General features: G+C 37.3%; 1 pseudogene; it reads right to left on the bottom strand.

Moving 5' to 3' along the window:
* Positions 1-45006: 45006 nt before the first annotated feature.
* On the bottom strand, positions 45007-45678 carry LOC103661481 (annotated as a pseudogene).
* Between the last annotated feature and the right edge of the window lie 26411 nt (positions 45679-72089).

Genomic DNA, 72089 nt, shown 5'->3' with positions numbered 1-72089 from the left:
TGAGGAAACAGTGGAGGACCTCAGTGAGACCCTCAATAAAGACATAGAAAACATAAAAAAGAAACAATCAGAGATGAAGAACTCAATAACAGGATTAAAAATATGCAAAAAATAGAAGGAATGACTAGATTAGAGGAAGCAGAAGAACAGATCAGTGATCTGGAGAACAGAGAAATGGAAAGCAATCAAGCTGAACAGGAGAGAGAAAAAAACTAATAAAAAATGAGAATAGGTTATGGGAACTCTGCAGTCCCATCAAGCATAATAATATTTGCATTATAGGGATCCCAAAAGGAGAAGAGAGTGAAAAGTGGGCAAAAATTTATTTGAAGAAATAATAGCTAAGAACTTCCCAAATCTGGGGAAGGAAACAGAAATCCACACCCAGGAGGCACAAAGAGCCCCCAACAAAAATTAACCTAAGGAGGTCCACACCAAGACAAATAGTAATTAAAATGGCAAAAAGTAGTATAAAGAGAGAATTTTTAAAGTACCAAGAAAAAGAAAATAATTACATAATTACACAATAATTACATAATTACATAAAATAATTACATGGAAACCCCATAAGGCTAACAGCTGATTTTTCAACAGAACTTTGCAGCCGGAAGAGAATGGCTTAATATTTTCAAAGTGCTAAAAGAAAGAAACCTGCAATCAAGAATACTCTATCCAGCAAGGCTATCATTCAGAATAGAAGGAGAGATAAAGAGTTTCTGAAACAGACAAAAGTTAAAGGAATTCATCACCACCAAACCAGCCTTGGAAGATACCTTAAAAGGGACTCTTTGAGTGGAAAGTAAAGACAACAAGGAGTAAAAACAAAACAAAACAAAACAACTAGGAAGCACCAAAGTAGTAAAATTGAGTATATCTATAAAAATCAGGCAAGGGATTTACAAAAGAAAAGGATGTGAGGTATGACACCATATACCTAAAACATGGAGTGGGGAGAAAGAGTAAAAATGTAGTGTTTTTTTAATGGGTTCAAACTTAAGTGACAATCAACTTAATATAGATTGCTACATGCATAATATGTTATATATAAACCTAATGGTAACCACAAATCAAAACTGGTAACAGATAAGTAAACAATAAAGAGAAGGAATCCAAGTCTATCACTAAAGAAAGGCCCGCAAACCATGAGAGAAGACAGCAAGAGAACTACAAAAACAACCATAAAACAAGTAACGAAACAGCAATAAGTACATACCTATCAATAATTACTTTGATGTAAATGGACTAAATGCTCTAATTAAAAGATATGTGGTGGTGGAATGGATAAAAAAGCAAGACACATCTATATGCTGCCTACAAGAGAACCATTTCAGACTGAAAGATACATGCACACTGAAAGTGAAAGGATGGAAAGCATTTAATGGAAATGAAAATAAAGTTGGAGTAGCAATACTTATATCAAACAAAATAGACTTTAAATCAAAGACTGTAAAAAGAGTCAAAGAAGGACACTACCTAATCATAAAGGAATCAAACAAAAAGGTATAACTATTGTAAATATTTATGCACCCAACATGGGAGCACCCAAATACATAAATCAGCTAATAATAAACATACAAAAAGTAATAGATAGTAATACAATAATAGTAGACTTTAACACCCCACCAATGGATAGATCATCTCCCAAACAGAAAATCAACAAGGAAACAATGGCTTTGAATGACACATTGGACTAGATGGATCTAACAGATTTATTCAGAACATTCCATCCTAAAACTGCAGAACACATTCTTTTCAAGAGCAAGTAGAACATCCTCCAGAATAAAATCACGTTAGGCCACAAAACAAATCTCAACAAATGAAAAGGATCAAGGTGACACCATGCATGTTTTCCAACCACAGTGCTATGAAACTAGAAATAAACCACAGGAAACATGTGGAAAGAACACAAACACATGGAAATTAAATAACACACTACTGAACAATGAAATATTCAATGACAAATTAAAAGAGGAAATGAAAAAATACATGGAGACAAATGAAAATAAAAACAAAATGGTCCAAAATCTTTGGGATGCAGCAGAAGTTGTTCTAAAAGGGAAGTTTATAGCACTACAGGCCTACCTCAAGAAATAAAAATCTCAATCTAACCTTACCCCTGATGATGCTAGAAAAAGAACAAAACACAAAACCAGTAAAAGGAAGGAAATATTAAAGATCAGAACAGAAGTAAATGAAATAAGAACTAAAAATATCAATAGAACAGATCAATGAAACCAAGAGCCACTTCTTTGAAAAGATCAACAAAATTGATAAACCTTTAGTTAGATTCATCCAGAGAGGGAGGAAGAGAGAGAACTCAAACAAAACCAAAAATGAAAGAGGAGAAATAACAACTGATGCCACAGAAATACAAAGGATTATAAGAGAATATCATGAAACATCATGTGTCAACAAATTGGACAGCCTAGAAAAAAATGGATAAATTCCTAGAAACATGTAACTGCCCAAATCTGTATCAGGAAGAAATATAACACTTGAACAGAAAAATTACCAGCAATGAATTGAATCAGCAATTGAAAAACAAAAAACAAAACAAAACAAAACAAAACAAAACAAAACAAAACAAAAACACCTCCCAACAAAGACCAGGACCACATGGCTTCACAGTTGAATTATAACAAACATTTAAAGAGTTAATACGTATTCTTCTCAAACTATTCCAAAAAAAATAGAAGAGGAAGGAGAGCTTCCAAATTCAATCTATGAGGCCAGCATTACCCTGATACCAAAAACAGATAAAGACACCACAAAAAAAGAGAACTACAAGCCAATATCTCTGATAAACATAGATGCAAAAATCCTCAACAAAGTATTGGCAAACTGAATCCAACAATACATTTAAAAAGTCATTTACCAGGGGGTGGGGGAATGGGATAGGCTGGTGATGGGTAGTAAGGAGGGCACGTATTGCATGGTGCACTGGGTGTTATACACAACTAATGAATCATCGAGCCTTACATCGGAAACCGGGGATGTACTGTATGGTGACTAACATAATATAATAAAAAATCATTAAAAAAATAATAAAAAATAAAAAATAAAAAAAAAAGTCATTTACCGTGATCAAGGGGATTTATTCTTGTGATGCAAGGCTGGTTCAATATTAGCAAATCAATCAAAATTGTACATCACATCAGTAAGAGAAAGAGAACCATATGATCACTTCAATAGATGCAGAAAAAGCATCCGACAAAATACAACATCTATTCATGATAAAAATCCTCAACAAAGTAGGTTTAGAAGAAACATACATCAACATAATAAAGGCCTTATATAAAAAATCCACAGGTAACATCATACCCAATTGTGAAAAACTGAGACCTTTTCTCTTAAGGTCAGGAAAAGACAAGGATGCCCACTCTCATCACTTTCATTCAACATGATACTGGAAGCCCTACCCACAGCAATCAGATAAGAAAAAGAAATAATAGTCATCCAAATTGGTAAGGAAGGAAGAAGTAAAACTTTCACTATTTGCAGATGACATGATACTATATATAGAAAACCCTAAAGACTCCACCAAAAAATGACTAGAACTGACAAATGAATTCCGTAAGGTCACAAGATACAAAATCAATAAACAGAAATCCATTGCATTTCTATATGCTAATAATGAAGTAGCAAAAAGAGAAATTAACAGTACAATCTCATTTACAATTGCACCAAAAATAAAAAAATACCTAGGAACAGACTTAACTAAGGAGGTAAAAGACCTGTACTCTGAAAACTATAAAACAATGATGAAAGAAATTGAAGATGATGCAAATACACGGAAAGATATTCCATGTTCATGGACTGTGAGAACAGATATTGTTAAAATGCCCATACTACTCAAAGCAATCTATAGATTTAACCCAACCCCTACCAAAATATCAACGGCATTTTTCACAGAACCAGAACAAATAATTCTAAAATTTGTATGGAACACAAAAGACTCCAAAAGCCAAAACAATCTTGAAAAAGAAGAACAAAACTGGAGACAGCACAATCCCCGATTTTAAGATATACTACAAAACTATATAATCAAAACAGTATGGTAATGGCACAAAAATAGATACATAGGTCAATGAAACTGAATAGAGAGCCCAGAAATAAACCCATGATTATATGGCCAATTAATCTTTGGCAGAGGAGGAAAGAATATGCAATGGGAAAAAGATAGTCTCTCCAACAAATGGTGCTGGGAAAACTGGAAAGCTACATGCAAAAGAATGAATCTAGACCACTTTCTCACCACATACACAAAAATAAACTCAAAATGGAATAAGGACCTAAATGTGAGTCCTGAAACCATAAAAATCCTAGAAGAGACCATAGGCAGTAATTTCTTTGACAGCAGCCATAGCAACATTTTTATAGATATGTCTCCTGCGGCGTGGGAAAGAAAAACAAACATAAATGATTGGGACTACATCAAAATAAAAAGCTTCTGCACAGCAAAGGAAACAATCAACAAAAATAAAAGACAACCTACTGAATGGGAGGATATATTTGCAAATGATATATCTAATAAGGGGTTAGTAACCAAAATAAATAAAGAACTTATACAACTCCTCACCAAAAAACCCCACAAATAATCCGATTTAAAAATGGGCAGAAGACATGAACAGACATTTCTTCAAAGATAACATACAGATGGCCAACAGACACATGAAAAGATGCTCAACATCATTCATCATCAGGGAAATGCAAATCAAAACCATAATGAGATATCACTTCACACCTATCACAATGGCTACAATCAAAAGCACAAGAAAAAACAAGTGCTGGCAAACAGAAAAAAATGGAAACCTTGTACACTATTGGTGAGGATGCAAACTGGGGCAGCCAATGTGGAAAACACTATGGAGGTTCCACAAAAAAATTAAAAATAGATTTACCATATGATCCACTATTTCCACCACTGAGTTTTATGCAAAGAATAGGAAAACACTAATTCAAAAAGATATATGCAGCCCTATATTTATTTCAGCATTATTTATTCTTTTTCAGTAGACTAATTTATTCATTCATTGCTATCATGTTCACAATATTTGTACATACCTTCATATTCCACAGTGAAAACTTGCCAGGGTTCTATTTTCTGATCTGAAAATTACACTTTCTGCTTCTTCTCACATTTTTTTCACTTGTTAATCTTTAGTGCTGGCCCAGCACGCAGCATTATTTACAATAGCCAAATTATGGAAACAACCTAAGCACTCATTGACAGATGAATGGATAAAGAAAATGTGGTATATATATATACAAGGAATACTATTCATCCATAAAAAAGAAAGAAATCTTGCCATTTGAAACAACACGGACAAATCTAGAGGGCATAATGCTAAGTGAAATAAGAGAAAGAAATACTATATGATTTCACTCAAATGTGGAATTTAAGAAAGAAAACAAAGAAACAGAGACAAAAATACAGATTCTTAAATATAGAGAACTGGTGGTTGCCCCAGGGGAGGTGGATGGGAGAATGGGTGAAACAGGTAAAGGGGATTAAGAGTACAGCTATCACAATGAGCACTGAGTAATGTACAGAATTGTTTTATCACTACATTGTATACCTGAAACAAATATAACACTGTGTGCTAATTCTACTGGAATTAAAATTTTAAAAATAATAAAATAAATGGTATGTTGCTGTACACATAAGCACATAGGACTCCAAAACTGTAGGCTTAACCTTTGAGTTGCTGAACATTAAGTTTCTCATAGCACACATAGTGTTAATCGTGTGGTGTTATTTCATTGCACTTAAGCTAGCTGGGACTTTTTGGCAAAACAGAACATTCTCTTAGTTCAGGTTCAAGTAACAAAGGTTACACAAATGCAGATTACATAATTTCACAGCTACATAATGTCAAAAATTTTTTAAAGGCATGAAACGGTGCTGAGGAGATGTCCATTGATAAACGGCAAGCAGCAGGGTTTTCAAAGATTTTCCTTTGAATCTGTATCTCATTAATTAGTTTGGCAGTAGGGATTTGTCATAATCAATGTGGATTACAAATATTTCAAGATCATCAGCCTTTCAATGGGTCACAAATATCACTGAAGGAGCCCCAGTTCTGCTCAAAAGTTGCGCCTGCTCCTGTAAGTCTACTGGTAGACTCTAAAAATAGACATTTGCCTGCTAGAACTTCAGTCCAGAGTTTTATATACAACTCAGGGATAAAAAGTAGTGATATCTGCATAATCTTTCTTTACAAAATCTGGAAGAATCAAAGATCACATTACCTATTCTAGCAAGAGAATACGAAAATATTTCTTCAACACCACTGAAAATATTGCATCTAATTAACATTGTTTATTTCGTACTCTTTTCAGTTCAGCTGAGTTTTCTTTTGGAATAAATTTTGCCCCTTGATTCTAAGGGCCATTCATGAATCCACCTGTCAGGGAGTCTTCAGCATTCTTTTGTGGGCTGAGACAACTTATCATCCACTGCCCCTTCTGCCTGCTCCTTCTGATGGCTCCAGTTCTGCCATCTCTCTTCTGTCCTACACTCTTTATGTGGTAGCCGATGTCTGGAAACCTGTATCCAAATGTTATTTTATTATTTTTAAAGATTTTATTTATTTATTTATTTATTTATTTATTTATTTATTTATTTATTTGAGGTGGGGGAGCAGAGGGAGAAGGACAAGCAGACTTCACACTGAGCCTGACGCAGGGCTGGATCACGACCCTGAGATCATGACCTGAGCTGAAATCAAGAGTCGGATGCTTAACCAACTGAGCTGCCTAGGCGTCCCTGTGTCCAAAATTTTAAAATGAATAAATAAAAGGGAAATTTCTGCCATATGAAAATATTTGATATCTTGGTTTGAGCGATAGAAGAGTGTATAGAACTTTCAAAACTCATTGAAATAAACAATATCTATGCTTTCTTTGTATGTACATTATTCCTTTAAGTAAGCAAACAGCCTCTATACCCATTAAAAAATTCTCTTTGGCAGGCATGATTTTATTTTCTTCAATGGAACACCCATCTCCCAGGGCAAAGCTGAAAGAAGCACAGACCCCATTTTCAGGGTGGGCTTTGTAAATATGTATTGGTGATGAAGGTTCCTGAAGAGAAATCTTATGACTCAGATAGGACCCAAGTCCAGAGATGACACACCTGAGATGAAAATGTCTCATGTAAAGGTTTGTCATGCCTTCCCTCCAAAATACCTCATATTAACATACAAAATGTTATGATGCCTTAAACATGGTAGAAGAAGTAACTTCTGCTGAAAACCCAGTCTTCTAACACTCAAGAGGGTCTTGTGAGGAGAAGGTATAAGTAAGGATCTAACTCTAACAATGCTACCATTCAAGGACCTACTTTCAAGTAACGGCAAGCATTTATTGAGCACTTTTTATGTGTTAGATGTAGTTCTAAATACTTGACTTGTATTAACTTAATCTTCACATATTTATTTGTTACAGAGAAGAGCAAAAGGGCAGAAGGTAGTTGGAGTGATTGCCGTATCTACCATGACAACTTGATCTTCTTTCTCCTTTCCCACCATTTCCTCATGGAAGTCAAAGAAATGAGGATAAGCATGATCTCTGAAAGGCAAGACAAAAGCAGCCAGGCACACAGGTCACTTCCATAGTTAAAATTAGAAGGAAACCCAGAGGTGGCATGTGAAGGGCAGAAAAGTGAGCATACTCTACCTTGTAGTAGAGAATTTTCTGTAGAGAATTTGAAAACAACAATAAAACTGACTAAACAGTTTATCTGCCTTTTATTATCACCATGTGCTGACAATTCTAAACAATGTCAGTGAGAAGCTACTGTTTCACAAAAAAATCACTACTTGGTCTAAGTTCTAAACAATATTATAGTTTCTGATGAGTTTTGACATTAATATTAAAGCCTCAAATGAGTAATTTTTATTAATTACTCTTTAATACATATTGTACTATTCATGAAAGCTAACTCAGAAAACTCCTAGGTATAGTCAGCCCTCAACAGACATAGACTCAGATACACACATTTGTTTTGAGAGTAAGTTGGTAACAGTTCAGTATCTTTTTCTTTTTTTTTTTTAAGATTTTATTTATTTATTTGACAGAGAAAGACACAGCCAGTGAGAGAGGGAACACAAGCAGGGGGAGTGGGAGAAGGAGAAGCAGGCTCCTAGCGGAGGAGCCCGAGGCGGGGCTCAATCCCAGGACCCTGGGATCACGCCCAGGGCCGAAGGCAAACACTTAATGACTGAGCCACCCAGGTGCCCCAATAGTTTAGTATCTTTCAAGCTCACTTTGGTCACAACTCAACTCTCCAATCCCATGGTATTAAATATTCTTGTATTTGGGGCACCTGGGTGGCACAGCGGTTAAGCGTCTGCCTTCGGCTCAGGGCGTGATCCCGTGGTTACGGGATCGAGCCCATCAGGCTCCTCTGCTATGAGCCTGCTTCTTCCTCTCCCACTCCCCCTGCTTGTGTTCCCTCTCTCGCTGGCTGTCTCTATCTCTGTCGAATAAATAAATAAAATCTTTAAAAATAAATAAATAAATATTCTTGTATATATGTAGTAGATTCAAAACAAACAATGATAGCAAGGTAATTGTAAAGGCAAAGAAATAGAATTTGAAATACTTTAATTCGGCACTCTGTGTAAGCACTTGAAGTTTTTTCTTTTTTGGAACTTTTGGAAAAAACAATTCATTCACTCCAGTACCACCTTCCTGTTGGAAAATGCCAGAACATAGGTATAACAATGAAAAGGCTTTCCTAGAGAAGTTGAAGCTATGCCCACAGTAAAGACACAAAAGAAAATATGGCACAAGAGGATCAGCTCCAAGTTTATTCTCTCTTCCATGAATTTTTTTCTTTTCTGTTATCTTTTTCCCTGGTGTAAAGCTTTAGATGAAATTAGCCAGAAACAAAACTATTTGCAAACTACCAGAATCAGCCTTGAACCATACTGAAATATCCAGCTTTATAACTGATTCTTTTAGATCAGCTTACACATACAAGGCCATTAAAGATGCGAAAATAAAAGTATAAGGAAATGGATATTTTCTAGAAAAAAGAATCAAATTTTGAAGAACACCAAGAGAAACTACAAAGGATGGTGGTCTTACATTGCCAAAAGGAATTAAACAGTAATATCTGAATCCCTCAATCATTTTCACCAGAACTGGACATTATTCTCAAACCATGGTTCAAAAAAAGTCAATGTCCTCTGTCCTTCAGCCATTTTAAAATAATTTTTGCAGAAAAATCAAAACTTTGTAAGTTCATACCAGAAATAATAGAAATTTCTGGTAAAATTTCTAGTTTAAATATTTTAGTGGAAATGTTTCTACTGAGAAATGTATGAAAACCACTAGAAATGTGCCTGAAGAAAAAATAGACATGAACAGCACTGCCTTTTCTGAATTATTGTGACTGGGATTTTTATGAATTTCCAGAGAACACAGCCTTATCTGTGAGACTTTTCCTAGCTATTTGCATATCTGTTGAATCACATTAAAAAAAATTAAGGCCAGTGATGGGTATTAAGGAGGGCACGTACTGCATGGAGCACTGGGTGTTATACGCAAACAATGAATCATGGAACACCATCAAAAACTACTGTATGGTGACTAACATAACATAATAAAAAAATTTTTTAAAATTAAGTGTAATAAAAAGTGTTTTTCCATCAATTATGAGTGAAGATAAGTTGACAAATGTGACTAAACTGTCTATTGATCATGAATATGCAAAAAAGATAAATTCGTCATTGACAAATTTGTAGAAGTTAAGGCTGAAAAATAGAAACTAATATTATTCATTACAGTTTCAGAACAATGTAAGTATAAGGATTTTTTCTTTCACCACGAAAATAGATTAGTATATTTAAAGTTTTGGGGTGCCTGGTGGCTCAGTCAGTTAAGTGTTAGACTCTTGGTTTCAGCTCAGGTCATGATCTCAGGGTCATGAGATCAAGCCCCGCTTTGGTCTCCACACTCAGTGGGGAGTCTGTTCGGGATTCTCTCTCTCCCTCTCCTCCTCCCTCCACCCTGTGCTCTCTCTCTCTCTCTCTCTCAAATAAATAAATAAATCTTTTAAAAAGTAATTAAAAGTATTAATCTATTACTTTTTCCTTTTTGGTACAATATTTGGTTTATTTACTTATTTATTTAATTTGCTAGCATGATTATATACACATACATCAAGAAATAAAATTTTTACTGTATCTCTTTTCTGGCTATTATTATTATTCAGCTGAATAATTAGTTCAGCATAGAGAAGAGAGAGATTTAAAAAAAAATGATCTCCTATAGGAGATACATTGTCACTGGAGCCAGATATAAAAAGGAAGTTGAAGAACGTGGAAGGGAACTGTGGATAGCCTTGTGGTCTGATCCAGGTCATCACCCCAACACTCGTGGTCAAAGTCAGTGGTGGCTTCAAAATTTCTATACGGAAGGCACTTTCTTAGAAGTGGCCATCTGTTTGGACAGGAAGTCAGAAGCCTTGTCTAAGGCTGAATTTTCTTAGCAAGATCAGTGGTTTTACTTGCATGTTTATCTGGAGGAACTGGAGGTATGGGGGAACAGGTGGAGAACAGGAGTCAAAGCCAGCCCTTCCTGATTACCACTGAGTGACAGCATGAAGGTGTACTAACCACGCAGGACTGGAGATTGGGGAACCCATGCAAAATCCAGTTATGTAAGCTAGTCACGGGATCCTAGACAAGTTTTCACTCTCAGTCTCCTCATCTGAAAAATGAGGGGGTGGGCCTAGATGGTCTCTAAAGCCCCTGCCAACCATAACATTCAATGGTTATGACTCATTTGCCATAGTAGTTTTAAACTATGGATGGCCCTAAATTTGTGCCAAATTTACAATGCATCAAAGTGAAGAGACAAACAGCCACCGAGCCAGAGACTATGAGTTAATGGCCAAGTCACATTTGGATAACTGAGAAAGTATCAGGTTCCTGTTTAAGAGACCAGGTGTTTTACATAGTGTGTGTTGTTCTTCCATAAACGCTGGCTTCTTAGATCATGTCTACATTCACAAGGCCTTCTGTAAACTGTGTCACTATCAACTGCAACAAACACTGAAGTTTTCTCTTTCTGTGTCACCTGGACTCCTTTAATCCCAATGGACAAAACTGGGTAAAAGTAACTTTTAAAATTAATGCATATCAATCTAGTTTACACAACAAATATTTCCATATGGGCGGGAGCCAGTTTTCTGGTATTTGGAGGACAGGCCAAATCTCAGAGTGGTCTTTTAAATCAAAAACCAAATGTGGGGTGAGCTCATTCACTGGAACTTCGTTAAGGAGAATTCATTTCACTTCCTTGGCATAAATTAAGCTGCAGTGAGCTAGTGAAAGATTCCACCACCTTTCACTGAGATGGTAAATTGAGCTCTGCAATGGAGGTCAGAGAAAGACCTAGGTCCTCTGGAGAATGTGAAGGAAGCAGGACCCAGTGGGGTGTGTTGGTTTCCTGGCTGGCAGCCAGGAGAATCACAGTGGCCACAGTGAGACTGCAGGCTTACATTCTTCAGTGGGAGAAGAACTGGTGAGAATCTCTGGATCTTACCCAGGCTGCAGTGGAGGAAAGAGGAGAAGTAAGAGAACTGTCTGCAGAAGGAGGAGACATGATTACCATTACAGCCCTCTTCTCAAACTGGAGACACCCCCAATCAAGGGCAGGAAACAGCCTGCTGAGGGCAACTTTGTCCCTGGTGAGTGCAGGCTGGATTCTGGGGCCTAAAGGTAAGAAAGTCTCTATTATCAGCTCCTTCTCTCAGTGAACCCTTTGAACATGGCCATACCATGGGGTTCCTTCTCAGAACTTTGTGCCCCTCAGAGTCCCCATAACCTCACAGCAGTTCCCTCGCTCCCATGTCTGTAGTCAGACACCATCTGTGTATTGCCAAATCTTGGTAGCCCTCCGCAGCCACACCATTCTCCTGCGGGCTAGACTCCAACACCAAAGAGCTTACTGCATTTCTCCTATTGAACATTCCTTAGACATCCCCAAATCCTATCTGAACACAAACTACATGCCTCTACTCTCACGCATGCCCTGTTGTCCTCTCAGAAAATGCCACCCAAACACTCCCACTCGCCTGCTTCAAAAACCTGAAAGTCAACCTCACTTGCCCTTACAACCCCATCCAATTAGTCCCAGCATCATTCAGGGTTCATTTCCTCATGGTCTCAAATCTGTTTTTGCCTTTCCTTTCCCGCTGTTAAATTCAGTTCCTCACATTTGCCTACAAACTCCCAATAGGTGCCCTGCTGCCTAATCTTGTTCCTTCCAATTAGCCCTCCATGACCTCAGAAAATGAGCTTCCAAAAACGTAAATACGATCTGGTTACTACCCTGCTTAAAACCCTTCAATGATGCCAAAACAAAGTCAAAAGGCAAATGACAAATAGGGAGGAAATATATACAACACATGTGGTAAAGGGTTAAAATCCCTCACATACTTGGAGTGCCCATACATTGTTGAGAAGAAACAATGCAACAGAAGGATGGGCAGAGACTATAAGCAGGCCTTCCATCCATTAGGAAATGATCAATAAACTTCTGAAAAGTTTCATGAGCTCCAGTTGTCAAATAAACATAAATCAAAAGAATGAGATTCTATTTTTTCACCTATTTTTTCACTGACTCAGAGGGCATGTCGACTTAGGGACTTGTATATATTGCCACAACCTTTATGAAGAAAAGTCTGACAGTATACAAATTAAAAAAGGAATAGAACTTTGGGACAGCTATCCCATCTAGGTCTCTTTCCAAAAAAAGAAAAGCACCAATATATAAGCACCAATATATAGATAAAAACAAATAAAAAATCAAACAAAAACAAAACGAAACAAAAAACAGACTCCTAAATACAGAGAAATGGTGGTTGCTGGAGGGGAAGGGATGGGGAATGTGGGACATAGGTGAAGAGGCTTAAGAAGTATAAACTCCCAGTCATAAAATAAATGAGTCACAGGGATGAAAAGCATAGCATAGGGAATATTGTCAATAATATTGCAATAACTTTGTATGGTGATAGATGCTAACTATACTTAACCGTGGTGAACATTTGTAATGTACGTAATTGTCAAATCATTATGTTGTATACTTGAAATTAATATTGGATGCCAACTATATTTCAATTAAAATTAAAACATTTTTAAATGTTTATTACAGTACTATTTGTAATAGCAGAAAAACTAGAAACAACCTGAATGACCATCAATAGAAGAGCCAAAGGACATTTTTATTATGGAACAATATTAGCACCAATTTAAAAGAATGAATCAGATCTAAATGTATTATTGTGAAAGGTATCCGTAATGTATTCTTAAAAAGAAAAACAGGTTACAAAGTAATATGTGTAGCATTATTCTATATTTATAAAAACTAGGCAGTCATATATTTGCATACATTTGTTTTAGAAGAAAGACATTAAAAAATAGGCACTATGGGGTAAATGGAAGTGAGGCTTAGAGGAAGAGATTTTCTTTCTTTATACACCTCAGATTACTCATTTCTCCTTATCCCAGGATGCTCTTTATTTTCTTCATGGCATGCCATCATCACAGTCCATAATTAATTTCTTATGTTTATTTCTAGCAAGGGTTTTGTCTATCTCTTTCCAACAGAGTATAAATTTCCTGGAGGCCCAGACCCAAAACCACCTTGGGACCACTATGTCCTCAGCACCACACAGGACCTGGAACTTTAGAATACTTATTAAATTGGTTTATTAACCATTCAGAGACTTCTGTAATTTAAAAATAAATTAAAACGTCAAACTCTATATTGGCTATTCACAGTTTCTGGAATAAAAGCTCAGAACACATTCATCATCGGGTTCCTGGCTTCCCCTGCAGCCTCATCTCCCAGCTCCCACACAGCACCCCTCCCCCCCCCAACGCATTCTTCCCCAGGAGTTCCTCTTTTCAAAGCTAAGATTCCTTGAGGGCAGGGACCATGTCTTACTGGATTCTGGATCCTCATCCTCATGCCTTATACAGTGACCAATATGTTGTTGTTCCTCAGGGAATGTTTGCTAAATGACTGCAACAAACGCAGATGGGGGAAAGAGGACACATAACGCAGCTTAGATGGGAAGTAGGGGATCCCCTTTTGAGGGTGGCAGCAGTGAGAGCTGTGCTGCCAATTACAGGCTCTGGGACCTTGGGAAAATCACTTGTAAAATGAATATAATCTCCTTAATCCCTTTATAGTTATTAGGACACAATGAGATAGCAGGTATGTATACCGTAAACTTTTAAGAACCGTACAGATACTGTCAGTTTTATTAACAGATAGACTTGATGTCACATTTATTTCTCGAAATCAAATGTAATCTGTACCAGATGCCACTAAATGGCAAGAAATTCAATTTCTGTTATTACTGGTGCTCCCTTCCATTGCTCCTAGGATCTTTTAGAGCTGCCAAGGGACTTTCCCAGGTCCTCACATTTGGAGACAGCCCTCTCATCTTTGGTCCATACCACTCTCTACAAATATGCTTAAGGGCCAAGCTTCATAAAGACAGGTGGCTCTGCACTTCCGGGCCAAGCTGGGACCTGTGGTTTTGCCCCAGCTAGGAGCTCTGGCATCTGGAGGCAGAGCTGCCCAGGTAAACCATGAAGCCTTCCCTGTTGGGGTCCTGGCAGCACTGTGAGGAGCCAGAATGCTGTTCATGGCTCAACAGCCCACAGGCTGGCACTCATTCCCAGGTTTGGCAACAGTTTTCCCTTTCCCAAGTTGCCCACCATCTCTACCCTGCCAGCATGCTTTCCTTTCTCTCTGAACAAACGTAGAATAATCCCTTCACAGAGGAGTCTTCAAGCAACTTCTAAGGCCCCTGAGATAAGAGAACACAAAGGGCTAGCTACTTTCTTCAACCAAGATAAAGACAAAGCACAAATAGTCCTTGAAATTAGTCTGCCACTATACTGTTACTAAAACAATAATCAACACAGAGGAATAATAGCGATCTACTACCATGTAGTTGACTATACAGTTCCTATAAAAGCTTTCTGTTAAATGACTCCCAAAACTGTAGCTTAAAAATTTGAAAAGGACTCTTGAGAGGGCTCACCCAATCCAGAGCATAAAGTAACTCCTTCCAATATTTTTAATACAATTATTATGGTAGAAAGAAAACCCTACATGTAAGTCTGACTAGATGGTTCTGTTCTTAAAGTTGAAATTCACTGAAGAAATCTGTTGTCTTGTTCACTCTATTTTCCAAGGGAGGAACTTCTGCTTTAGAAGTTTCCAGAAGACTTTAGCCCTCCCTTATTCTTAAGCTTGTTGTACCAGCTGTTCTCTAGGAGATTCTGTGATAGGTCCCTGCTCTGAGAGTTGTGCTAACTTGTCAGCACTCCAAGAATTCTCAGTTAAGGTGCTGGTATTTTCAGTAGAAGAGTCCCCTGATTAATGAATGAGCTATCCAGTGGCTCACCTACCTTGGGATCTCATGCAAGGCCTTGTTACCTACTGTTTCGCACACTGTTCTTCTTTCCATGACATTTCACTACTGTTCTGACAGCCAAGGTTATTACTGTTTCCCTTCATGTTCAAGGTTCTTTCTTTCATGTTGCATCTCCCACAGATTCAGGTAGGAAGTTGTGACATACAAGTGAGTCTAGATATCCTAGAATCAGAGCCTAACCGATGCAGAGTAAAATCTGGAAGCAGCTCCCTTGCCCACTGCCCAATGTGTATGCTGCTGCTGCAACGTACCAGCCATGTGATGTTGGCCCAGACACAAACTGGCCAAATTTCAGATACCTTGTCTTCAAAACAGGAGAGTAACTCTACATCTTAAAGCAAGGCAGCTTGACCAAAAGACTACATGATATTACATATGATAATGTTTCCACAGATAGAATCTCATGAGATTCCTTCCAGCTCTAAAATCTAATATCCTATTTGGGGGGTTTATTTTGTTTGGGTCTTAGTTTGCTCTTGACCAAAACAAAAATAATAATCCCTGCTTGAGCCACGAAATTATTGTAAGAAGGATCAAATAAAATAAACCATGCAAACATATTTTGAAAACCAGTTTTGACCAAATGCAAGACATTGTTTTTTTAATGACTAGAGGCCCTCTCTTTAAGGACTGATAAACAAATAAAAATAAAACTAGCCATAGTTATTTTCATATAACTGAACTTTAGTCTGTTTACCTTACAAAATTATTTCTTAGTCAAAGACTGTTATTCTGAATTCTCAAATAAAATAGTTATGTAACTTTAGACAACTCCATTACCCCCATACAATTTTAGTCAAAGCTAGAGAGGGAAGAAATCTGTTTAATTATTCCATTCTTTTCCTGGATTATAGGATGGTCTAACTCTAAGATTTTCATCTATGGTAAGGAAATACTTATAATCTATATCTTCTTACATCAACATATACACTTTATCATCATTACTTCCTCTAGTCTGAAATTTGGGTGCAAAATCAGGTGTCATTCAGATCTGGACTATATTAAATACCTTTGGGTTTGACTGAGTTGGATTTGTAAACAAATGACTTTCCTAAAAACATGAAGTCATATAAAATCTTTTACTATTAATGCCTTGTTCTCTTCTGACACCATAAATAAACCTCATTTCCCCTGAAGGATTAGTGAGAAAAGCACATTTTGAAAAATCTCTCTTGCTGCAAAGATATTAGGTAATTGCCATCCACTGCCTTGCACTTGTTTCTCTTTAGCTCCTAATGAAGAAAGTAAACAATGTTTCAAGTCAAGCATGTCTTGGAGCTCAGTGTTTTAAGCAGACTTCTACTATCTTGGCATTTCTACAAGGTCTGTTATATGATTTACAATGAAACTGGCTGTGGTGAGGAGCTTAATCTCTACCAATGCCAGGTAAAATCAGCCTTGCAACATTTTAACATTGTCTGCTATTACTTCTGACCCACTCTCCTTTCTAGCTTCCTATCATTTTTATTTGGCTTCCATAAGAGCCTCCATTACGCTAGACTGGGCATTCTTTCTTTTCTCTTTCTTTTCAATTTCTTTCTTTTCTCTTTCAAAACACATTTATGGTGTCTGCTGTGGGCAGCACACTGAGCCCATTTCTGTACAATCTAGAAGGATCAGGAAAGATCAGTCCCCAGGTAGCACAGGGCAAATCTAATGCTCCTACAAGGTTAAAACTGATGATAGATACATACTGTGAAATGGTATTTGCAACATGGAAGACTTCTTGGAAGAGGTGTCTTTTAGACTGAAGAGCGAAAGATCAATAGAATTCAGACATGTAGAGACGGAGGAGGGAACACCGGACAAAGGGAACAGGTGTGGGCAAAGGCAAGGAGTTGAGAAAATTCCCTAACATGTGTGCAGACTGGAGCAATTTAGGTTGGCTAAATCATTAGGCACCAGGAAGGAAGTCATGCAAATTATGGTTAGAAAGGTAGTTACTAGGTCATGAGTACTTGTTGTTAGTATTATGACCATGCTATGTTACTAAACAACTTAGAAATCTCTTCTCTCCCCTATTAACTGCTAGATTAAGCCTCTATGCTAGGTGGAAGAAAGAAGGTAGATGGAAAAGAAAGAACAAACAAGTCATGGCCCTAGCCCTCAAGAAATTTAATGAAGGGGAGATACATGCAGAGATCCTTAAAGAATAACGTGTTACAACAGATATGGCCCCATTCTCCAGTATGGATCTCTGAACTAATATGAAAATACAATGTTTCCAAATGTTAAAACCCACCCAATTTTCTAAAAAAGAATGCATCTGTCCCCAATAGAGGAACATTACATGACATTTCTTCTGTGTATTTTGTTACCAAGATCCCATTCTCTTTTTCTTTTTCTCTCTCTCATGCCTATAGGTGCCAGAGAGATAACAAAACTGTATAAAGTGAACGACTAGGTTTGAAATTAAATTGAAAATAGCTGAAATTATACTGAAATTAGTGGGAACTAATTTAATGAATTAAATTGAAAATAGTAAGGATTCTGATAAAAGGAAGCTTTAACTTTTTGAGATAATTATAGATTCATTTACAGTTGTAAGAAATGATACAAATTACACAATGGTCCTGTGTACCCTTTACCTGGTTTTCCACACAGGTAGCATCTTGAAAGACTATTTTATAACATTATAACATCACAGCCAGAGTGCTGACATTGATAAGGTTAGGATACAGAACATTTCCATCACCACAAGTGTCCCTCAAGTCATCTTTTTATAATTTCAACTACTTCCTGCTCCCACCTTCTCCTGAATCCCTGGCAATCCCTAGTCTGTTCTCCATTTCCAAAATTTTGTCATTTCACAAATGTTATAGAAATAGAATCACAGTAGGGGCGCCTGGGTGACCCAGACAGTTGAGAGTCTGACTCTTGGTTTAGGCTCATATCATGATCTGGGGTCATGAGACTGAGCCCTGTGTTGGGCTCCATGCTCTGTGGGGAGTCAGCTTCTCCCTCTCCCCCCCCCCACCCACCCCACCCTGCTTGTGCATGCACATGCTCTCTTGCTCTCAAATAAATAAAATCTAAAAAAAAAAAAAAATAGAATCACAGTATGTAAAATTTCATCACTTCCCTCACTCTGAATTATTTTTTAGAGATTCATCAATATTGTTACATTTACCAATATTTTGGTTTTTTTATTGCTGAGTACTATTCCATGGTATGGGTGTACCACCGTTGGTTTAACCATTCACCCATTTAAAGATACCTATATTGTTTCAAAATTTTGGCTATTGTGAATAAAGCTATTGTAAACATTCATGTACACGTTTTTGTATAACCAAAAGTTTTCATTTCTCTGGGACAAATGCCCAGGAGTGCAATCACTGGGTTCTATGTTAGTTACATGTTTTGATTTTTAGGAAAGTGCCAAACTGTTTTCCAGAATGTCTGTACCATTTTACATTCCTGACAGCAATGTATGAGTGAGCCAGTTTCTCTGTACTTTTGTCAGCATTTGATGTCACTATTTATTTTACCCTTCTGGTATATTTGTAGTAATATCTCATTGTAGTTTTAATTTGCATTTCCCTAATGGCTAATGATGTTAAGTATCTTTCAGTGTGTTTCTTTGCCATCTGTTTATCCTCTTTAATAAATGTTTCTTTATGCCTTTTGTTCATTCTCTAATTGGATTTTATTTTTGTTTGGTTTGATATTTTGTTTTTTTTACCTGTTTTGAAATTCCTTTGTATGTTCTAGATAGTACTTCTTTGTAAGAAACGTACTTTGAAAATATTTTTAGCCAGTTTGTAGCTTGTCTTTCATTCTCTTAGTCTTCCACAGAGCATTAGGATTTTGATTTTTATGTAGTCTAATTTATCCAATTTACTATTTCTAGATCATGCTTTTGGGGTCAAACCTATAAGGCCTTTTTGCCTATCTCTAGTTTTCAGAGATTTTTTCCTTTATTGTTTCTAAGATTATTAAAAATTTATATCTGAGTCAGTTTTTATATAAAATGTAAGACTCAGGGTGAGGTTCATTTTTTTGTGTCTGGATATCTACTTGCTCTGGTACTACATCTTCAAAAAATTATGCTGGGATTTTGAATTGCATTAAACTCAATGTTTGGGGAGAACTGACATCTTTACTATGTTAGGTCTTCCAATCCATGAACATACTACATCTCTATTTATTTAGATCTTCTTTTACTTTTTTCATTGATGTTTTATACTTGTCAGCCTATAAGTCCTCTTCATGTTCTGTTAGATTTATACCCAAGTATTTTTTCAGCAACTGTAAATGATATTGTACTTTTAATTTCAGTGTCTGCATGTTCATTGCTACTGTATTGAAATATTTTTTTGTATGTTTATCTTGTTTCCTATGACTTTACTAAATTTAGTAACTTCTAGGAGTTTTTTGGTAGATTCTTTTTGAATTCTCTATGTAGACAATCATATTATCTGCAAATTGGGGTAATAATATTTCTTCTTTCCCAATCGGTATGCTCTTTGTTTCCTTTTCTTGCCTTATTGCATTAACGAGAACTTCCAGTGCTCTGTTGAATAAGAGTGGAAAGAGCAATCATCCTTGTCTTGTTCCTGATCTGGGAAGCAAAGTATTCAGTTTTTCACCATTAAGTATAATGTTAGCTGTAGGGTTTTGTAAATGTTCTTTTATCAAGTTGAAGAAGTTACCCTCTATTCTATTTTTCTGGAAGTTTTTATCATGAATGTTTTTATTTTTTAACATCATACGTGCCAAACCAAATCCATCTGCAGGACATTTTCAGCCTCTGGCCAGCACTTTGCAACTCCTACAATGAGTTTTTCCAAATCTTGATTTTTCCCAACCACTTCAAAGCAAGGGGGAAAAATATAATGAAAGCAGCTAGTAAATGCACAATAGGCTAATAATATTCATTATCCTTCCTAAATTATCATGTACTTTTTGTCCATGTTTATTTAAAGTTCCACCTGGCTGAGAGTATCTTCTATGTTCAAACAGCAGCATCTTCTCTTCTTTTTTTATTATTTTTAAAATTTATTTTAGAGAGAGAGTGTTTGTGTGTGCACATGCACACAAATCAGGCGGGGAGTGGGGGAGAGGGAGAGAGAGAATCTTTTTTTTTTTTTTTAAGATTTTATTTATTTATTTGACAGAGAGAGAGAGGCAGTGAGAGAGGGAATACAAGCAGGGGGAGTGGGAGAGGGAGAAGCAGGCTTCGCGCCGAGCAGGAAGCGTGATGTGGGGCTCGATCCCAGAACACTGTGATCACGCCCTGAGCCAAAGGCAGATGCTCAACAACTGAGCCACCCAGGTGCCCCGGAGAGAGAGAATCTTAAGCAAGCTCCACACTCAGCATGGAGCCCAACGCAGGGCTATATCTCACCACCCTGAGATCACGACCTGAGCCAAAATAAAGAATCAGACGCTTAACCACCTGAGTCACCCAGGCACCCCCAGCATCGCCCCTTCTAAGAAAGTCATCTCTTGCTAATCCCAGGAACACCATTCCCATCTGATAAATGGTATCATGGGAAATAACACAGATTTTTATTCTTCTCCTGCTTAGTTCCCACACACACACCATCTTTGGCCTTTTGTTGTCAAAGGACTAAGACCTTAGCCAAGACTTTAGTTAGGCTCTTAGTTGTCACTCCTCACAAGGGCTCCAAATTGAAATGAATAAATTCAAATTAATAAAGAAATTAAATACAAGAAATCTTAGCCAAGAATAGACTAAACTGAGAAAGACTAAAATATGATACAAACTAGAAATCGGAAACAGAGAACTAAGAAAAGATTGTTTATGGGATAATTGCTCTTCTTCTCAGTATGTTTTCTGAATGAATCCACCTTAAAGTAAAACCATCTGAAAATACCAAAGACCTATCTCAAAACTGAAATCTTACGAAAACAGAAAATATATGCTAATTCTTAACTTAGTTCATCCTCATCAGTTGGGTTAAATATCCATGTATTATTCTTGAGCTTCAGTTAAATTTCTGTGGAATCCAGCTACAGGATTGTATAAGATAAAACTAACATATTTAGAGAATTTATAATCAAGTTAGAGAATCATTCTCTCCAAGACTTCCCTTTGAGGACACAGATTTGATGTTTATTTTTGTCCATAAGAATCAAGAACAAAGTGAATACCCTTGGTCACCTCTCAGCATTAGGTTTAGCTATTACTTAAGGGAGTCCTACCATCCAGCCATTCAACATTTTAATCTTTCCCATTACAGCATGTAATTATAATGGAGTCTTTCTGAACTGTATTTTGAACTCTCTATTCTGAGGCAAGCAATCTTTGTCAATTTATCCTAACTTTTTTCAAAAACTTCTATCCTAAGTGGTACAGATTGAGTAATTCTTCTGATCTCATAGGGCCATGGGTCTTGGTAATGCCATGTCCATTTCAGTTCGATTAACTCCGAATGAAGGAGAGAGTTCTGCTTTGGATACTTGGCAATGTAACCATAAACAGAAGACTAATCTTTCAATAATACAAGTTTAAGAAAATAAGAGGTGACTGGAACTCTGTTGTAATGAAATTGCCCGTGCATGGCAGTTTCAGGAAGGGGTTTTTTCTTCTGGGAAAGCCGAGAGAGCCACACTGCCTCTACCCAATGAAAGTAATTGAGTGAATGATTTCACTTGTTTCTTCTTTGGACTGAATTAGGTCGTTGCCATCTGTGGAGTGTGCTAAATACCTTAGGGGAAGAAGGCTGTTTTCTCATGTCATTTATGTAATGACTGTGTTGTCACTTGCCACCTTTGAGCAAAATCAATATGTAGCAGAAGTTGGGCCAGGTTTTCCACAGCTGAAGTAAAGTAGGGAATTGGGGCAATTGTTCAGTTAAATTGAGCACATTTTTAAAAAGCAACACTTTCCTTCAAATTATCAAATGCTTCAGGGAACATTTCTAATTGCCCTGGCCTAACACTTTTCTTCAGCTATTGACATCTGGCCACCAAGCCTCTTGCTGGAGCCACAACCAAATATAAATGGGCAAGGAGTTTTTAGGGGGGTGCATTCTCTCCAAATATTGGATGAGTGGTCAGGAACAAGAAGGATTGGACTGTTCTGCATGAAACTAAAAGACAGAATTAAGAGGATACTGGGCAAGATCTACCAAAGAGGCAGGTTTAAGCTCAGTTGAGAGAAGCTCCAAATTTTCCAGTGATAAAATCGGCTTTCTTGGGCAGTATGAAGTTGTCTGTAGCTGGAAATGTTCAAGGAAAGGATTGAATCAGTGTTTCTCAAACTGTGGGTCACAATTCACTAAAGGTTATGAAATCAATTTATGAGTTGTAACTAGCATTTTTAAGAAACTAGAAAGGAATGGAATGAAATAGAATGGGATGGAACACAAGAGAGTAAGAAATGTAGGGCAATGCACTAGAAATTAGTTTTGCTTTGTGAAATTTTATTTCTAATTACTTTTGGGAGTGTGTGTACACACACATATAGACATTTGTATTAGGTCACAACGTAAAACGTGTTTTTAGTGTGGACTACAGTCTAAAATGTTGAAAAATATTGGATTAGACATCTAGTTGAGGGGATATAAGTACTGGATATAGAAGTGATTGAACGTGACTATTAAGACCTAGCTCAAAAAGGAAAGCACAATCAGTTAAAAGGGTCACAATCCCCCTAAGCTAAAAAGAAGTAAATTCTCAGAAAATATGTGACTGTTCTAATCCCGAGCCTGGAAAAAAATTCTCCCCTGAGTCTTCATGGAGAAAACACTATATAAATTATTTTTTTATATGTTACTACAATAAACACAATGACAAGTTTCACAGGACTTTTTAATGATGCCCCAAAATACGAGCTCATGGCATCATACCAAAGCAAAGGTCAGAAATCAGGTCTAAAGAAATCCAATACTGATGCAGTCCAATACAATTGTTCAAATGATCTGATTTATTAAAGGGCAGATATAAGCTTGAATTTGCTGATCTACAACATAGTTAAGATCATACCATCAGGGAAAACATGTTAAGTGACCAGCAAATCATGTTAATGGGCAAACAATGGCTGCCACTCTGCCTGTTCTAGAAAAGTCTTATGCCTGTTCATTTACAGCTTTCAACATGTATCAAATTATTTTATTGTTAGTTTTGGAGAGGTTTTTCTATCTCTCCCTCTCTTTCACCACCATCACATACAAAGTAAGCTCCTCAAGGATACAATAGGGACATTATGTATTTTACTATCTCAAGCCAGCAGGATACATAGAATACGGTAGGTGCTCAGTAAATTCTTAATGAATGAAAGAAAGAGTTTATAATGACATCAAAGAGAGAGGATGAAGGGTAACAAAGAGAAAAAGGGAAAAGAATTGAGTTCAGGAAGTTTTGGATTCAATAAAACAAGAGATTTCTCTGACAATTCAAGGAGGGCAAGCTCAATTTAGACATAGAAAAAATAAAAATACTTTGTTTCCAGATACCCTTCCCTCAGATCTCAACAGAGACATGAACTCTTAAGAATCACCTCCTTATCTAGATTCTGTATCATTCTACATACTTGTAAACATTTTTATGTGCTTTGGAAATTTCTGTTGCTCTTAAACAACTAATATCAGAATAATATTCCATCCAGAACATTCAGGAGGGAGTTAGAGAAGAAGAGGTATGGAGAGAAAAGACAGGGGAGGAGAGGGACTTTATCTAGTAAAGAAGATCTAAAGCTCCCTCAAGATGGTGGCAGGGAAGGCCATGCTGCTCCAGTAGAAAGAGTAGTTCTCAGTTTTGTAAACCAGCCAGCTCCCTAGGTCCCTTTAAGTCATTAAAATCAAATATGTTCCAATGAGGGAGTGGTCTCTAGTCATTAGAAAAAGGATTCAGAGCCAGATTTTTTACTTTTTCATTCTTGGCTTTGCCACATAATCTCACTGTAGCCCTGGCAAACTTTTCCTCTTAACGTTTTGAGGCCTCTCTTGACACATCTGTGAAACGTATATGTGTCAGAGTGTGTGAGGGGTGAATGACATCAAACTGCAAATGGGAACCACAGTTCCAGTGGAGAAATGGTCAAGGCATTAATGAACATCATATTCAAATTAAGAGCCCAGGCTCCATCCAATGAAGGAATAAGTGTTTGAAAATGACAGAAGAGGTCATTAGAATCCAAGTAGCATATACTGTTTTACAAAATAGGATAGCACTGTATATATTCATATAGGAGAGCTCCAGGCAAGATATGAAATCAGGTTAATAGAAAAATACAAAACTTACACAAAGCACAAAAAGACACCAGAATTCAAGATTCTCAATGTCCACCTGTAGCTGTCATCATTTCTGTCTTTTGGAAACACCTATAAAATTTTTTTTTAATTTAGATTTGGAAAGACCACTTGAGGTCATTAAGTTCAGCCTTTTGGCCAAAATACAAATACTCACCCACAGTCTTCTTGCAGGTAGTCATTCAACTTCTGTATGAACATTGCCAGTGACAAAGAGCTTACCATCTTCCAAGGAGGCCCAATCATTTGTGAATACCCTAGCAATGAGAATATGATTCCTCATACTAAGTCTTAGACAGTTCTATCTTCTCTTTGCACTAATACAATCAGGTAATGAAGGGGAAAAATTTCTCAATAAGAAGATGGTCAACTGTTTTAGTTTTCCCTGGAAATTGAGGGTTTCCTGGGATCAAGGACTCTTCAGTACCCAGGAAAACCAGAATGATCAGTTGCCTTAATAAAGAAAATAGAGATGAAGTTACCAAAAGGTTCAAGAGGATTCCATATATTTACTCTCCCATCAGACAACTCCCTCCTTGGGCATTATGTCTTTTAGCTAAATATTCTCTTTCAGATCAAAGGGTTGAAGGAAATTATGGGGCTATGTCTTAACATAACTGGCTCTGCCACGGTTACATTTCTTAAGATAGTCATTTCAATATGACCTTCTTTGGGTACAACTGCTTCAGTGTTCTAGGGGGAACACAGTAAAGGATCTCTTGATTTAATCAATGAAGATCACATAAGAATATCATATACTGTAGACAATGATGTGTCCTCACATAAAAACACTTGTAACCCAAATTAACAGTAAAATAGTCAGCCTGGAGAAATTAAACAAGAAAAAATAGATAAGAGGTCCTTGATGTGTCTTTGAAACAGCATTCTCAAGTTAGAAAACTCCAACTGAGCAATTTCATCTCCAGAAAGTACTAAATCTTCCTATAAGAGCGGAACTAGTATTCATTAAAGAGCAGAACTAGTATTCCCCACCACTGTCTGAGGGAATTCTAACCCTAGATTTGTTCAGTAAGACTTTGTTCCATACGGTAAAAAAAAAGTCCCACAGATAGATCCTGAGAATTAAAGAAGCAAGCTAGTGGAGCGCAGCCTGGGAGGTGGTTGCTTAGGGAATAATGATGAAATTAGAGAGATTCTATAAGAATGTTTTGATAAGGAATGAGAGCAATACTAAAAATGAAAGAAGAAGGAATCTAGGAAAATAGGGGAGTTCATATATGGGGACCTTCAACTCTACAAGTGTAAAAGTCATAAAACCATATACAGGAGCCATTTAGAATCCATTAAACAGTTATGGAGTCAAGGTTCCCAGAGTGAACAATATCTATTTTCCCTGAGGGCAGGAGGGATCTCAGTTCCTGGTTTCTTGCCTGAAAAACCAATGGGGGAGGAAGTAGGAAGAGAAGATAAACACACATAGGGATTCATGTACAAGGAAATACTAACTTGCTCTAACTTGTGGGCAGCTTTACCTTGCAGAAGTCAAGCCATGAAGGTGCAGCTTCTCCCTTAACAACTCATTTTCCTACAGGGTTAAGAGTAAGAAAGCCACTCAATATGATTTTTTTTTTAATCTCAAATTTTATCTGCAAATACAAATTGGCTGTCTAGCTGCAACTGACTCGCACGGACTCCATTTGGAATAAAGATGAAGTTCAAAAGGTTAATCAAGTTATTAACATTTTAAAAGAAGGGAAATTTTCTTTCCCAGATGGCTTAACAGGTGACTCCTATAAATTACACAGTACATTACAGCGGGCATCCGCTAGCCCGGTTATAGTAGAGAGTCTGTCAACATTTCCATTAGAAAGCCCTATTTTCAGAGTTTATAACTCAGCCATAAAACTCTGCTCCAAGCTGGGCCCTGGCTTTCTAGTTGAATTTTCAGCTCAGCGGCAAACTCTTTTCTTTTCTTTCTTCTCCTTCATCTTCTCCATCCCCATCCATTGCTCTGTCCCCCTCCTCCTCCTCCTCTTTTCCATGACAAAAATGTTTTTAAAAAATCATTGCTCTAAATTAACTAAGTGAAAGGAGGACTTGTGCATAGGGAAGTCTTTCAACCACTTCATAGTTAAGCACATCTTTTTAAATGCACAGGTATTGAGGTTTTTTTTTCCCAGAAACTGTTAGGAATCAAGATGTTTCTAATCAAGGCCTGTGTTGTAGTCTTTCAAATCATAATGAAGATGCGTAAGCCACTAGCATCTGAAGGTGAGGAAGGTCCCGGGAGAGGGGATTTTATCTTAGAAATATTTCACCTTGTTTCTCGAATTCCAAGTGTCTACATTTAATTCTGTCCCCTAAAGGTAACAACAATGGCATAGATCCCATTATTTCATCAGCATGTGCACAGGGCTTTGGAGAACACAGCATCAGCACAGCAACTTCCAGATGGCAGGTATGTGTGTTTACAGGCCACCAGGGTGGAGAGAGAGCAACACACAAAATACTAAGTGACAAAGAAGGTGCACAAGTGACGAGCGGAGGTCTGCCGTTCCAAGTCTGGTCAGTCACAGCCTGGGGAGTTTTTATGGCCTATTCAAGGCTGTGGTGCAGACTAAACAAAGTTTCCTTTACTTTCACCATGACATCCTTGAAGACCAGGCCAGAGGGTGGGGAAGACTAACACGCACAGCCAACTCTGCTCAAATGAGAGACTGCGGCTTCTCTGTGAAAGCTCTGTAGCTGACCTTGGAGCTTCATCTCCAGGGTCCCCCCAAACTCTATCTCAGACAGAAAGTAAAGCCACACAGGAATTTTTCTGCAAATGCAGGGCGGCGGCGGGGGGAGGGGGAAGTTCCAGGAATATGGCTGAAACATTCTCAGAGGAACAAGAAGAACAGAGCAGGTCACAGTGGCACTTGAACAATTTTCCTCCCAAGGCCTAGGCCAAGTAAGGTGCATCTGAAACTGCTTCAGAGAGAAGGTGGTCTTTCTCATCACATCAGCATCTGTCTTGATGCCAACTCAGCAGCTCCTAAAATTAGGCATCAACTCCCACTGGAGGGGAGACGGCCCAGGGGCAAAGGGTAGCTAATTTCTCTCTTTACCCAGGCAGAGACCTATCGACCTCCTCCTACATCAAAACAGGAGACTGCAGCTGTTGGATTGTCCAGGGAGTAGCATTTTGGCTTGAGAAATGTTCCAATGGAAGGTGCTAAGATTTATCTACTGAGCTCACCCCAGGCACATCTGTTGAAGAACCTCACTCACATATCCCATTCTCCCAGCCGACTGCCTTCTCATATGTTTTTCATATTTTTTTTGTTAATATACTTGCTCATTAGCAAAGGTATTTGGCTTAGAGAAAAACTGTACCCCTTTACAGCTCATCTTTTCCTCCTCTTGAGTCCCATACTCATGTCATAATATTTGAATTTGTGATATACATCACCATCATTTCCATAGCAATAGAAATAGCAGCCCTTGTGAAAACAGGATTTGCGATTCAGTGAAAGAAAAGAACTTCAGAGAACAGCTGGTCCAGCCTCCTGCCATAGACAGGTACACAGCGAGGCAGACCAAGGACTGTTTTCAATCAGCACACTCCACTCACACGCAGAGCACACCCCTCCTCACTGCTCTGGAACTAGGTGTCTGACCGCATCACTCCTGCACAAACTAGCCAAGAACTTCAGATGGCAAGGACTGCATCTTGGCCATCATTTTCCCTCTAGCATCTTAGCCAGGGGCTGAGAATCATGGATACTTCAATGAGTTTGCTGAATGATGGAGATGCTGTATGTTGAGCCTGTAATCGGCTTTACAGCCAAGATTTGCTTATGATGTGTCTAAGTATCTTCTGTCATAATTTAAAGATATTGAAACTCTGATTCTCCATATGAAAGAAGTAAATTATTCAAGGATATCCATGAAATAATTATTCATTCTAATGCCTAAGATAGTTACTATTTACCACCTCATTCTTTTATGGCTCTGCTTAAAACTCGGCAAATTCTTCATCTTCTTAACAATTCATTTTCTGCTAGGACATCCCCAATGTACCCTATGTCTCTTTTAAGTGTTAAATTCTAATTGTAGGGGGGCTATATGAAAGCTTATTGAAAAAAAAAAGAAATTAAATTAATTTTCACCATGAAAAGGTGAAACAGTAACATCTTTTTGTTACAGTGAACTTATTTTGTGTTTTGAACAAATGGGAAATAACAAATTAATGTAAAGCAGAAGCTATTAGTGTTGGGGGCAAGGGAGGAAGTTTTACTATAATAAAATCTATTTCATCTAAAAAGAAAAGATTCTAATTGTAACTCAAAGCACTGAGTGAGGATTCTGAAAGCCTCAATTCTAGTCTGGCTGTCACTTGCTGAGTGACCCTCACCAAGACATGCAATGGCTCTGAGCCTGCTTCCTCATTCACAAGTTCCCTGACTACCTCACAAGGGTCGTTGTAAGGAAAAAATAAAATAATACATGCAAATGCCTATGAAATTCTTAATTGTACACAAGTGGCAATTATGAGTGTTACTAAAATTATTCGGTAAGAGTGTTCCCAGTGCCTAACACAGTGGATTGCTTGCCAACTTGGTGGTTACCAGCCCAGAATGATGGTTTCCAGTAACAATCTTACATTTGTTAAAGAAAAGTAGAGCCAGACAGTAAAGCAGCAAAAATAGATTTCATTCAGAAACTACTGAAATAGGGGGAAAGAGACCTCAGTATAGAACTGGGCTCAATTCCGAATACAAAAGGAACAAGTGGGGGGTTATAGCCAAAGAGAAGGTTGGTGGATGGAAAATTACTAAGAGAAGACACCAAGGGTAGGGGGAGTTCTTGTTTAACTGAGCTAATGGGATTCTTGCCCAAAGCAGGTCCATATCAAGGATGGGGGATTCTCTCTAGACTGAATTAGCAAGATTCGTACTAAACGGGGCTATGTAGGTTATGCAAGTACTAAGGTGAAGGTAGGGATGGGGCCCGGGTCAAGGCCTAATGGAGAAGAGGGCTGAGGCAAGCCTCACTGAAGTTTGGTCAAGAAGAGAGTTTTGTCACATTACTGAGTAATACTCAGCTTTAGCCTGTAGTTCTCCTCATATGTCTGCTTTTGATCATACTTGTGCCACTTGTCACCACTCCTCTTTTTTAAACATACATATATCTGCCTCCTGGGTCCTGGTTTAGGCAACAGATATGGACCAGAAAGCCAACCATTGACTGAAATAAATGTAAATATGTAGGTTCTAATTTATAGACTAAGAAGTCAACATTTCAAACTTAACTTTCTTTAAAGGAAAAGTGACCTCTCTTATTTCTTCGCCTTCAGTTTTCCCTCCCTTCCCCTATTGTCCTCTGCAAATAAGAGAAGAAGACAAACCATATAATACTCTTGACTCTGGGAAACAAACTGAGGGTTGCAGAAAAGGAGGTGGGTGGGGGGATGGGGTAACACAGTGATGGGCAATAAGGAGGGCATGTGATGTGATGAGCACTGGGTGTTATACACAACTAATGAATCATTGAACATTATATCAAAAACTAAAAAAAAAAAAAAAAGCCACCTGAAGTATGTTTTTTTTCACCCCTATAATAATGTATTGGTTTTCTGTAATGAACTTTTTTCTCTTTTACTAAAGTATTCCTTTTCCCCTAACCCCACTAACTTCAGCAAAAATGACAACTGACCAGATACAAATTGAAATTTTTATTTGCTGACCCTTGTATTTCATTGCAAAATTCCATTGTAACCCAGACTCTTCATTATCTGATTGGAGCCTCTGAGTTTCTTACAGACCTAGTTTTATAGATAGACATAGTATGTGTCCAAGAGCCCTGGCGCTAGCCATTCATCAGTGTGACAGATGCAGATATACTGACAATCAACCTTTTGGCCAAATGACCATACACTTGTCAGCACTACCACTTTCAAACTTTTTAACCCAAGAGCCCTGGAAGGCTTTGCCCATCTTTCTATTCTTCTTCGGCCATCTCCATCAAAGAGCCATTTTTCTTCTTCTCTGTCCATCACACAGCAGTCAGATTATGAAGAATCTGTTTTCTCCTCCTCTTTTACCTCATATATACCAAATCATTCTTCTGCCTCCTATCTCTTTTCCCTTCATAAGTGGGCAATGCCTGGCCTCATTTTCACTTCATATTGGTCTCTGAAGTTGTTGTTTTTTTTTTTTCCCAGATCTGGGATTCTGCATTTTGCTGCAGCTCCCTGCCCTCCTTCACAATGCTTAATTGGATCAACGACAAGGATAAGGGCCATGAGTGGGCTGGGGGTTTGCTATAGTTGTTTTTAGTCCTGACAACCAAGAGGAAGAAGCAAGAAGCCCAAAGGCCATAAATGAATTGACCATGTAGGTATGACCTACTGCTGGAAGGTTTAAGGAACTTGCTTTCTGATTCCAACTTCTGTATTCTTTCCACTAAACTAAATAGATTTGTTGTCCCATTCATCTTCCTTTTTTCCATTTCCATTCTTCTTCCCGTGTTTTCATTCTCTTAATCCGCTACCAATTTTAAATCAACCATATAAATGTTCAACCGATTAACTTCCCTTTTCCTGCATTTTTATCCTAGCTTCACCCTTTCCTGCACCAGTTCCCAATGCCTGCATTTCCTTCTCTAAGATTAATACAGTCCAAAAGATTTAACCTGCCTTGAGAAATCACTGGACAAACAAAATGAAATCTGGGGCAGATAGGAGATCCAAGTTTTGGGAGCTGTGAAACATACACATTTTGAGAGATACCTTTAAGAGAAATAATGCAAAGTTACTAATACAAAACTAGGCAGATGTATAAGTATTTATTTAGAATGAGAAAAGAAATTAGAACTACAAATTTTAAAAGCTAACAAAAATCACAAAATCCAGAAAGTCACCAGAATATTTTTAACTGACTGACACATCTGTGTATTTTTTGTCCTACATCTTTTAGCTGTTACTCTGCTACCTCTTCATATGACAAGAACATTGTAATACCATTTTCAATAAAGAAATTTTTTAAAGATTTATTTATTTTAGAGAGAGACAGAGAGAGTGCAAGCAGGGGGAGAGGGAGAGGAAGAGGGAGAGAAGCAGAGAGCCTGATATCTCAGGACCCTGCGATCATGACCTGAGCCAAAATCAAGAGTTGGATGCTTAACCAACTGAGCCACCCAGGCACCCCTCTATATAGAAATTTTTTAACTGATTTTTCCCTCTAGAGTAATTGTTCAAAGTTAATTTTGTGTACTTGGTAGTTCAGAATAGTTTATTTTGGCTTCGTAACTATTAATGATAAAGCCATCGTAAGATGCTATACCTTAGAATGCTTAAAATATAAAATGTCACATAATGTATTACCTACTTTATACTACAGCTATAATTTGTGTCCTACAAATATAGAAATTCCAGCAAATTCTATTCTATGTGCTTCTCATATATAAAAAGGCTATACAGTGCATTTAAAATTGCATGCACTGCATCAAAGAATATAATTTCATCAAGAGAAAGAACTTCCATTTTGTTTAAGCATTGATAAAAATTAAATCTATTGCTTACAATTTTACACATCTACAGTTTGAAAGACTTTCCCATAGCTTGTAGCTCCCCACATTTTAAACTGTTCCTTCTCCACACCACATGTTTCTCATGCTGGACATAGCTATGTACTAGGACTTCTCTTCTTGCAACTCCAGATTAAAACACTGGAGAAGTCATTTCAGTGAGCAATAGGCATATACTTATTTCTACATTGGAAACAGCTAGAAAATTATTCATTGCGTAGACTGTAAACCATAAATATATCTTACAAAACCCAAACTAAGTTAACCCTAACACAAATTCCACTTAGCTGGACCCCCAAAATGTCCATAGCTCTTCCATTACCATCTAATGTGAGGAAAAGAACAATGGAGGAAATTCAGAATGGAAAGAGGTACTGGTCTTAACCAATTACAGTTAAAATATTTTACCTTTAAAAACTTTACAAAAACTAGAACCACATAAACACATTGTTGGGTCCCTCTCAGAACCGTGAAAGTGATCTATGCAAGCAACATGGGCTCTGAAATATTAATTTTATTCCCTTCCAGGTAAATCTGACACTGGTAGGTAGGCACCAAGCCAGCTCCCCTACACAATCTTCGAGGTACTTTAGAATGAAAGGTATGCCCAAACAAAATCGAAAGCAGGGTTATCTTTAAAATGCTTTAATAGGATTAAATCTTATTGATGAAGCTACTGAATCCAAGAGACTCTATAGTCCTTGACTACAGGCCATTTTATTGTCTTTTTATCTGTAGATAAATACTTGTATAATATACCTATATAAGTGCTTAACACAAGTTTTGCGATGAATGAATGAATGGATTCATGAATTAACAAAAGCTATGAAAACCCAACATTTGAAAATATATCCTTGGTAAGTAAAATAGAGTGTGAGGTAAGGAAGGCCAGATTCATGATACCTGAAATTGCAATGACTGCCCCACACCTGTCAGAGATGTTGTAATTCAAATGATGGTGTTTTCAAACAGAGATTGTTGTCTGATCGTGAACAACAGTTTCTATCCAAACAAAAATGTTTTTAAGCATTCATGGATGTTAATTCAATATGGAAATGTATTTGGAATAAACATTAAACATTTTGCCATCTGTTGCCCTCCTGAGTCACTGAAGAAAATCCTCCTCAAATGTTCATATTTTCAGATTAATTGGTCCATGGATGCCAGGCATGAAGAAGAAAGAAAATCTGAAACTCAGTGATTCCATTAAATTGTAAAAGACGCACTACAAAGACACTGCTATTTGGAGATGGAGTTATGGATTAAGAGTGGAGTCAAACCAGGGGGAACATTCCTAGGTTGTCAGAACATTTTATCCAACAATTAATCATAATCTGTACATTCCAATAATTTTGATTAATTTAATGCTTAATATGTTTTTAATCTCAAAATTTCTACCAAAATATATTTAGTTCACATTTCTAATCTTCAGAGAATCGTCTTTTTAATAAGCATCAGAAATTTGACAAAGAATTTGGAGTAATGGAAGGAAAAGATAAAGGGGATAGAATGAGAGACAACTGGAATGAGTGAGATTTCCAAAATAGCAGCAGAGAGAGGAAAGTAATCAAAGAAAGCGAATACTGTTTCTCATATTTTAGTCATGCCGTTCCTCTGAGAAGTATAGCACAAACCAAGCTCCAATCTACTCAAAGCTAAAGGAAACAATACAAAGTTGGTCTCCCTCCTGCACATCCCTATCTCTGGCTGCCACCAGAGTTCCTGGTGGGTTCCAGAGAGCCCAAGATGAACATCCAGCTCCATAAGTGTTGTGGATCATTTCCCAGGAGGCCTATTTGGGTGTCACCTCACCTGTGATCATGGGGGGAATCTGTAGCGCTTTACCACTAGAGATCAGGTTGTGATAGAGAAGATGGGTGGGGCTTACAGCAACCAGAGCTCAGATCTCAGCAGACCAAAATCTTCCTCACAATGGTACCCAATTAGAGATCCTAGCCAGCTGTACTGCCCAACTACAGAGCCAAGCCAGTGGCCCCATCCAATGAGGGAACATGGTGTGCAGTTCTGCCTGATTCAGGACCCTAAACAACAAGCCCTGCCAGTCTTCGAGCTTATTCTGCCACCCCACCCAGACAGGGAAGCTAATTCACAGCCCCACCTACTGCTAAGTGCAGCCCCCTCTCTGCCTGACCATGAAACCTTGCAAGAGCAGCTGGAAAGCTAGGTAGCCCAGCAGCACTTGAACAGAAAGCCCAGCCAGCAGTTCTGCCTACCTGCAGAGCTTAGGTGGTGGCCCTCTCTGGCCAGGTAGCTCAGTGCACAGGTCTGCATAATTTGGTTTTCTGGCTAGTGAAATGTGCCACTCTTGGAGCCTGCTCTGCTATGCTGTCCACACAGGTTAAGTGAGTTCATGATCCTGCCCACTTCTGGGTATAAACCTTAGTTTCACCCAACCAGGAAACCTCACCAGGGCACCCAGGAACCCACCTACAGAGTTACCTAAGGAAAGAGCAGAGACATAGCAGCTCTGCCCATCTGCAGACCTAAGATGTTGGTCCTGTCTGGCCAGGGAAGTCAGTGAACACTTCTGCTTAATGCTGGTCTCCAGCCAATGAGTTCTACTGGCCCTGGAGCCTGTTATATAGCCCCACCCAAGCTGAGAAGCAAATATGAAGCCCTGCCTGGGGCTGAATATAGCCTCCAGCCCTGCCTGACCAGGAACTCTTACCAAGAATACTTGGGAAGCTGCGTTCTCCATCTGACAGCCCCACCGACAATGGCACCCAAACAGAAAGCCCAGCCAGTGGCTCTGCCCATCTGCAGAGCCAAGCCAATGGTCCTCTATTGCCAGAAGCTTTGTGGGCAGCCCTGCTGGGTTCAGGTCCCCAGCCATCAAGCTATAATGGCTATGGAGCCCAACCCAGCACCCCACAAAGGCAGGGAAGCAAGTTCACAGCCCCACTCAAGGGCTGATTATAGCATCCAGTCCCACCTGACTGAGAAAACTAACCAGGGAATCTAGTCAACTGCAGAACCATCATACAGTCTTGCTTGATCAGAGAACTAAGGAAGAAGTCCCACCCAACTATTCTCAGCCAGTGGCACTCCTCTAAACCTCAGTGCTTGGGCAGTAGCCTCACCAAATAGAGACCCTGATAGCAAGCCCCACCTGCCCCAAAATACTACCAGCTGACTGGTCCAGAACCCCAAACTAAGATGACTGGTGAAGGACTCTCTGCCAAAGTGAATCTATAAGGTCTGGAGGAGGAGCCCACTTCCTCATATGCCCAGATATCAATGCAAGAAATCAAGGATCACAAAGAATTAAGTAAACATGACACCAACAGATGAAATAAAGCTCCAATAACAGACCCTAAAGAAATGGAGATCTATAAATTGTCCGACAATTCAGAAAATCCTCTTAAGAAGTTTAGTGAACTCAAGAGCTGAATAAGACAATGACTGAGTTGAACATTTGAATAGAGAGCTTCAACAATAGACTTGATCAAACAGAGACAAGAATCAGTAAATCAGAAGATAGGTCATTTGGAATTATCCAGTCAGAGGAGCAAAAAGAAAAAAGAATGAATAAGAGTGAAGAACACCTATGGAACTTATGGGACATCATCAAGGAAGTAATGTACACATTATGGGACATAATATACACATTATGGGAATTCCAAGAGGAGGAAAGAAAGGGACAAAAAAAATTACATTTAAAGCAGTAAAGTTTGAAAACTTCCCAAACCTAGAGAGAAAAATAGATGTCCAGATTCATGAGGCCCAGAAGACCCCAAATAGTTTGAACCTGAAGAGAGCCATACTAAGACACATTATCATTAAATTATCAAAAATCAAAGACAAAGAGATAAAATTGAAAGGAACAAGAGAAAAATAATATGTCAAATACAAGGTAACCCCCATAAGACTATGTGTAGATTTTACAACAGAAACTTTTCATGTCAGGAGAGAACGAGATGATATATTCAAAATATTGAAAGAAAAAAACTGTAAACCAAGAAAACTATACCCAACAAAGCTGTCTTTCAGAAATGAAGGAAAGATACTTTCCCAAGCAAATGGAAGATGAAGGAGTTTATCACTACTAGCTCTACCTCACAAGAAATGCTAAAGAGAGTTCTTCAAGCGTAAATAAAAGAGTGATAACTAATATCATCAAAACATATGAATGTAGGTGTAAAAGACACTGATAATAGTAAATATATATTCAAATTAAGATTCTCTAATACTGTAAAGGCAGTGAATAATTTACAACTCTAGTTTAAAAGTTAAAAACCATAGTAAAAAATAACCATAACTAATAATTTTTTATTGGATACACAAAATAAAAAATAAGTAAGCTGGGGGCACCTGGGTGGCACAGTCAATTAAGCATCTGCCTTCAGCTCAGGTAATAATCTCGGGGTCCTGGGATCAAGTCCCACATTGGGCTCCCTGCTTAGTGGAGAGTCATCTTCTCCCTCTCCCTCTGCCCCTCCCAACCAACTCATGCACACACACACACTCTCAATCTCTCTCTCAAATAAATAAAATCTTTTTAAAAATTAGGTAAATTGGATATTAATAACCTACAATGTGAAGCGGTAAGAGAAAAGTGAAAGCATGCAGCTTAGAAATCTTTAAAGTTATCAGTTTAAAATAAGATGTTAGAAATATAATTTATGAGACCCCATGGAAACCAACCACGTATAGTAGTTACACAAAAGATTATGTAAAGGAATCAAAACATACTACTACAAAAAGTCATCAAATCACAAACGAAGAGAGAAAATAAGGAGCAAGGAACAAAATCTACAAAACATTCAGAAAACAATTAACAAAATAATAATAAGAACTTAGCTATCGATAATTACTTTAAATGTAAATGAAGTAAATTCTCCCATCAAAAGACATCAAATGGATGAATGGATTAAAAAAACAAACTAGATCCAACAATATGCTCCCTATAAGAGACATACTTAAGCTTTAAGACACACATAGACTGAGAATGAAGAGATGGAAAAGCATATTTCAAGCAAATGAGAACCAAAAGAAAGCTGAGGTAGTTATATTTATATTAGGCAAAATAGACTTTAAGCTAAAAATGGTCAAAAGAGAAAGAAGATCATTATATAATGATAAAGGGGCCAATCTATCCTAATAAGATACAATTGTAAATATTTAAGCACTCAATATTGGAGAACCTTAATTTATAAAGTAAATACTAAACGAACTAGGAGAAGACATAAATAGCAATACGATACTAGTTGGGACTTTATTATCCCTTTCTCAACAATGGATACATCAACCTTACATAAAATCAATAAGGAAACAGATTTGAACAACATTATAGACCAAATGGCCTACCAGACATGTATAGAACATGCCATTCTACAATAGCAGAATACAAGTTCTACTCAAGCACACATGAAGCATTTTCTGGGACAACTCATGTTAGGCCAAAAAACAAATCTTAGCAAATTTAAGAAGATTAAAATCATACCAAGTATCTTTTCTGACCACAATAATATGAAAGTAGAAATCAAACAGGAAGAAACTAGAAAACTTACAAAACATGAAAATTAAACAACACAGTCCTAAACAACCAATAAATCAAAGAGAAATTAAAAGGGAAATAAAAAAAGCAACTGGGTCAAACAAAAATGGAAACATACTATCCCAAAATATATGAAATACAACAAAAGTGATCCTAAGAAATAAGTTTACAGGGATAAACATATACATCCAGAAAAAAGGAGAATTCACAAATCGAAAAAAAAAGCTAACTTTATACCTCAAGGAACTAGTAAAAGAAGAACCAACTAAGCCATCATGACCAAGTGGGATTCATTCCTGTGATGCAAGCGTGGTTCAACATTTGCAAATCGATCAGCGTGATACGTCATATCAACAAGAAAAGACTCAGGAACCATATGATCCTCTCAATCGATGCCGAAAAAGCATTTGACAAAATACAGCATCCTTTCCTGATTAAAACCCTTCAGAGTGTAGGAATAGAAGGTACATTTCTCAATCTCATAAAAGCCATCTATGAAAAGCCTACAGCAAATATTATTCTCAATGAGGAAAAGCTAGAAGCCTTTCCCTTAAGATCAGGCACACGACAAGGATGCCCACTCTCTCCACTATTATTCAACATAGTACTAGAAGTCCTTGCAACAGCAATCAGACAACAAAAAGGGATAAAAGGTATCCAAATCGGCAAAGAAGAAGTCAAAATGTCTCTCTTAGCAGATGACATGATACTGTATATGGAAAACCCAAAAGAATCCACTCCCAAACTATTAGAAGTTATAAAGCAATTCAGTAACGTGGCGGGATACAAAATCAATGCTCAGAAATCAGTTGCATTTCTATACACAAATAATGAGACTGAAGAAAGAGAAATTAGGGAATCCATCCCATTTACAATAGCACCAAAAACCATACGTTACCTTGCAATTAACTTAACCAGAGACGTAAAGGATCTATAGTCTAGAAACTATAAATCACTCTTGAAAGACATTGAGGAAGACATAAAAAGATGGAAAAATATTCCATGCTCACGGATCGAAAGAATTAACATAGTTAAAATATCCATGCTACCCAGAGCAATCTACACTTTCAGTGCTATCCCAATCAAAATACCAAGGACATTTTTCAAAGAACTGGAACAAATAGTCCTTAAATTTGTATGGAACCAGAAAAGGCCCCGAATCGCCAAGGAACTGTTGAAAAGGAAAAACAAAGCTGGGGGCATCACAATGCCGGATTTCGAACTGTACTACAAAGCTGTGATCACAAAGACAGTATGGTACTGGCACAAAAACAGACACATAGTCCAATGGAACAGAATAGAGAACCCAGAAATGGACCCTTGGCTCTTTGGGCAACTAATCTTTGATAAAGCAGGAAAAAACATACAGTGGAAAAAAGACAGTCTCTTCAATAATTGGTGCTGGGAAAATTGGACAGCTACATGCAAAAGAATGAAACTTGACCACTCTCTCACACCATACACAAAGATAAACTCCAAATGGATGAAAGACCTCGATGTGAGACAGGAATCCATCAAAATTCTAGAGGAGAACATAGGCAGCAACCTCTACGACATCGGCCAAAGCAACCTTTTTCATGACACATCCCCAAAGGCAAGAGAAACAAAAGATAAAATGAATTTATGGGACTTCATCAAGATTAAAAGCTTCTGCACAGCCAAGGAAACAGTCAGAAAAACTAAGAGGCAGCCCACGGAATGGGAGAATATATTTGCAAATGACACTACAGATAAAGGACTGGTATCCAAGATCTACAAAGAACTTCTCAAACTCAATACACGAAAAACAAATAAACAAATCAAAAAATGGGCAGAAGATATGAACAGACACTTTTCCAAGGAAGACATACAAATGGCTAACAGACACATGAAAAAATGTTCAAAATCATTAGCCATCAGGGAAATTCAAATCAAAACCACACTGAGATACCACCTTATGCCAGTTAGAATGGCAAAAATGGACAAGGCAAGAAACAGCAATTGTTGGAGAGGATGTGGAGAAAAGGGATCCCTCCTACATTGTTGGTGGGAATGCACGTTGGTACAGCCACTCTGGAAAACAGTGTGGAGGTCCCTTAAAAAGTGAAAAATTGAGCTACCCTATGACCCAGCCATTGCACTACTGGGTGTTTACCCCAAAGATACAGACGTAGTGAAGAGAATGGCCATATGCACCCCAGTGTTCATAGCAGCATTGTCCACAATATCTAAATCGTGGAAGGAGCCGAGATGTCCTTCAACAGATGACTGGATTAAGAAGTTGTGGTCCATATATACAATGGAATATTACTCAGCTATCAGAAAGAACGAATTCTCAACATTTGCTGCAACATGGACGGCACTGGAGGAGATAATGCTAAGTGAAATAAGTCAAGCAGAGAAAGACAAATATCATAGGATTTCTCTCATCTATGGAACATAAGAAATAGGATGATCGGTAGGGGAAGAAAAGGATAAAGAAAGGAGGGGTGGTAACCAGAAGGGGGAATGAAACATGAGAGACTATGGACTATGAGAAACAAACTGAGGGCCTCAGAGGGGAAGGGAGTGGGGGAATGGGATAGACCGGTGATGGGTAGTAAGGAGGGCATGTATTGCATGGTGCACTGGGTGTTATACGCAACTAATGAATCATCGAACTTTATATCGGAAACCGGGGATGTACTGTATGGTGACTAACATAATATAATAAAAAATCATTTAAAAAAAAAGAAAGAAAATCAACATACTAAAATTAGTTGCATTTCTAGCCAAAGCAATTTTGAGAAAGAAAAACACATCTGGAGGTAGCACAACCTCAAATTTCAAGATATACTACAAAGCTATAGTAATCAAAAAAGTATGGTACTAGCACAGAAACAGACATACAGATCAATAAAACAGGATAGAAAGCCCAAAAATAAACCCATGCTTATATGGTCAATTAATCTATAACAAAAGGAGGCAAGTATATAATGGGGAAAAGACAGTCTTGCCAATAATTGTGCTGGGAAAATTGGAAGCTACATGCAAAAGAATGAAACTGGACCATTTTCTTAAACCATATATAAGAATAAACTCAAAATGGATTAAAGACCTAAATATCAGACCTGAAATCATAAAACTCCTTAAGGAAAACATAGACATTAATCTCTTTGATATCATCCTTAGCAACATTTTTCTAGATATGTCTCCTCAGGCAAGGCAAACAACAACAAAAATAAACTACTGGGACTATACCAGAATAAAAAGCTTTTCACAGCAAAGGAAACAATTCACAAAATGAAAAGGCAATCTACTGAGTGGGGGAAGATATTTCCAAATGATATCCAATAAGGGGTTAATATCCAAAATATATTTTAAAAACCTACACAACTCAACGCCAAAAAAAAAAAAAAAACCTGATCAAAAAATGGGCAGAGTACCTAAATAGGCATTTTTCCAGACAGCCAACAGGAAAAGATGTTCAACATCACTAATCATCAGGGAAATGCAAATCAAAACCACAATGAGATATAACCTCATGCCTGTCAAAATGGCTAATATCAAAAACACAAGAAATAACAAGTGTTAGTGAGGATATGGAGAAAATGGAACCCTTGTACACTGTTGGTGGGAATGTAAATTGGTGCAAGCACTGTGCAAAATGGTATGGAAGTTCCTCAAAAAAACTAAAAACAGAAATACCATAGGCTTGGTACTTCCACTAGTAGATATTTACCCAAAAAAAGTGAAAACACTGATTCAAAAAGACATACGTATATGTACCCAAAAAAGATATATGTACCTCTAGGTATATTGCAGCATTATTTATAATAGCCAAGATATGGAAGTAACCCAAGGGTCCATAAATAGATGAATGGATAAAGAAGATACAGTATGTATGAGTGTATGAGTGTGTGTGTGTGTGTGTGTGTGTGTACAAAGACAGATACCATATTATTTTAGTTATATGTGGAATCAGAAAAACAAAACAAATGAACAATCAAAGCAGAAACAGACCCATAAAAACAGAGAACATACTGGTGATTGCCAAAGGGGCGGGGGTTGACTGGACAGCCAAAATTAGGTGAAGGGAATTAACAGCTATAAACTCCCAGTTATAAAATAAATAAGGCATAGAGATGAAAAGTACAGAATGGGGAATATAGTCAATAATATTGCAATAATGTTGTATAGTGACAGATCTTAACTATACTTATCCTGGTGAGCATAGCTTAATGTATAGAATTGTTGAATCACTATGCTATACACCTGAAACTAATATAACATTGTATGTCAACTAGACTTCAATTAGAAAAATAAATTAGTTGTGTTTCTATACACAAAAAACAAATTATCTGAAAAAGAAATAAAACAACCCCATTTATAATAGCATCAAAAATAATAAAATACTTAGGGATAAATTAAAACAAGGAGGTGAAAGATCTCTACACTGAAAACTAAAAGACATTAATGAAAGAAACTGGAAAAAATATTGTTAAAATGTCTATACTACCTAAAGCCACCCATAGATTCGGTGCAATTCCAAACAAGATTCCAATGCCATTTTTCACATACATAGAAAAAACAGTCACAAGGAGTACTGGGTGGAGGAACTGGGTAAAGGTGATCAAAAGGTACAAACTTCCAGTTATGGGATAAATAATTTCTGAGGATATAATGCACAGGATGATGACTACAGTTTACAATACTGTATAGTATGTTTGAAAGTTGCCAAGAGAGTAGATCTTAAAAGACCTCATCACAAGAAAAATGTGTAATTGAGGTGACGAATGTTAACTTATTGTGATAAGCATTTCACCATACACATAATAAATCATTATGTTGTACACCTTAAACTTATACAATGCTATGTCAATTATATCTCAAGAAAACTTAAAAGAGGGGCGCCTGGGTGGCACAGCGGTTAAGCGTCTGCCTTCGGCTCAGGGCGTGATCCCGGCGATCTGGGATCGAGTTCCACATCAGGCTCTTCTGCTATGAGCCTGCTTCTTCCTCTCCCACTCCCCCTGCTTGTGTTCCCTCTCTCACTGGCTGTCTCTATCTCTGTCGAATAAATAAATAAAATCTTAAAAAAAAAAAAAAAAGAAAACTTAAAAGAAACTAAAAACTAAAAAAAAAAAAAACTTTTTAAAATAAGTAAATAAAAGAAAATAACAAAAGAAAAGATTTGAACAAGATACTTCACCAAAGAAGATACATGAAGCAAATAGCACATGAAAAAAATAATGCTTAATATTAGTCATTAGGGAAATGAATATTAAACCCACCATGAGATACTACTGCACACCTACTGGATAGGCTGTTGTGGGTTTGTTTGTTTTTTTTTTAAGATAATTACCAATACTGTTGGTGAGGATGTGAAAAAAAACATGGTAAGTTAAAAAAGAAAAAAAAAGCCAAACTCAAAGGGCTGTCATATAAATCATTTCTTTTATATGACATTCCGGAAAAGGCAAAACTAGGACATATATCATATCAGTGGTTATCAAGGAGGGAAGAAGCAATTATCTACAAAGGAACTTAAGGAAATTTTTGGGACAATGGGAATGTTCTGTATCTTGACCGTGGAGGCAACTGCATGACTGTGTAAGTCTGTCAAAATTCATCAAACTGTACATGGAAAAAGGGTGAATTTTACAATATGTAAACTGTATCTTAGTAAACCAAAGAAGGCATTACAATAAATCCAAAATTAAATGCATATAAATCACCCTGTTAATCATGATTTTAATGATGTTTACTCAAATTAAATCAAGGCAGAATTCAGAGTATTATTTGAATTATTGAAATTTCTTTTTGTGATAGATTTTCAGATGAATAGAATACATTTTCCTAAAGTGTATACCACAAATAAAAGTTGTTCAAAAGTGAGACATCATTTAGTATTACTATCATCAATTAGCATCTATAGTAATTACCTGTGAAATAATTTAACATTCATTAATGTAAATATTCGAGAAATATTTCCTGAGTGTAACTAGACTACAGACCTGAAAGGACTCACTTCTCCCCAGTTCTGGACCAGTAGTTTATACATCAGACTTTTTCAATAAACTTTCATAAGATATGATCAGATGAGATCAAATCTTAGAAAAATAACTTCAAGCTAACTTCAGCTGGCCCATAATGGTAAAGGTGTTTAATATTAGAAAATAGTATCACACAGTATAGCAACATTATGAAGATGGTAATTAATACACTTAAAACAAATGAAACCTATCCAAGGCATTTTTTGTTGTCAAATAAGTGAATAATCATCTTGACAGCAAAATTTAAAAAGGCTTTTCATTTTATGTGTGTTATCAGTGCTTCAATATAAAACATATTGTCAAGATTAGTGACATGTGGATACCAATGATTTTCTTCAAACACTGACTGCTAGTATTTTCTGGTAAATGCTAATTTTCACACAAATTAACTAAACATAACACAATTTCAGGAGATGATGATATCGGCATAATTCACCTAAATTACAAAAATGGCAGTACTTAAAATCATGTACATTATTTCACCATTTCATAAAACTCCTCTTTAAACTTCTATAAACTTTCCCAGAGTAAAAAGATTCCTCAAAAGCCCTATTATAACGTTAAACTACAAAATTCAGTATGGAAATGCAGGAAGCTGTTTTTCAAATTTTTGCTTTAAGTTTTTTTTTTTTAATCTGTGAAACCATATAGTGAGGAGTGTGTGGAGAGGGGTGGAGAAAAAAGGAGCTTCTAGTTGATGGATTCAATATGTCTGAAAATACCTCAATAATGTAGAGAAAAAACTTCAAGAGCAAGAATGTATTATAAATAGAAGCCTTTCAGCAAGATGGACAGGTGAGCAGCTCTTGCATCAATTGCATCCACAGGAGAGAGGTCTCAAAGAATGCTAGTTTATAGAATCTTCTATAAGATAGAGTTGGCTACATCCAATGATTCATCTTTTACTAGAACAATATCATAAGAGTCCATGTACTTTTCTAAATGTTCATCCACCCTATCATTTAGATATCCAATTCTCAGAATATGTTCAAAATTGACTACTCCATCTGCCCTTCTTATATCCCCTTGGGAATCTCCCAGAATTATGTTGCTATTATATTTTTTATTATTATTATTACGGTATGTTAGTCACCATACAGTACATCTTTAGTTTTTGAGGTAGTTCCATGATTTATTGTTTGCATATAACACCCAGTGCTCCATGCAATATGTGCCCTCCTTAATACCCTTCACTGGGCTAGCCCATCCCCCTACCCTCCTCCCCTCTAAAACCCTCATATTTGTCTTTTATCAATTGAAATATTCTGTATTCTTCAAGGCACCATTATGTTTGTTAAATAAAGGAATTGGTTTGCCTTTAAATCCTTTGAGCACCCCATTATCATCAAGATCCATGAAGCTGGACACTACTGTGATGTTTGGGTGATAAACACTAGCTTGATGGATTACCCCCCCCCCCAGTGTATCACCAATACCAGCTGAAAATATGAACACAGGGATACTGTATTGTTGGGAGTTTATCGAAGAAATCCTAACACCCTTCCTTGAGCATAACATTGGATTCTGCCACAGTTTCTTTAAGTTTGGCTTTTGGTAAAGCCTGTTCAACAAGCAAACCATGTGATTTAGTATACCATTCTACCATATAGGAGTACTACTCTTCTATAGTAAGAACAGGATTTCAATAGCATATTTTTCCTTCAGTTGCAATAACTTTTTTCAACATTCATCTGTAACCAGCTTACTGTTTCTTGTCAATGACATAACAACATGCTGGGCATCTTTTCCTTCATAGGAAAATCTACTCAGTGTCATATCAAAGTCTGTTATTATCTGAAGTATGGCAGCTCCTCCCTTAATAAGACCACAGATAATTTCTTCTACTCTTGCAGGGTTCTTGATTCAAACTGAACTTCTCTGGAATTCTTGCATCATTTTCACATGTACAGTGGAATCTTTTTTTCTTAATATTTTTTTATTATATTGTTAGTCACCATACAGTACATCCCTGGTTTTTGATGTAAAGTTCGATGATTCATTAGTTGCGTATAACACCCAGTGCACCATGCAATACGTGCCCTCCCCACCACCCATCACCAGTCTATTCCATTCCCCCACCCCTATTTCACTTAGCATTATCTCCTCCAGTGCCGTCCATGTTGCAGCAAATGTTGAGAAATCGTTCTTTTTGATAGCTGAGTAATATTCCATTGTATATATGGACCACAACTTTTTTTTTTTTTAGATTTTATTTTTATTTATTTGACAGAGATAGAGACAGCCAGCAAGAGAGGGAACACAAGCAGGGGGAGTGGGAGAGGAAGAAGCAGGCTCATAGCGGAGGAGCCTGATGTGGGGCTCGATCCCATAACGCCAGGATCACGCCCTGAGCCGAAGGCAGGCGCTTAACCGCTGTGCCACCCAGGCGCCCCTGGACCACAACTTCTTAATTCAGTCATCTGCTGAAGGTCGTGGAAGGAGCCAAGATGCCCTTCAACAGTGGAATCTTGATTAGGCATTTTGTGGTTATCCAATCTTCCTTAGAGCATTCAAGTTCTTTTGTCCTTGAATTTGTCCTAGGACAACAGCATAGGTGGTAAGTAATTTCCAGAGATGTAGGGCTTGGATACAGACATCTTGATGATCTTGGTTTTCCATGTTGTCTTCCTCTTCAAATTGCATATATACTGGGCCAGCATCCCCCCCACCCTCCTGCCACCAGGGTGCACACACCGGCGCTTACCACCACACCCATCCTCGCCACAGCCTCCTGGTCCATGAATGGGGTGTCCTGTGCCTCCCAGCCAGAAAAGAAAAACTCAAAGACGTTTTTAATGGTCCAGATATTATAACTCTCAGATCACTCAAAAGCAAAATGATAAAAATGTAATATAAGACCAAAGAATATTATTTAACAGTGAAAAGAAGAAGCAAGTTATATATATGGAATTTTTAGTTATAATATTTCTACTGGAGGATACCTCAGACTGGGATCCAATGGCCCTAGATTCTGGTCCCATCTATACCAACGCAGTTTCCCCACTGCTCATATCATGTTTGAAATAATTAAATAACCCAGCAATTTCAATAAGGTTTTGCTGTGAATATGAACTCACCAATGCTTCATAAGTCCCCAAAGATAAGCAATCTATACAGGGTTGGCTTCATGGACCTGCCACATATGCACTCAGGTGCATGAATTAGAAGGGCCTAAAGTTGGTTTAATGCTGTCACTATCCTGAAATTCTTAACAATTTAACAAGGGCCCCATATTTTCATTTTGTATTGGGCCCCACAAATTATTTAACTGGCCCTAATTATAATACCAAAACTGACATGAGGATTCTGAGTTACTTTTTACATAGGTCACTTGTGTCATACATTTGACAAAAAAACTAACCAATTTATCTTGAAACACTTTAGTTAAGAAACTACAGCTGGAAAACCAGCAAGTTGGACTCATACAGTACCTAGGAACTTCTCGTAAAACTGCAAGGACAATTCATTTGTTTCAGAGTTTGGAACTTCCACTTCCTACTCCATATAAAATAGGGTAAAGAGAAAACTAGTTAGACTCTCCTCTCAGGTGCTCAACTGTCTTTGTATGGGAGCACATATTTAAACTTGCTTTTCTCTGAATTTTCATTTTAATCTTTGGAGAGTTCTTCCTCCTAAAAGGTTTTATACATTATTCATTCATTCAATAAATGTCTGCTGAGTACCAACTATGTGCCAGCCATTGTGCTCAATACTAGATAGAAAATACAAAACAAAGCTAAACAAAAATAAGACAAGAAAACAGTCTTCTTCCATATGAAACTTAAAGTCAACAAATAAGTCACTCTTAATCTACCCATTTATAGTCTTTGTAATTTTATGACATTTTCTCCCAGGGCACTGATTTTTAATCTATGAATCTAGAGGAACAATATGATACATACCAGCTTTTTGAAGAGCAAAATAATAGCAGTGTACCTTTTTAAATGTCAGATTTTACTGTTTAATCATGAAAGTTGGCTTTAAAAAAGTGCCTTAACTGTGTGAAAGGTATCCTGTAAATAGTTAGCATCACTCCTAATCTAAACCATGTCACCATTCTTCTTTTCCTATAAATGGCATGCACTATCATGGTCAGTCTCAGAGCTGGCTTCCAGCCCAGTCAGCCCCTGTAGCCAGCAAGGCCCAGGGCAGCAGTGTCTTTTATAAGTAGGTAAAAAGCATTTGGCTTGAATCTCGTTTGCTGAGTCTTTCTACAAGATGGCAAATACATAACCCAAGTGCTTTGGAGCGGAGCTGATTTTAAAAGCATTAGAGCAAGTGAGCCTTCTCTTAATCGTGGTTCAAACAAAAACCAGTTGGTCCCCTGCAGTCTTTCTTCATCCTCAGTGGTGCAACTATGGCTCTTTGGTTCTGAAAAAGCATCTCCCTTATGCATTAGCCATAACACAATGCAGCAGATGCCTAATACCTATTTCCATACCAGCTTCTGGGCTGAGGAAGTGACAACTGGTTGGAATTAAGCTGAACCTGGAAACATCCTGGGGTTCATTTTTACTTGAGGTTACAAAATCAACAAGTGCCATTTTTCTGAGCTGGGGAAAGGGGAGCAAGGTAAAGGTATCAAATGGCACTCATATTTGGACATGAATGAAGGCTCATATCCTCTGACAGCTTGGCATGGGTGAATTTAGTTCCTGCAAAGCATATGGAGACTTTTATTTCTCCCCTCAGTGAAAATGTGTTATTTTATGTGCTCGGACTATCACCTCCTCCCCTGCTTTTTTAGAGAGCATCATTTCTGGTGAGAGCTGCCAATTTATTATCCCACAATCTCACCCCCACAGTTGGACACGTGACCAGTATGAGCAATCAGAATCTTCCTTGGGGTTTCTCACAAGATTTGGAGGGAAAGAGCTTTCTTTCCTCTCTAGGCTATAAGAATATAAGATCCTGGATTCCTGGAGTCTCATGGAGTTGGACAGCTAAAGAGAACAGGGCTACAAGCAGAGAGAAGAAGAAATGAGAGATGACGAGGGAGTCCTGATGTACCTGTTCCTGGACCTCATCACCCACAGGCCAGCCCCTCCTCTGCTCCATCATTTCAGTGCATAAGCTACACCATCTCTTTTTATGTATTACTTTGTTTATGCTAGTCTAGATTGGCTATCTGACACTATCAAGGAAAAGAGTCATGACCAGTTCACTCCCTACTCTACAGGCTGCATGTCTACAACCTGACTGACATCAAGCAAGTTCAAATAATAACCAAGAAGGTGAGAGGGAACCAGAGTCTCATACTCAAGGAAGCCTACCTCCAGCCAGTTAATTTCTTTAAAGTTTATCAAAGTCACAGTACTAACTTTATGAAAGCAATTGATTTAGAACCTAATGATCTTTTCTGTGCAGAGTGCATCTGTCGATCATGGTCTATGTGCTGGCATTTGGACAGGAGAGGATGAGGTGTGAGGAGAGAGGAGGCAGGGCATAACCAAGAACCCTGCTCAAACCCAGAACTTTGTCATACAACTAACAAAATGAAAGTGTTCCTAGGTCCACGAACTTTCATTTATATAGCCAGTTGGTTCCCTTCAACAACTGTCTCCATGGATTAAGACTCATGCTTCTGCAAATCCTTAACTTCTATCCAAAGGTAGAGACCAGATTAAATGAACATCATTCTTACTCAAAAGAATTCCAAAGTCAAGTTACCAATCTGCTCCTCCATACCGACCATTATGCATTTCCTTACCATTCCACTTCATTTATGTACCTCTGTTGTTCATTCATTCATTCTATGAATAGTTCTGAGTGTCTCCATGTTCCTGCCATCATGATTTAAAACATGAGTCTCCCCTGATGCTCTCGTTATTCCAAACAAAAATTAACAAAATGAGGGTTGGGTGGAATGCAAACATCAGGATCAACAAAGCAAACAAAGGGGGGAAAACCTACTGTCACAACTCATCAAAAACTGGGAGCTGAGGAAACAACATTCTGACACAAAATGTCCCTAAGCCTCTTAGAAGTAGTACTGGTGACTTAATGAATCTTGAGAATTTCTATTAACACTCCCAATGTGGGGAGGAAGCAACTTAAGTGGAGTTCTCTTATCTTTTCCTTCTTTCAAGAGAAAATGGTTTGCTAGGGAAATAATCATAGGGTGAAGTGAATAAACAGGGCTGGCTCTCTCAGAAGGACTGAAGACTCTAGAACTCTACATAGAATGGGAAAAGTACTCCAAAGTCCAAGGGTGTCTACCCAATGAAAGAGGAAACACCTCCAACTAGATTCAGTGAAGATGAAAGGAGAACGAGTCAGAATAATTCATTTATGATATATCAGCACAAAAAAAGTCTGCATCAAGTTCCCTATGTTGAACATAAGTGAGATGAAAACAAACAGTGTGGTAACCATGCAGACATATTACAAAGAGGAAAGGAATGAAAGGAAGCAACACAACAAGCAAGATAGAACTCAGTTTGCCCAAATACATAATCATGGAGGAGAAGAGAGTTCCCCATGAGCACTTCAATCTATATAAGAATTTCATAGGTGTGTTAATTCAGTAAGACAAGATGAGTGGGATGAAAGGGATCCCAGGAAATGCAGAGGAAAAAGGCAGACATTAAAACAGTAAGAGGAAAATATATAAAAATAACAAAGATAACCTAGAATAAAGACAAGTTTTGCGTTTCCCTTACGTACAAAATTCAAAATGTGGAAGAAAAAAAATCATTCAAAGATTACTGGAAGAAAAATTTCTCCTTAAAATGAAGAAAAGTTGGTTTTTAAAAATATGTACCATGCTGTGGATATACCTGGTTTGTCCATCTAATATCCATTTCTCTTCCTCCTTCCTGAGAACAAAAAGTACTCAGAGATTCACCCCCCTCCTGTGTTTTGGGGATGCAGACCCACCCCATGTCCAAAACAAAGAGTAGGTTCAGATTGGTTTAAACCAATCTAGCAAATTCTACTTCCTTGGCCACAAATATTGATTCAGGCTGAGCATGTGAATTCAATGAGTCAAAAAAGGTAAATTTTAGGATTCTTGCTTAAAACATTGAAGACAAATAACTCTGTATTCCAGGGAATATAAACTCTAGAGAGAACTTTCAAATATTTCTTATACTGAGTTCTGCTATATATGTGTGTATATAATTATAGTGCATCAATTCTTCCATTTCACTTCACTTTCTCTTCCAATAAATTTAGGAAATATTAAATCTTTATGTTTCAAAATTTTTCTGGAACTTGTTAGAAATCCAACCTTCTAGGAAACTGGAGGAAGCTATTCAGAGGGAGGTATCACACTGGAGGCAATCCACTGCAAGTCTTCCCAGGGTAGGTGTGCAGGGTGGGAGAGGGAGGAGTAGCTGCTGGGAGCTGCTTGCTGCTGGAGAAGCTGCCAGGACCGTAATAATCCAGGGCTAGAGAAAGCCTGCCAAAGGAGACCACCAAAACCAGGAAGCAAAACCATTTTCCTCCTCCAATGACTGCCAGAACCCTCTATTAACAAAGCTTTAGGACAAGCTGGCAAAGGAAAAACATTTAAGGGGCCCAGATATATTTTCACAGAGCATCTAAAAGAACAAATTTGAAGCTGAGAGACAATGAATTGATAACCAACCTAATACCCACAGGAAAACTTAACATTATTTTGTGCATTTGTAAAATTTTACACATATATGATTTCATGTCACAATTACTGTTTTTCTGTCTAAAGCTCATTTTTTCTTTATACTCATTTTTTTAAAAACTTTATCCATGCTATTATAGGTAAATATAGTTCATTGAAAAAAGCTTTAATAAATTTTGTCTTAATATTCATTTTGTCTGACTAGCAATATTACTACTATAATATTGTTTTGTTTGTGAGAGTATATGTTGTGGTTTTAGTATTTATTATTAGATATTAGTATATCTTTCCCCATCCTTTTGCTTGCAAATCTGTGCTATGTATTTGTATTTTTCTTTAAACTGCATATAGCCAGAAATTTTAAATACAATGTGAGAATCTCTGCCTTTAAGGTGAACTCATAATGTTTTCATTTATTGAGATTACTAATGCATTTGAATGTATTTGTACCATTCTATTTTGTGTTTTATGTTTCCTTTTCTGTTCGGCATCTAACAGATACCGTTACTTGTTTCTCCTTTCCTGGTTTCTGTTAGATTCTGCTCCTGCCAAACATTACAATGCTTTACAACAATCTCACCTTTCATTTTATTGCAGTATAATATTTAAATTCTAACTTATTAAATCCTTCCAAATTAGTCACTACTATAATTTATAAATAATTTTTAAATGCTTATATTTATCCATAATTATGATTTTATTATTGCACTGATGTCTAAAACTGTCCTTCTCAGGTGGTTCTTTTCTTTCTTTTTATTTTTTTCCTTAAATTTTTTTTTATGTGAAGTTCAATGATTCATTAGTTGCGTGTAACACCCAGTGCACCATGCAATACGTGCCCTCCTCACTACCCATCACCAGCTCACCCCACTCCCCCCCGAAGCCCTCAGTTTGCTTCTCAGAGTCCACAGTCTCTCATGCTTCACTCCCCCTTCTGATTACCCCCCCTTTCTTTATCCCTTTCTTCTCCTACCGATCTTCCTAGTTCTTATGTTCCATAGATGAGAGAAATCCTATGATAATTGTCTTTCTCTGCTTGACTTCTTTCACTTAGCATTACCTCCTCCAGTGCCATCCATATTGCAGGAAGTGTTGAGAAATCATTCTTTTTGATAGCTAAGTAATATTCCATTGTATATATGGACCACAACTTCTTAATCCAGTCATCTGTTGAAGGACATCTCGGCTCCTTCCACGATTTAGATATTGTGGACAATGCTGCTATGACCATTGGGGTGCATATGGCCCTTCTCTTCACTATGTCTGTATCTTTGGGGTAAATACCCAGTAGAGCAATGGCTGGATCATAGGGTAGCTCAATTTTTAACTTTTTAAGGGACCTCCACACTGTTTTCCAGAGTGGCTGTACCAACTTGCATTCCAACAATTGCTGTTTCTTGCCTTGTCCGTTTTTGCCATTCTAACTGGCGTAAGGTGGTATCTTAGTGTGGTTTTGATTTGAATTTCCCTGATGGCTAATGATTTTGAACATTTTTCATGTGTCTGTTAGCCATTTGTATGTCTTCCTTGGAAAAGTGTCTGTTCATATCTTCTGAAAAATATTCCTTAATAAATTCTTTTAGCAAGAGTCAGTGCTTGGTAAATTTTCTCATCATTTGTGTGGAAAAAAAATTCTGTATCTCACTTTTTAAAAATGATAAAACTAAGTATAGAATTGTAGATTTTTTTTTTACTCAGTACTTTGAAGACAGTATTCCATGATGCTCAATCTATCACTGCCATAAGTCTGCTGTCAGACTAATTATTCCTCAAGAGAGAATGTCTTTTTTTCTTAATTTTTCCAGTATAATTACTATTTAGTGTTATATTAGTTTCAGGTGTACAATATCGTGATTCAACAATTCAATACATTACCCACTGCTCATCACAATAAGCGTACTCTTAATCCCATCCATCTTTGTCACCCATCCCCCCACCTCCCCTTCAGCAACTACCAGTTTCCTCACCATATTTAAGAGCCTATTGTTTTATCTTTAATTTGTTCATTCATTTTGTTTCTTAAATTCCACATGAATGAAATCATATGGTATTTGTCCTTCTTTGACTTATTTCACTTAGATTTATACCCTCTAAATACATCCATGTTGTTGCAAATGGCAAGATTTCATTCTTTTTACAGTGCAGTAATTAATATTCCATTTTATTTACATATATATATATATATATATATATATATATATATATCTCACATCTTCTTTATCCATTCATCTATAGATGGACACATGAGTTGCTTCCATAACTTGGCTACTGTAAATAATGCTGCAAAAAACAGAAGTGCATATATCTTTTCAAATTAGTGTTTTCATATTCTTTAAGTAAATACCAATCCAATAGAATTACTGGATCATATGGCAATTCTATTTTTAATTTTTGAGGAACTTCCACACTGTTTTCCACAGTGGCTGCACACTTTGAATTCCCACCAACAGTACACAAGTGTTTCTTTTTCTCTACATCCTTACCAACACTTGGTTCTTATGTTTTTTATTGTAGCCATTCTAACAGGTGTAAGGTGATATCTCATTATGATTTTGATTTGCATTTCCCTGATGGTTAATGATGTTAAGCATCTTTTCATGTGTCTGTTGCCAACTGTACACCTATTTTAGAAAAATATCTGTTCATATCTTCTGCCCATTTTTTAACTGGATTATTTTTTTGGTGCTGGTATTCTTTTTGTGTGTAAGTTCTTTATATATTTTGGATATTAACCCCTTCTCAGATATATCATATGCAAACATCTCTCTCCATTCAGTAGCTTCTCTGTTTTGTGGATGGTTTCCTTTGCTGTGCAGAAGCTTTATATTTTGTGTAGTCCCAACAGTTAAATTTTCCTTTTGCTTCCCTTGCCAAAGGAGACATATCTAGAAACATGTTGCTATAACTGATGTCAGAGAAATTATTGCCTGTGCTCTGTTCTAGGATTTTCATGGTTTCATCTCACATTTAGGTCTTTAATCCATCTTGACTTTATTTTTGTGTATGGTGTAAAATAGACCAGTTTTCCCAGCACCATGTTGAAAAGAATGTCCTTTTTCCCATTGCATATTCTTGTTTCCTTTCTTAAAAGATTAATTGACCATATAATTGTGGGTTTATTTCTCAGCTCTCTGTTCTGTTCCATTGACCTATGTGTCCATTTTTTGTGCCACTACTGTACCATATTGATTACTACAGCTTTGTAAGATATCTTGAAATCTGGGATTGTGATACTTCCAGTTTTATTCTTTTTATAGATTGCTCTATTTGGGATTCTTTGTGGTTCCATGCAAATTTTAGGATTATTTGTTCTAGTTTTCTGAAAAAGTCTGTTGGTATTTTGATAGGGATTACATTAAATCTGTAGATTACTGTGGGTAGTATGGATATTTTAACAATATTTGTTCTCCCAATCCATGGGCATGGAATATCTTTCCATTTGTTTATGTCATCAATTTCTTTCATCAACCTTTTATACTTTTCAGAAAATAAGTCTTTCACTTTCTTGGTTAAGTTTATTCCTAGGTATTTTATTTTTTGGTGCAATTGTAAACAGGATGGTTTTCTTAATTCCTTTTTGCGATTTCATTATTAGTGTACAGAAATACAACAGATTTCTGTACACTGACATATACTACAACCTTACTGAATTCACCAGTTCTAGTAGTTTTTTTGGTGTTTAGGGTTTTCTATATATAGTGTTATGTCTTCTGCAAATAGTGAAAGTTTTCATTCTTTCTAAACAACTTGGATGCCTTTTATTTCTTTTTCTTGTCTGACTGCTGAGACTACGACTTCCAGTCTATACTGAATAAAAGCAGTAAGAGTGGACATTCTTGTCTTATTCTTGATCTTAGAAGAAAAGGTCTCAGTTATTCACCATTAAGTATGATGTTAGCTGTAGGTTTTTCACATGTGCCCTTTATTATGTGGACCTATGTTCCCTCTAAACCTACTTTGTTGGCTTTGCTCATGAATGGATGTTGTGCTTTGTCAAATGCTTTTTCTGCATCTATTGAAATGATCACACGGTTATCTTTCTGTTATTCATGTGATATATCGCGTTGATTGATTTGCTAATATTGAACCACCCTTGCATCCCAGGAGTAACTGCCACTTGATTGTGGTGAATTACTCTTTTATAATGTATTGTTGGATTTGGTTTGCTAATATTTTGTTGAGGATTTTTGTATCTATGTTCATCGGAGACACTAGCCTGTAGTTCTCTTTTTTTTTATAGAGTCTTCATCTGGTCTTGGTATCAGGGTAATGCTGGCCTCATAGAATGAATTTGGAAGCTTTCCTTTCTCTTCTTTTTTAAAGTAATTTCAGAAAAATAGGTATTAACTCTTTTGAAATGTTTGGTAGAATTCAGCTGTGGAGCCATCTGGATCTGGACTTTCGTTTGTTGGGAGTTTTTTGTTTACTGATTCAGTATCATTGCTGATCATAGCAATCTGTTCAAATTTTCTATTTCTACCTAATACAGTTTTATAAGGTTATATGTTTCTAGAAATCCTTTTATTTTAGAGTGTCTGATCTGTTGGCATATAATTTTTTATGATATTCTCATAATCCTTTGTATTTCTGTGGTGTTGGTTATTTCTTGTTCATTTCTGATTTTGAGTCCTCTCCCCCCTCCCCCCGATTAGTCTGGTGAGAGGTTTGTCAATTTTGCTGATCTTTTCAAACAACCAGCTCCTGCTTTCAATGACCTGTTAAATTTTTTTATTTCATAATAAAAAATATTTTATAAAATGAAATAAAAATTGCCAAAGGGAAAAAAGTATTTCATTTATTTCTGCTCTGATCTTTATTATTTCCTTCCTTCTACTGGTTTTGGGTTTTGTTTTTTCTTTTTCTAGCTCCTTTAGGTGTATGATTAGGATGTTTGAGATTTTTCTTGTTCTTACAGTAGACCTGTATTGCTGTAAATTTCCCTTTTAGAACAGCTTTGGCTGCATCACAAAAATTTTGGATTATTGTGTTTTCATTTTCATTTGTCTCCACATATTTTTTTTATTTCCTCTTTGATTGTTTTTGGTTGACTCACTCATTATTCAGTAGCATGTTATTTAACCTCCATGAATTTGTGTTCTTTCCATATTTTCTGTGGTGATTTCTAATTTTGTAGCATTTTGGTTGGAAAGATGCACGGTATCACTTTGATCTTGTTCATTTGTAGAGATTTACTTTGTAGCCTAAGATGTGATCTATTCTGGAGAATGTTCCACTTGCTCCTGAAAAGAATGTGTATTCTGCAGTTTTAGGATGGAATGTTCTGAATATATCTATTTAGATACATCTGGTCCAATGTGTCATTCAAAGCCATTTTTCATTGTTGATTTTTCAGTATGGATGATTTATCCATTGATGTAAGTGGTGTGTTAAAGTCCCCTACTATTATTGTATTACTATCAGTTACTTCCTTTATGTTCATTATTAGCAGACTTATGTATTTGGGTGCATAAATATTTGCAATTGTTATATCTTCCTGTTGGAGTGTTTCCCTTTATGTTTAGGTGCATCCCTCTTTGTCTCTCATTAGTCTTTGTTTTAAAATCTATTTTGTCCAATATAAGCATGACTCCTCCAGCCCAGTGCCTGGCCCACATTCATACTGGTACGTGGTTTTATTCCCCTCTGCCTGGGGCAGGAATCACTTTGGGGTGATGCTGACCTCTACCAGGGCCACTTACATACTGCCATGCTTGTGGTGCCATTTTGGATTGCCTCCTGCTGAGGTCATGTTGAAGGGAACAAGTCTACTGGAGAATGCAGGGACCAGACATGCTATTTATAAGCTAAGTGGAGGGTATTCATACTGTGCTAGTTCCTACAGGTGTCTGTGTATCTAAGTTCAGAGCAGGGGATGGAAATGGTACCTGCCAGCTCTTTTGTTCTGGGAGACATCTCCCAAAGATCTCTGGCCCTCCAGTAGATGCCCTGAGGTTAGTAAACAAATCTCCCTCCCATATATCCCAGGGGTCTTTCAAACTGCTGCTTCTATATTATATCTCAGCAGTGCTATTTGTTATGCTATCTCTTTAAGGGCAGGGACTTCATTTCCTATTACCCTCTGGCTCTCCCAGAGAGGAGCCACTGGTTTTAAAAGTTCCAGGTTTAAGCCCCACTGATGTAAGACCTCATGAAGGTAAGCGCCTCTGGTTTTCAAAGCCAAATGTTACAGAGATTCGTCTTCCTAGTGCAGTTCTCCTGTGCCTGGGGTGCCTAGTACGGGATCTGCTCCTCTTACCTCTCTGCACCTGCAGCATCCCTCCCTCCCATAGACAGTCCCATGAGTTCATTTGGCTCTAGACAGCATCTTCACCCCTCCTACCCTCTTCCATGGGGCCCCTTCTCTACGTTTAGCTGTGGGGAGTCTGTTCTGCCAGTCTTTGGGACATTTTCTGGGCTATTTACACTGATGTGGGTGTCATCTAGGTGTATCCATGAGACAACATAAGCGTACCGTCCTCCTACTCCACCACCTTCCCCAGAAGTTGAGAATTTATCTTTTGTGTCCGTAATTAAGATATTATCTTAGTCATGGGTGTTCTAAAGTTTCATTATAATGTACCTATGTACAGATTTGTCTTTAGATCTCACAAGGATTCAGCCAATGCGGATGTGTGCTAGAGTCGGCTCACACCAGCACACAAGAGCCAGTTACGCACATCTCTTCCCAACTCCATATTCAGTGAAGTAAGCTGAAATCAGTCATGACAACAGTATTTATAGCACAGCAGTCAGCAAACACTACAAGTCAGTGTTAACTTTTTATCTCAGCAAGCTGGTTATTTAACATTAACCACTACACTAGTACATTGTTCTTCAAATTAAGAGTTGGTGGGTTTTTTTAATCAATTTTGGAAAATTCTAAGTTATCATCTCCTCAAGCATTTCCCTTTCTCTTATTTTCTTCTCTTACTCTCTTCTGTATCTCTAAAACGCTTTCATTTTTTCCATCTCTGTATCTCTTCTCTGTTGCATTTTAGGTAATTTCCTCAATTCTGTCTTCCAACTCACTAATTCATTCTTCAGCTGTATATAAACTGGTATTTAACTCTTCCATGGGTATATCAATGACATGTCTATATTTCTAGAAGCTCTATTTGTTCTTCAAATTTATCTCTTTGGTGTGTTGTTCTCTCCTTATGATTTCCAGTTCTTGTTTTTATCACTTTAACCATTTGAAGCATAACTATTTTATAGTCTTTTTTTCAGATTGCTCTATTACCTCAAGTTCACGGGAATAGCTTTCCTACTTTTAGTGTCTGCTGACTCCCTCATATGATAGATTATTTCCCCATGGAATTTATAAGTTTTCATTGTTTCCTCTCTTTCTTCTCTCTACCCCCAGAAAACCTGTGGCACCCTGAGTGTAAAAGTCTTACTACAGGATCATTTTACTTTTGCATTTGTCCTGCAATTACTTTTGACATTAGTTTTCCAGCTTGGACATTCCCAACATTAAATTGGTAAATTCCAACTTCACACGATTTTTGGTAGCCAAAGGCTTTAATTCCTCTCATATTTTCCCACCCAGAGTTTCAAAAGTAACACATTTTCGAGTCATATTACCTGAATCAGTGAGTACATTTTTACTAGTCTCCTTTTACCACAGGAGCAGCCTTTCTTTCCAGGATCCCAGCTTTAAGGAAGGATGTGTGTTCCAGCTCCATGCCTCACTCAGGTTTGATGCTGTATTTTCCATATTTACATGGGCATTAAAATCTTAGCCTCTAATCCCCTTATCCACTCGAATATCTTCCCAAACTATCACAGCATCTGCTCCTAAGTTTACTGCTCAAACCTAAAGCTGCTTTCATTTCTGGCATGTTATCATGCAAAAAATGATCTTTCTTCAACTTAATTTATATAAAAAATGATCTTTCTTCAACTTAATTTATATATTTAGATTCTATTTTTGTACATTTGGCATGTCTATGGTTTTGTAACTGTGGAATTGAAAGGTGTGTGTAGTTTATATCAATTCAGCTGACCTTGTGATCAGAACCAGAACACATTATATTTTTATAAAAAGTGTTTCTTTTAATCTATATGTGTGCATAGAAAAAAAGTTTACAATGTTCACCTAGTGGTAATGACTTATTTCCAGAGGTTTGGATTCATGGAGTGTGTTTTTTTTTCCCAGCTTTCTTTGTATATGTGTAAATTGTTTGAATATTTCAGTAGCTACCTAGTCTCATTTTTAACTAAAAAAAATGTAGTGATAGAATAAATGTTAGTGTCTTCCATGTCTTTTGTACAAAGACCAATCTCCTTAGCATGCTATTCAAGGACTTTCATGATCTAACTTCATCCTGTCTAGACCCATTTCTCAGTGGTCTCCCCCATATTCCCTACCCTCTGGCTCACTGCACAACCCAGCGCTTCCCACACATCTCTTCTGTCACATTCTCATGACTTCACTGAGATTCCTCACTCAGTAGAAATCTCAGCATGTCCACACATTCTCATCAGGTCCCAGTATTACTCAACTTTTAAGACCACTTCTTAAAAACCTCTTCATAACCCTTTCTCTTTTAGTCTCCCCACTGTCCTTAATATACAACATTTTCCACATTGAATCACATTTATTTATCTATTACCCCCTTAAGAGAAGGGCAAGAACTATGTCTAATATTTTTATGCCTCAATTATTCAGTGAATAAGTTCATGAATAAATAAAGAAATGAGTGTCCACAACTTGCTGAGTTAAAAGCAGGCTTCTTGAGTATCTCACTCTGGGTGGGCTGCAGATTCATTTGAGACGCCAGACAATTTTTTGTCTCTTGTATGTCCTCTGGGTGGTAGTCAGTTGGGATGTTCCAGTAGCCCTGGATAGCTGTGGAAAAGTCCTTAGAGAAAGAATAGCCAATGGTATTCTGTAATGCCTTACACATGAACTGCCTTAGTGCTATGACAACTTTCACAAACAACATCCCGTTGCATCTGTTGAGGTAAATGGCACCCAGTTTGTACATGAAAAAACTGATGTTTAGAGCATTGATTGCTTAACCAAAGATTCAAGAAAACAACTCTGACATAGGTCTTTTGCCCAGTGGAGTGATTTGTGTTCTCTTTTACCATCTACAACTCTGTAGGTATTCCTGGTCCCATTGTAGTGGGAGTTACAATGCCAGCTATGATGCTATGATGGCAAAAAAAAAAAAAGCCAGGCTTATGTCTACACTGCAATACCAGCTTTCCCCCTGAATTGTTGGGAGCCTTCATGTCATTCCTCTGGCCTCCTGCTTTTTCATGTGCTGCTTCAATTTCATCATCTCCAAAATGCAGAGGTAATAACCTCTAAGGTCCTTACTCTTGACTGCTTCATGGGCCTGAGAGTCTGTGAAAATTTGCTGAAGCAATTTGTCCAAATCACGTTCTAGACTTCTTTCTACCCACCTTTTCAAGACTTTTTCTGACCTAGGCTTAACACCAGTACCTGGAGTGCTGCCATCCAGGAATCTGAATCTTTTGACCCAACCACATTCATGCTCTGTTCTTTTTACCGTGATTCCTTTTTGACCTTAGAATATACCTTCTTTTTAGAGGCCAAAGGGAGCAGTTATGTAACTGAGAACAGCTATACTTAACCAAAAATTGCAATAGCAATTTAAGACAGCCCACAAAAAAGAAAACTAAATCCACCGAGCATGGTGTATAAACCTAACACAGACATGGCCCACCTGCTTTCTATTTCCCCTGCCTCCTCACATACCAATTCTTTCGTTAAAGCTTTATTATTTCATTACTCGGCACATTTTCAACAAAGGCAAAATGATCCGCTCCAACTGTCCAACTGAAAAAGGGACTTTTTTACTGAGATTTTTTTTTCCTTCTTGTTTTACTTTCATCACATTTTAACACCTTGTAGGTCATTATAAGGGGTAGAAAGTGAACATTTTTCTTTAGGAATCATAAGACCGTTAATTTTACAAAAGAGAAAGCTATACCCTGAATGAGGGAAAGGAACTAATATTCATCACTTAAAATTACTTGCAATGCTTCCATTAATATAAAATGAATATGTTAAATCAAAATGCTACTAAAAGGCAAAGCAGGGAGACACAATCCATATGTATTTGCAGTTGTCATCCAGGATGAACTGGAGCTGACTGGGTTCAATTCTGAATAATTGTTTTATAATGGTACTGGATATGAAAAAAATAGAGCTCTTTATTAAAGAAAATAAAATGTGTACCTGCTATCAGAGCAGAGAAACAGAGCTAAGCACAGCCATAGTAAAAATTCATACAACTGACAAATAAAAAACTCACCATGGCTGACTAGTTGGAGTTGACCTATAAATATGGCATGGATACAAAGAAGGAAAGTTGAGTAAAACTGCTCAGTTTGTTTTACTTTTCTGGTGAAATGACCATTTGTTTCCAAATAGTCCCAAAGCTCATGTCTTTAACGGCCATTACTCCACTGTACTGGCATGCTGCTGAGGGCTCCACTTATTCCCTAATTATTGAAAAAGAGCTGCTGGAATTCATTAAGAAATTATAAGTAATATCCCAAGTACCTTCAAAACCAAGTTTGGCAATATCTTTAAATCTTGCATCAATGGAAGACTCCCTTGGTTTGCTCTGAAACAGACTAAAATTTGACAATACTGAAACCACCTAAGCCAAAGATGAGGCAGCCAGTTATTTTCCAGTAATTGTCGTTCCCATGGCTTTTCTAAAAGGTCCTTCAAATAGGCACATAAGAACAGATCATTTTTAATAACAGATACTAATTTAAAAATCTACCATTTAAACTACAAATTATGCACAGCCAATTAATTAATATGGTGGAAGTAAGCCACTCGGATGTAGAAAAATCATGCCCTCTATTTTGAATTGTTATGGAAAGTAAAATGTGTAAAATGTTAAGTAGAGAAGTCACATTTAAGACTCAGAGATTCTTGATTTTTTTCACTATTAATTAAACTATTTACCAATCCAAGTTAAATTCTATACCAGCAAGCACTGTTACAACAAATATTTCACTCTGGCAAAAATACTTCTTGGCACTGGCTAAAGCCCAGCAAAATTCAATGTCAAATTCCAGTAGAATTTTGAGTTCAAATACTTCTAAAGTTGATTATAATGGACTTTGACATCACTGTGTCCCATCTTCCATCCTTGAGAGTTGAGTTTTTTCAGGCAATATAAAGAACTGTTTTTCTTATATAATTTTTCTTACCATCTATTGAGTCTGATATGCCTCAGACATGATGACTTTACATGCATTTATCACAACTCTCTGTACAGAAACTATTATTATCCCTGAGTATACAGGGATATATTCAGAAGAAATTGAGATATGGAGAAATTAAACATTTTGCCCTCAGTCACACAGCTGGTAAATGATGAAATACACATTTGATCCCAGACAATCTGATTCAAAGCCCATGCTTTCCCTAGCCTCCTCCCCCAACTCATACACAGTTTTCTTCTATCCCAGCATCTTGGATCAGTTAGTTTTATTCTTATCTAAGATTGTAATCCACAATTTACATCCATGATAAGCTTTCTTCTTTATACCATAATCGGCCTCATCAATACATAAGAGGGAAGTGCACGTGCACGCACACCACACACACAAATTTCTCATCTGAAGACAGAGCTAATAATAGTACCTACCTCACAGGCCTGTTCTGTAGTTTAAATGAGATAATAAAAGTAAAGCCCAAGAACGCTGTTAATATTTAGTGACCCATAAATCATAGATCTAATGAAGAGTCAGAGGAGGATCTCTAAATTGAAAATTAAGGAATAGGAGACGGATTTTATGAGGATTGTCATGGGCCAAAATGATATCCATTTTGTACCTAATGAGGAAAAAATGGTTTATGAATTACTAAACCTTGATAGCACATGAGGCTCAGACTAGTTGGCTGGCTCAGTTACCAGTGCAAAATTACCATTCCCTATAACTAGTATTCATTGCTGACCCTGATCCTTTGGTTGGGTGCCTTTATAATAAAGTGTATGGAGAAGTTCAACTATTCAAAGCAGCAGCCATCATCATTTCTTCCATAATCAAACAAGTTAGAAAGTCTTAACTAAAATTGACTATTTCCTTAAAATTATTAAAAGAGGCAGAATGCCAAGAAAAGCAGAATCTAACTGACCATTGTCCGTATGGTAACAGTATTTAAGTGTGGGAAGGGGCTGATAATGAAAGAAAAAGTCCACCAACGATGTTCACATGATGTTCAGTGATGGTGGTCAGTCAAGAACCAGGGTTTTGCTTGAGCAGGGAGAATTGGTTCAGAAACCTGCAGATGGCATGTGTATTTTTCAGTCTGGGGTACCCATCCCATCAAGTGTGAGTCTGTCTTAAATTAGCCAGACATGGTCAGTATCAGGACCAATTCCATATGAGCAATCCCAAAACAAAAGCCTCTTGATTTAACTTCTTTTCATAAGATGCCTTGCATTTAATAAAGTTAAAATGGAACTTGTGATATGGGACTCCTACCCTTCCAGTGTCATCCCTGCTCAAGCTCGGGTTTCAAATAACTTTCCATTACCCATTTTACCTCTGTGTTTGTCCATCTTGCTATATCTCCAGATAAATTTAACAGACTTCCATTCTCTACTTTAATCTTTGTCTGAGTTATACTATATTCACTAAGCCAAAATGCTTTTCTCATCTAAAGCTGCTAACTTTGTTTGACCTAACCCAGACCAAGGCACCTACATCATGAAATTTTCCCACATTTAACTATCCCATCACCCACCAGAACAATCCCAGCCCGGCCATTCCTCCTCCACGCTCTGGGAGTTAAGTCATCTGGTTACATTTCAGTTGATGCTATGTGTCTGTTTGTCTCCTCTAATGGCTTGTAAGGCCTTGGGGGTCGAGCTCATGTCTAATCTTTGCTGCATACATCTGTACACTACTGAATACATCATTACTGTACATTACTCTAATCCAATGGGGACTCAATAAAAACTTGTTGACTGACTGATTTAGCACGGGGATGATTATTACGTAAGCCACTTTGGTAAATAAATTTCAAATAATGACCAGCTCACACAAATGTTTTACTAGCTCACCCTCCCCATGGAATTAATATAAAGAATGAAAATCAGCAGTCATTTCTACTTGCCCAACATTAAATGTTAACTCACCCCAAGAGAGTAGCTATTTTCAAGCCTAATTTCAAGTCAAAATGTCTAAAATGGTTGTCATTCTTGGTGACATGCTGGGAAGATTCAAGAACTAAGGTATCAAACCAGTCACTTCCACAGGTTATTAACCCCGACCCTGAACATCATTATTTCTAGCACATTACTAATAATTCTAGCAGTTTCTTTGAGTTCATGTTTATTCAATAAAAGGGACTTATCCCTCAGGACATTCTAACAAAAAATTTGATTGGCATTACTTTATAATTTTATACTTTATTGGAATATAATCAGAAACCTTGGCTTGATTTTTGTTATTCTTTAATGATTCAACTCATTCAATATAAAGGAATGTAGCCATGAAAATAATCACCTACTTACTTATATATCTGAGGCAAAAACAATTAGAAATAAATTTTAAAAATAAATTTAATGCATAGTATCTCTCTTTTCCTTCCCTTTTTGTTATCCCTTCATGGAAGCCTGGGAGAAAGGGGGGCAGGGCAATTTTACATGTGTTCTCTGTCCAGGTTATTTTAGCCTTCTGATGTGAGATGGGACAGAGGACAACTGACATGGCTCAGAGTTCAAGGGCAATAACCAGCAGATGAGTAAAGAGCCAATTCCAGTTTTATGATAGACACAATTTTCTTACCTAGAATGACTTTGAACAAATATTTTCAAGATTTATTTAAGTTCTTATTTATGTGTGGTCTGAACATGTTTAAATAGTTAATCAATTTGTATTAAAAAATTTAAATATCAAGTTAAAGGGTTTTAAAAGTACTGAAATACTCGAGAATTACCATAAAGTGATATACCACTAATTATATATAGCTTATTTGGAAATGTTCATGAGAAAATGATCAGCCTATCTTCTGTATGCTGTGAAAATATTCACCTGCTATGGTGCTCTGATAACTGTTCAGCAAATAAGAGTTTCAGTCACATAAAACACTTGCAACATGTCAGAATCCAGAAGGTTTCTTCAAGTCGGGTGCAGCCGGATTCATGGTGACAGCTTCTCTGAAGTTATGTCCTCTAAGAAGTAATAACTGTCATTTGGGTGCCTTCCGGGTGAAAAGGCACAACAGAATCAAAGGAACTAGAAGATACAATCCGCACAGCAAAAGAAATGCTTGAGGTCTCCAGGGCAATGAAGTAAGTACTTTAAAGTATATTTGACTTTAAAGCTGATCTCTATTTTCTCTCCTTGTTTCTTGGGCAAATATCAGGAAATATAAGAATATGTCTTCAAATTTGAGCCACACAGAGATAAACTTCACATTCAACACATCAGACTTTCAAACTCTGTGTGTGTGTATGTATTCCATATATATATATATACATATATATATACACACACACACACACACACATATATATATGGAAATAATGAGACTCTGAATGAAAACAATCAAGACAGAACAAAGACCATGATTTAATATCAGAATAAAGTTAACAAATGTCATTCAAGGAGATGATTGGTGATGAGTGAAGGTCATGCCCAGTATACTTTTCACAGTTGACAGATCAAAGTTGTTCTTTCATTTGGGATAAAGACTGAATGCAGTTAGTTTGGCCTTGGAAAATCCTTTCACATAATCTGAGGTCTCTCTGGGATCTCTTGTTTTGAGGCACATGAATGGTCAGAACAAGTGCCAGGGAGCCAAGGCAGAATAGGGGAAAAAATTAAAGGGTACATTCCAATTTAAATGACCTTTTTGAAATCCAGGACTAAATAATGTGGGAATGAAGTTTTAACAGATTATGACACAATATACCCATGAATATCATATGGTACAGGGATACACAGAAAGATAAATAAGACTATGTCACAGAATGATGGACTTGTGAGGTCAGAAGGTCCTTAAGGGGTCACTTGACCCTAATGGGTCCCTGACCACCCATCTACTTCAGGAATTCTCTTCCCTACCAGGACATCATCCAGCCCATAGTTAGAAAAATCTCCACTGATGGGGACCTCTCCAATCCTGCTGTAGCCATGCACAACTCAAGAGAAAGTCCTTTCTCTCCATGACCAGAAGTCTAGCTTTATCCATCCCATCCTATTGCTACCCCTAAAGACCAAACAGAACAAACAAAATCTTTCTGCAACCTAACATTCTTCATCTATCTGAAAATGGTTCTCTCACCCCAACATTATCACCTCCAAGTCTTCTCAACCCCTTCAAATATTCTTCATAGGATATTTGTCCAATACTCTCAATATTCTGATAAGGCCCTCTAGTTGCAATCCAATGTCCCTCTAAAAATATAGACCTGAATATAGAATTCCAGAGACAAAGTTGACTGTCATCTGTCTTGTTCTACATGCTATTCTTCCTTTAATTCAACCAAGATCTCATCAGCACTATTGGTAGCTGCAGTAGTCCCCCTTTATCCATGGGGTACACATTCCAAGACCTCCCAATAGATGCCTAAAACTTCAGATAGTACCAAACCCTATATATACTGTTTTCTCTATTCACATATACCTATGATAAAGTTTAATTTATAAGAAAGGTACAATAAGAGATTAACAATAATGAAGTACAATAGTTGTAACAGTACAGTAATAAAAGTTACATGGATGTGGTCTCTTTCCCAAAATGCCTTACTGTACTGTATTTACCCTTCTTCTGGTAATGATGTGAGATGATAAAATGCCTATGTGATGAGATGAAGTGATGTGAAAAATGTAGGCACTGTGATGTAGTGTTAACCTACCATGGACTTTCTTACAATTTGTCAGGAGGAGGACCACCTGCTTCTGGACCACAGTTGACCATGGGGAACTGAAATTGCAGAAAATAAAACCATGGGTAAGGGAGGACTACTACACTATCATTTGAGTAACATTTTTTCAGTCCATAATAACTGATATTTAATTAGTACTTTATGCTTTAGAAATTATTTTCATCTTTATATCTCATTTAAATCTGTAAACAATCAGTAAAAAGATATTATTTTCATCATTTTTAGACAAAGTAACCGTGATTTATGGCAGTTAGGTCAATTTTTCCTGGGCCACATAAATAAGCTGAAAAGTTTAGGTCCAAACCCAGGTCCTCTGACTATAAATCACATGCCTTTTTGACTGTATTCCTCTGCTTTAGACTCTTTGATGATGCTTCAGTGATATAATGATAGATTACTGTCAAAGGCAAAACCTCCAAAAATTAGTTTCCTGTCCTGCCAGTGTGAGAACCACATCCTAGGATAGAATGAGGGCAACATGACATGTTAAGTCAGGCTACCTCTTTTTCAAAATGGTCACAAACCATCCTTTTACTTCTTCACTATAGACTCTTGCCCATATTTGACTTCAAACTCAGTGATCTGTTGTTTGTGGTCTCATTCTTTAATTTTTTTAAGTCAAAACTACACTTTCAATATTCCAACCTCCTGACACCTTCCCTGCACTCCAAAATTGCCAAAAGATCACCAACTACTACTCAAGTTCTTTTTAAATTCAGATCTTATTATGTAATGTATATGTTATCAAAGTTCTAAAACATCTCTAATTTTTTGGAACAGCTTCAGTAGAATAGGTATTATTTCTCCTTTAAATGTTTGGTAGAATTCCCCTGGGAAGCCAACTGACCCTGGACTTTGGTTTGAGGAGAGGTTTTGATTACTGCTTCAATTTCATTACTGGTTATTGGACTATTCGGATTGTCTATTTCTTCCTGTTTCAGTCTTAGTAGTTTGTAAGTTTCCAGGAAGGCATCCATTTCTTCCACATTTCTTAATTTGTTAGCATATAGTTGCTGGTAATAATTTCAAATAATTGTTTCTATTTCCTTGGTGTTAGTCGTGATCGCTCCACTTTCATTCATGATTTTATTAATTTGGGTCCTTTCTCTTTTCTTTTGGATAAGTTTGGCCAGTGGTTTATGGATCTTATTAATTCTTTCAAAGAACAGGCTTCTAGTTTCATTGATCTGTTCTACTGTTTTTCTGGTTTCTATTTCATTGACTCTGCTCCAATCTTTATTATTTATCTTCTCCTGCTTGGTTTAAGTTTTATTTGCTGTTCGTTTTCCAGCTCGTTCAGGTATAAGGTTAGCTTGTGCATTTGGGATTTTTCTAATTTTCTGGGAGAGGCTTGGATGGCTATGTATTTCCCTCTTAGGACCACCTTTGCAGTATCCCATAGGTTTTGGACTGAAGTGTTTTTGTTCTCATTCATTTCCATGAATTGTTTAAGTTCTTCTTTAATTTCCTGGTTGACCCAATCATTGTTTATCAGGATGCTCTTTAACTTCCAAGTGTTTGAATTCCTTCCCAATTTTTTATCATGATTGAGTTCCAGTATCAAGGCATTGTGGTCTGATAACATGCAGGGAATAATCTCAATCTTTTGGTATTGGCTGAGACCTGATTTGTGACCCAGAATGTGGTCTATTTTGGAGAAAGTTCTGTGTGCATTCGAGAAGGATGAGTATTCTGTTGTTTTAGGGTGGAATGTTCTATATATATCTACGAAGTCCCTCTGGTCCAATGTGTCATTCAAAGCTCTTGTTTCTTTGTTGATCTTCTGTTTAGATGATCTGTCCAATGCTGAGAGCGTAATGTTAAAATCTCCTACTTTTAATGCACTATTGTCAATCTGATTCTTTATTTTGCTTAATATCTGGCTTATGTAATTGGCTGTTCCCATGTTGGGGGCATAGATATTTACAACTGTTAGATTTTCTTGTTAGATAGACCTTTTAAGAATGATATAGTGTTCCTCTGGATCTCTTATTACAGTCTTTGGTTTAAATTCTAATTTGTCTGATATAAAAATTTGCTACCTCAGCTTTCTTTTGAGGTTCATTGCCATGATAAATGGTTCTCCATATCCTCACTTTCAGTCTGGAGGTGTCTTTAGGTTCAAAATGAGTCTCTTATAGACAGCATATGGATGGTTCTGTCTTTCTACCCAATCTGCAGCCCTGTTTCATTTCATGGGAGCATTTAGGCCGTTCATGTTGAGAGTTACTAATGAAAGGTATGTATTTATTGCCATCCTACTGTCTGTACAGTACCTGTTTCTATGGATTGTCTCTATAAATTTCTGGTCTATATTACTCTTGGGGGTCTTTCTTCTTTTATAGAATCCCCTTTAGTATTTCTTGCAGGGCTGGCTTGAGGGTCACATATTCTTTCAGTTTCTACCAGTCCTGGAAGCTCTTTATTTCTCCATCCACTCTGAATGACATCCTTCCTGGATAAAGTATTCTTGGTTGCACGTTCTTCTCATTTAGTACCCTGAATATGTCTTGCCAGCCCTTTCTGGCTTGCCAGGTCTCTGTGGACAGGTCTGATGTTATTCTGATGTTCCTCCCTCCATAGGTAAGAAATCTCTTCCCCCTAGATGCTCTCAGGATGGCTTCCTTGGTTCTAAGATTTGCAAGTTTTACTATTACATGCTGGAGCATTGGTCTGTTCTACTTGATCTTGGGAGGGGTCTTCTCTGCCTCTAGGACAGGAATGCTTGTTTCATTCCCCAGATTACAGAAGTGCTCAGCTATAGTTTGCTCAAATATACCTCCTAGTCCTCTCTCTCTCTCTCTCCAACCCCTCAGGGATCCCAATAATTCTGAAGTTGGAATGTTTCATGGCATCATTAATCTCTCTACAGCTGTTCTCATGGATTTTAAGCTGTTTGTCCCAGAGGGGAACATAGGCAGTAACCTCTTCGACACTGAACACAGTAACTTCTTTCAGGACACATCTTCAAAGGCAAGTGAAACAAAAGCAAAAATGAACTTTTGGAACTTCATCAAGATAAAAAGTTTCTGCACAGCAAAGGAAACAGACAACAAAACTAAAAGGCAGCCAGCGGAATGGGAGAAGATATTTGCAAATGACATTACAGATAAAGGGCTGATATCCAAGATATATAAAGAACTTCTCAAACTCAACACTCAAAAAACAAATAACCTAGTCAAAAAATGGGCAGAAGACATGAACAGACACTTCTCCAAAGACATACAAATGGCTAACAGATGCATGAAAAAATCATGAGCCATCAGGGAAATACAAATCAAAACCACAGTGAGATATCACTTTATACCAATTAGACTGGCAAGAATTAACAAAACAGGAAACAACAAATGTTGGCGAGGATGTGGAGAAAGGGAAACGCTCTTACACTGCTGGTGGGAATGCAAGCTGGTATAGCCACTGTGGAAAACAGTATGGAGGTTCTTCAAGATGTTAAAAATAGAGCTACCCTATGACCCAGCAATTGCACTACTAGGTATTTACCCCAAAAATACAGATGTAGTGAAAAGAAGGGGCACATGCTCCCCAATGTTCATAGCATTGTGTCCACAACAGCCAAACTGTAGAAGAGCTGAGATGCCCTTGAACAGATGAATGGATAAAGATGTGGTGTGTGTGTATGTATGTGTGTGTGTGTACACACAATGGAAAGATGTGGTGTGTATGTATGTGTGTGTGTGTGTACACACAACGGAATACTACTCAGCCATCAGAAAGGATGAATACCCACCATTCTCATGGACATGGATGGAACTGGAGGGGATTATGTTAAATGAAGTAAGTCAAGCAGAGAAACACAATTATATGGTTTCACTCATATGTAGAACATAAGCAATAGCAAAAAGGACCATAGGGGAAAGGAGGAAAAACTGAAGGGGGAGAAGTCAGAGAGGGAGACAAACCATGAGAGACTACAGACCCCAAGAAACAGACTGGGGGTCCCAGGACAGGACGGTGGGGGGAGGGGGTAACAGGGTGATGGGTATTAAGGAGGGCACCTGTTGTGATGAGCACTGGGTGTTATATGTAACTACTGAATCACTGAACGCTACATCAAGAACTAATGATGTATATGCTGTAACTAACTGAACATGAGAAAAATAAATAAATAAATAAATAAATAAATAACCATCCATAATTACTTGCTCCATGCCTCAATCAAAAACAACAATGTAAATTTCTTTTAAAAATTTGAAAAGACTAGGCTGAGAACAGAGTCCTGGGACCTCTGTGACTGTTCTCCAATACAAGAGCAGGGCAGGACTTCCTAGTAGGTATATCAGAATCCACACGGTGGGGGGCGCCTGGGTGGCTCAGTCATTAAGCATCTGCCTTCAGCTCAGGGCGTGATCCCGGCGTTCTGGGATGGAGCCCCACATCAGGCTCCTCTGCTGGAAGCCTGCTTCTTCCTCTCCCACTCCCCCTGCTTGTGTTCCCTCTCTCGCTGGCTGTCTCTATCTCTGTCAAATAAATAAATAAAATCTTTAAAAAAAAAAAAAAAGAATCCACACAGTGGGAATCTGGGGAATGTGTAGGCCTGAAAAAGCATTTTACATTTCATATTTTATATTGAAAAAAATATTGACCTCCCATTACAAACTGCAGGAACTTCAGGAGTTTTCAAGTTTACTAATTAGAACCAAGGATTTTGAAAATTTAAGGCATCTTGCCTGAGTTAATAATATTCTATCAGTCAGGATCCTTGAATATAACTGGGCAGGTAGCTAAAACTCTGGTTTATATTTTTTTTCCTTGTTGATGGGATTTCATTAGAGACTTTGCCACATGTTTTACTCAAGTCCTGGTACTCTATTGCC

Source organism: Ursus maritimus, unplaced genomic scaffold, assembly GCF_017311325.1.
Source record: "Ursus maritimus isolate PB19 unplaced genomic scaffold, ASM1731132v1 scaffold_9, whole genome shotgun sequence".
Lineage (NCBI taxonomy): Eukaryota > Metazoa > Chordata > Mammalia > Carnivora > Ursidae > Ursus > Ursus maritimus.
The sequence above is the reverse complement of the archived record's forward strand: the minus strand, read 5'-3'. Positions and strand labels throughout refer to the sequence as shown.